The following is a 72,089-nucleotide window of genomic DNA, read 5'->3' on the forward strand; positions in this document are numbered from 1 at the left end:
ATGTTTTTGGACCCAGGCTTATAAGTAATTGTAAAGTTGAAACGGGCAAAGAACAATGCCCACCGGGCCTGTCTAGGATTGAGTCTCTTGGCACTTTCAATATATTCTAGGTTCTTGTGGTCAGTAAACACAGTGACTGGATGCAAAGCTCCCTCCAACCAATGTCTCCACTCCTCGAATGCCATCTTAACTGCCAACAGCTCTCTATTCCCTATGTCGTAATTTCTTTCAGCAGAAGAAAACTTGCGAGAGAAGAAGGCACAAGGGTGGAGACGTTCTGGAGAACCTGAGTATTGTGAAAGAACTGCTCCTACGCCAATTTCGGAAGCATCAACTTCAATGATAAAAGGTTTAAGGATATCTGGATGAGCCAGTACAGGGGCAGTACAAAAAGCCTTTTTCAATACCTCAAAGGCATGACAGGCCTGAGGGGGCCAATGAGTGGGATCAGCTTCTTTTTTAGTCAGGTCAGTCAAAGGAGCGACCAAAGTGGAAAAACCCTTAATAAACTTGCGATAAAAATTCGCAAAACCCAGGAAACGCTGGAGAGCCTTGAGCCCGGAAGGCTGGGGCCAATCTAGGACTGCGGACAATTTAACGGGGTCCATGGCAAGACCAGAATCTGAAATAATATATCCCAGGAACGAGATTTGATTGGTCTCAAAAACACACTTTTCCAATTTGGCGTAAAGAGAGTTCTCTCTCAATTTCTGCAGTACAGTCTTGACATGAAATCTATGTTCAGAAAGTGACGCAGAATAGATCAAAATATCATCTAAGTAAATGACCATAAACCGCCCCAAGAATTCTCTAAAGATGTCATTTACAAAGTCTTGGAAGACAGCTGGAGCATTACAAAGGCCAAATGGCATCACCAAATATTCATAATGCCCATCCTTTGTATTGAAAGCTGTCTTCCACTCGTCACCTTGACGAATTCTGATCAAATTGTACGCTCCTCTTAAATCAAGTTTGGTAAAGATCCGAGCTCCTGTGACCTGGGCAAACAAATCGTCAATGAGAGGTAATGGGTATTTATTCTTAACAGTAATCTTATTCAGACCTCTATAATCAATGCAGGGCCGCAATCCGCCATCCTTCTTCTCCACGAAGAAAAACCCCGCTCCTGCGGGAGAAGTGGATGGACGAATGAAACCCTTACTGAGATTTTCCTTGATATACTCCCTCATAGCCTGATCTTCAGGACCAGAGAGATTGTAAAGACATCCTCGAGGAGGCATAGTACCAGGAAGAAGATCAATAGGGCAATCGTAAGATCTATGGGGTGGGAGCTTGTCAGCAGCCTGAGGAGAAAATACGTCAACAAATTCTCTGTAACAAATAGGTAATGTATCAAAAGCTATCTCAACCCCATGCAAAAGGAACAAGTTTCAAACAATGTTTATGGCAAAAGGAGGACCAGCTAGTAAGTTGCCCAGAAGTCCAATCGATCTGCGGATTGTGCTTCTGCAACCATGGCAACCCCAACACCATAGAACAGGTAGGCATTTTCAGTATATAAAATGACTGAGACTCAATATGCAATGCACCAACTTTAAACGAGATTTCCGGAGTGATTGCTATCGGACAATTCTCCTGTAGAGGAGAACCATCTATAGCAGTCACACAAATCCTGTCCTGTAATTCCAAGACAGGAATGCCCAATTTCGTGGCCAGTGAACAATCAATGAAATTACCTGCAGCACCACAATCAAGAAATGCTTCACATGAATGACACTTGTCACCCCAAAAAATGCTTACAGGTAATAAAATGCGTTTTAATGCAAGAGGAAGTACCTGCTCGCCTAGGTGAGTTTCCTCGGACCCACCTAGGCGCTGGAGTTTTCCGGCCTCTTTTTTACAGGACAATCCTTGGCCATATGTCCCTTGCCTGCGCAATAGAGACACAGACCCTCAGAACGTTTCCTTAATTTCTCAGTAGGAGTCAGTTTAGAGAAACCAAGTTGCATCGGTTCTTCAGGGGGCAAAGTGACTTGAGGGACAGAAGTGACGGTAGGAAAGAAAGTTCTCCCCTGGCGTCTCTGCCGGACTCTCCGGTCCACCCGAATGGCAAGGGTAATAGCATCCTCAAGCGTTTCAGGAACTGGATGACTGACCAATATGTCTTTTACAGTCTCCGACAGACCAAGCAGGAACTGATCAAGTAAGGCAGGATCATTCCAGTTGGTAGAGACTGACCACCTGCGGAATTCTGCAGCGTATTCCTCAGCAGGTCTGCGGCCTTGTCTCAAATCTCTTAACTTCTGAACGGCTGTAGTAGAGAGATCAGGATCTGAGTATAATACTGCCATGGCCTTAAAAAATTCATCAACAGAAGAAAGGGCCACATGTCCATGTGGAAGGCCAAAGGCCCAAGATTGGGGATCCCCTTGGAGCAGTGAAATGATAAGAGCCACACGTTGAGTTTCAGAACCAGAAGCAATTGGTCTGACACGAAAATACATTTGACAAGAGTTCATAAAGTTACTAAACTGACTCCTGGTACCTGAAAATTTCTCTGGAAGTGGTAGCTTTGGTTCCGCAGACGTCCCCGAGACCGAAGCGGGAAGAGACCCTGCGTTGTCCACAGGTTGAGCCGGCAGATTAGCTTGCTGGTTTTGTAGAGTATTAACTCGTTCTGTAAGCTGGTTAACGGCTCCAGTAAGTAGCAATATCTGGCGTTGGAGCTCCTCCATGATAATAATTGTAGTGGCCCGTGATAATGTAAGGCCTGGCAACCTATCCACCCACGAATCAGCCTCAATGTCCCAATCTACCTCCGCCGTCTTCGCCTTGTGTGGCGCGTCCCCGCTTGAACGGGAGGTGAGAGACAACACCTACCCGACTTCGGTTACACCCAGGCCTTTAGGGCGCAAGATATTGAGGCTGAATGCAGGGTGGGTATAGATAGATCACCAACACCAAACAAGAAACAAAAGCAGAGTCCAATAACAGTCCGGGGTCAAACACAGGTATCCGAGATTCGCAGTACAGAAGGAGCAGGCAAGAGAGTAGTCGAGAGTTTCCGGGGTCAGTTCAGGCAGCGAGCAAGGAAGGTCCAAAATCAGGCAGAGGTCCAAAAGTCAAGTAATCCAATAAAGAATAGTTTTCCAACCAGGATACACACACCCAGCAGCTAGACTAGCTAACACTATCACGGGCAATGACAGGGAGCACTCAGCAGACTTATATACTACATGCAACCAATCAGTGGCCGGCCACATGCACACAACAGCCAATCACACGCAGGCATAAATCAGCTGACAGTGGGATCAGCTGATACAGATGACCACAACAGGCCAGCTGACCCACCCAATGCTGACCAGCAAGCCTTTCTGAGTGTATTAACCATAGCACAGTGGTCAAGCTCACCACCTCTGATGTGGGAGACCAGGGTTCAATCCTAGGCACGGTCACAAACTATAATTTTATATTATTAAAATAAACCCCTGCTAAGTGTTAGCTGACTCTACCTCAATCGTCGCCTCAGACCATACTGCGGCCGAGAGGAGCGGATCCTTACACCAATCTTTGCTTCCTAGCTATCACAACCAACAAGGAAATCTGAATTTCGGTTTGACAAAAATCCAATCAGATAACTATTTTTATAACCGTTCGTAATTGATTGTGCCCATCAACAGAGATTATTTCCAACCAATCCCATCATAATTTCTGATCGCTCAAACAATTTTTCACAAGAAATTGGACCATTAGTGTCCACCTTCATGCTAGGTACGCACGATGCAATTGAGGACAGATTTACTGTCAGATCGGTTATTTCCAACATGTCCGATGTGATTTACGATCGATTTTTCGAACTATTCTTTATAAAACGAAAATCAATAAAAAAAAATTTCGCAAATCAGATCGGACATGTTGGAAATATTCTATCTGACAGTAAATCTGACAGAATATTGCATCATGTGTACCTAGCATTAGAGTTTGGATTTAATCCTGATATATGCACTAGTTTTTTTTTTTTTCCAGTTAACATTTTGCACACATTCCTAACATCTTCCTGAAAAGTACGTTTCATATAAACAACAGTTAGGAAACAGCGCCCTCCTGTGTCACTACTACCAGTAAAAAAAAATTGTACCAGATGCTTAGGTACCCAGGTAGGCACAGCATGAAAGTGAACCCAAGGTGAAAATAAACTAATGAGATACAGTGGGATGTGAAAGTTTGGGCAGTCTTGTTAATCGGCATGATTTTCCTGTATAAATCGTTGGTTGTTACGATAAAAAATGTCAGTTAAATATATCATATAGGAGACACACACAGTGATATTTGAGAAATGAAATGAAGTTTATGGGATTTACAGAAAGTTTGCAATAATTGTTTAAACAAAATTAGGCAGGTGCATAAATGTGGGCACCACAAAGAAGTAATGAAATCAATATTTAGTAGATCCTCCTTTTGCATTACATCTTGCAATTACAGCCACTAAATGCTTCCTGTAGGTTCCAATGAGAGTCTGGATTCTGCTTGAAGGTATTTTGGACCATTCCTCTTTACAAAACATCTCTAGTTCATTCAGGTTTGATGGCCTCTTTAACTCACACCACAGATTTTCAATTATATTCAGGTCTGGGGACTGAGATGGCCATTCCAGAACGTTGTACTTGTTCCTCTGCATGAATGCCTTAGTGGATTTTAAGCACTGTTTAGGGTCGTTGTTGTGTTCAAAGATCCAGCCCCGGTGCAACTTCAGCTTTGTCACTGATTCCTGGACATTGGTCTCCAAAATCTGCTGATACTGAGTGGAATCCATGCGTCCCTCAACTTTGACAAGATTCCCAGTCCCTGCACTGGCCACACAGCCCAAAAGCATCAAGCATGAAAAAGAAGTAGGAGTACGATACCTGGCACCAAATGCAGCAGGGCAGACACACCGGAGATGGGAATCAGAGCGTGCACGTCCAAAATGTAGTTGTGATCCAATGTAGTAGAAAGCAAAGGAGGAGGCACCGCTTCTTTAAAATCCCTTCTTTAAAATCCAGCTTCTTCAGAGGCAGATTGTACAAAAGACATTGTTAAAAGCACTCCTTAAGACTGACACTACAGATGTAAACACAGCCTCACAGCACGGTTGTGATTTATGAGGGATTGCAGAGTGCAGGGGGACCTTAGGGGGGTTTGAGATAGCAACAGAGGCTGGGCTGTATAGGCAGATTCAGCCTCTGTATGCAGATAATATTCTTCAAACCCACCTCGGGTTCTCTTTAAATAAGATCTCATAATTGGATTCACCTGTGTATGTAGGTCAGGGGTCACTGAGTTTACCAAGCCAATTTGATTTCCAATAATTAGTTCTGAAGGTTTTGGAATCAATAAAATGACAACAGTGCCCAAATGTATGCACTTGCCTAATTTTGTTTAAACAATTATTGCACACTTTCTGTAAATCCAATAAACTTCATTTCACTTCTCAAATATTACTGTGTGTGTCTCCTAAACGATATATTTAACTGGCATTTTTTATCGTAACAACCAACGATTTATACAGGAAAATCATGATATTTAACAAGGTTGCCCAAACTTTCGCATCCCACTGTATATCAATTGCTGTCAGTTGCATATCACTTGCTATCCATTATAACTGAAAGGACAACTGATGTGCAAGGTAATATTCATGCTTCCCTGTGGCTCAAGTGGGCGATATTACAGTTTAACACTGTGATGATCCGGAAGCTGTTACGGTGTCATCACCATTTTTAAATGGTGGTAGATTTGGAGTGGCACACCTTACCTTATATGAAGGTGGGTGCACAACCTGGATGTCAAGCCACACCCATAAAGTTACACTAAAAGTTCAAGACAGGTTTTCACACCATTTGTAAATGCTGAGGTGGTTTATTCTTCACGTCATAAGTCAACGCAAGAATTGACAATTGTTTTGGGGCAATACATATTTGTCTGCACTTTCTGATGAAGGGGACCCTTTGTGGCCATGAAACAATTGTCAATTCTTCTGTTGACTTATGACGTGAAGAATAAACCACTTCTGCATTTACGAATGGTGTGCAAACCTGTCTTGAACTTTTGCCATTTTTAAAATGGAGGATGGAGAACTCCATCGATTTCCGTGAACAAACAGGATGCGGAGAGGAGAAAGAAATTGATGAGTAGACTACATGGGAGGTAAGTATGATGTGTGTATGTTTATTTTGACTCTTAATTTTCAGTTCAGGTTTGCTTAGCCTTTTAAGTCCATCTTTTAGATCTTTATCTGCACAGCATTGGTTTAGAGAATGTGCAGCAACTTAAAGCTGACATTCCTCTCGTAGGACTAGACGGACAACAATGGATCATCCAGTTCAAGCTGGGCTCATGGTAGAAGAGGAACAGGTCTGGCAAGGCCGGGGGCTGGAACAAACACAGTCAGGTGAGACGTCACACAGCTGAACTCACAACAGACGAGGGAAATTAAAGTGAGAAAACAGTTTTATGCTTTTGGCACTATGTCCTCCTGTATTCGTTCCTAAGGTGCCTCAGCATGTCACTGGCTGACATGGTGCACTGGATGACACGGGAACGATGCTTTGCCACATTAGACAGATCCTCCAAGTTTGGGCAACGAAGCACCAGCTGCTGGACGAGGAGAAGACAGAACTGATCCAGTGGAAAAGGTACTGTTATAGGTAGATTGATGGGTTTAAGGGGGGGGGGGGGTTACATGGTGGAAATTTTGGAGGGGGAGGAGATATGTCATCATTATACTACATCAGATGTGCAGTAAAGTTATATGCTGCCTGATGAAACCATGACAAAGTCCAAGCAAAACCACATTCCCCAATTATATATAATAAGACAATTATACAGTATAACTGCATTATTTGTCTGTTCAAAATGTCTTGTTGCTCGTTGTTTTAATAATAAACATTACAAACTTCATGTGATAGCGAACCTGATGAGAGAGATAAAACTTGGATTTAAAGGAGACCTGAGGGGGATATGGAGGCTGCCATATTTATTCCCTTTTAAGAAATACCAGTTGCCTGGCTATCCTGCTGAGCCTCCGCCTCTAATACTTTTAGCCATAGATGCAGGCTCAGTCCGGCACAGGCGCCGTCCAGCCATGCGCTCTGCTGTCACGTTCCCGTGGCTGTGAGTGTTCAGCACCTGCGCACTGCGTGACAGAGCACGTGTGCACAATCCCACTGGTGTCAGCAGTCTGGCTCTAGACTTGCATTGCAAAGCCAGGCCTCTTTTCCAAGGGCAGCTGCTCCCATTCATTGGCCAGACATTTGCTACAGGCAGTGGACAGGCACCAGAGTTGCATCTGAGCATTTCAGTTGTCATCCTCAGACGCGAAACATAAGACTTTTTTCTATGGTCAGGTTACGCCACCACGTGCCAAATATGACACGCAGAGTTTTATTAAATGCTGTCAAGTAATGGCACTTGTGGCCAGCAGCAGAGGAGTAGCTATGGGGCGGGGACGACGACAAGGGGTACATCTGTCCCCCGAGCGCAGCATCTGGGGAGGCACAGTTTTTTTCTCTGATGTGTCCGCGTCGAAGAGTCTATGAAAGACGGTGGAAGGATGCAAGCTTCTCCCCTGCTTCCTCCTGCTCTCTGCCCCGGAGTTTTGTTTTATTTTATCTCCTTGCTGTAATCAGCGCTTGCCATGTTTGCATCAGCAAAGCAGATCATGTGCATTTCTGCGTATTTCTCCCAACTTTCCAATGCCTTGTACACATGATGCAATTTCCTGCCCGGTGGCTGGGTAAAATTGATCATTTCCGGCATGTCCGAACTGCTACTGATGGAGAACAGGATCGATTTTGTGCAGTGCTGATCTGAAAATCAATCCTGTTCTTAATCAGGTACGGATTGGACATGCAGGAAATGATTCTAAACCTCAGTAATCTCTGGGAAAGCATGATGGACCCCGTTACGGTTCACACCTTGTTACGAGGGGGCGCAAAAACTGACTTTGTCCCCGGGAGCGGCAAACCCTAGCTACGCCTCTGGCCAGCAGCCAGGAGGCCCAATAAACAAGAAGTTCAGCCACCTGTGGAAAAGAGGACTTAGTTTGTATGGAAGCAGTATTCAGTAGTGTTCTTCTTTAACCTCCTTGCCAGTTATCCTGAGCTGAGCTCGGAGTAACCCGCGCAGGAGGACTGCTCAGGCCCAGCTGGGCCGATTTTCACAATTTTCACAAAGTGCTAGCTGCGTGCATAACTCGATCGCCGCCGCTCGCCACCGATTGGCCGCTACCCGCCGCACCGCCCCCCCCCCCCAGACCCCTTGCGCAGCCTGGCCAATAAGTGCCAGGCAGCGCTGAGGGGTGGATCGGGACTCCCTCTGATGTCACGACGTCGGTGACGTTGGTGACGTCAACGCGATCATCACCATGGTGACGGGGGAAGCCATGCAGGAAATCCCATTCTGGACGGGATTTCTTGCTTGCGCAGATCGCCGGAGGCGATCTGAGTGGGTGGGGGGATGCTGCTGCTCAGCGGCTATCATGTAGCTAGCGCTAGGCTAGCTACAGGATTTTAAAAAAGAAAAAAAAAAAAAAGTGCTGCGCTGCCCCCTTGCCCCCAATATTTGGAACGACAAGGGGGTTAACAAAGCTCACATTTGATGCAGTATGTCACACCGGCTTAGAGGTGATCTTTCAGACTTCTCCCACTAACTAAAATTAACTTTTTTCTGAAGGATTCACGATCTTCCACTTCTCAGAGTGGCAAAAGAAAATGACATTCAGCAACTCAAGGAGCTTTTAGAGGATGAAAAATGTGACCCTTTTCAGAGAGGTGAGTGAGAGAATTGTGTCTGGCACAAACCAGATGAAGAATGATCAGTTATTGTTCCGTCCAGTGTGAATCAGCCTTAGAAAAAAGGTTTAACCACTTGAGGACCGCAGTGTTAAACCCCCCTAGTGACCAGGCCATTTTCCCTGATTGGGCCATTGCAGCTTTAAGACCTCATTGCAGAGCCGCACAACTGCTGAGTGATCCCCCCCCCTTTTCTCCCCACCAACAGAGCTTTCTGTTGGTGGGGTCTGATCGCTCCCCAACTTTTATTTATTTTTTAATAATTTTTAAAAAAATAAATTTCACTATTTTTCTTTATATTTTTGTAGTCCCCCCGCCAGCCAATCAGCGTGATCGGCTGTCATAAGCTTCAGCCTATGACAGCTTATCACTTCCTTCCCTGCTTACAGAGGGGACAGCCGTGCATCGCTGTCCCCAGTACAGTGCTGCCTTAGTTTGCAGCGCTGTACAGAGTTATTAGATGGCGGTTTCGCCGTCTAACAGTCTCCCAGCGGCAATCGCCGCTGGGAGACTGATGGCGGGGCGGAGCTCGGTCATCCATACAAAGATGCGCACGCGTCCTGCAAACCCCATTCCCAGCCATTCACGCCAGTCGACGTGGAGAGGTTCTAGGGCAGCTGCCACGTTCACGCCAATTGGCATGGAGTGGTTGGCAAGTAGTTAATGTACTGGTTGATGATATAATAAATACATTACTGCTATTCCTTGAGCAGGTGCTGTGGGCGAGACAGCTCTGCATGTGGCGGTCCAGTATGAGAATCTGGAGGCTGTGGAACTTCTGCTGGATGAAGCACCTGCATTAATCAACCAACCCATGACCTCCGAACTTTATAGAGGTAAACCAAGAACCCAGTCAATTTAACCACAATGTAATAACAATGTTAAATGCAATACAACATGGTTTATAACATATGCATGATGGGCAAAACTCCAAAGAACATTAGAAAATATATAGAATGGGGAAGACAACTGAATTGTTTACATGCCAGGTATAAATAACTATATTTACAAATATACATTTACATTAAAATGCAAAGATGCATTTAGGTTTGCTAAAGAGAGATTCGAGGGTATAAAACACCCTGAATTTCTTTTTAGAAACAGGGCCTCTCAATCATACATTAACTGCATGAAGTCGTTTTTGAAGATAGTTAAAAAATTGAAAAAAATACATATTACATATACTGTATAGAGGCCAATGTATGTGTGTTTCATTCAAAGGACTACTGTAGGGGGGTAGGGGGAAAAAGAGTGGAACTTACCCGGGGCTTCTAATGGTCCCTTGCAGACGTCCTGTGACCGCACAGCCACTCACCGATGCTCCGGTCCCCGGCTCCAGTTCACTTCTGGAATTTCCGACTTAAAAGTCGGAAAACCACTGTGCCTGCGTGGCCATGTCCTTGCTCCTGCTGACGTCACTAGGAGCGTACTGTGCAGGCGCAGACCGTACTGGGCCTGCACAACACACTTCTGGTGGCGTCGCAGGAGCGAGGGCGTGACCAAGCAGGCGCAGTGGTTTTCCACCTTTAAAGTCCATAATTCCGTAACCGGAGGCGGGGCCAGAGCATCAGTGAGTGGCTGCACGGGCACAGGATGCCTGCAGGGGACCATTAGAAACCCAGGGTAAGTTCAACTCTTTTTCCCCCCTACCCCCCCCCCCCCCCTACAGTACTCCTTTAAGTGAATAGCCCAAAAATCAGAAAAGGTGTGGCTCTGAGTCAACTGAGATGATGCACAGAACATTCAGTAGCAAGTCATAATTCATTTTGAGGTCAAATACCTACTGTGTATATATCAGTGCAAAAGTTGTTGAGTCTGGCCTAGGCCAGCACATTGTGAGAGAGACATTAAATTCAACCCCACCTGAGGGAGTCTCATAAAAACTGCAATGCCATGGTTCTACTGAGGTCCCCATCACTACTCAAATGCTAAGAGACAAGACTTACAAATGTAATTAAGCAACTGTGGGTTAATAGGGACAGAATAGATAGGACCTGTGCAGAATCCAAGACATCATGGAGAATAAAAAAGGATCCACTCCATTCTAGACCCAGGTAACACAACCACTGTCTGATAGAAGACCTGGGCAATCTGTTGTCTGAAGCAACCAATCTTCCCTTCCCTTTCACCTTCATTTCATCACTGAAAACAACAGTTGTAAACTGATTGGTAACTGACTTTGGCCAGCTGGAATAACCATTCCTAAAGCCACCCAGATAAATGTGGTATTTTGCATCTAATACTCAATCTCTTATATAGGTCAGACAGCCCTACACATCGCTACCATCAACCAGAATTTGGACCTAGTCCAGCTCCTGATCCACCGAGGAGCAGACGTAAAATCCCCACGAGCTACAGGAAGCTTCTTTGCATTGAACCCAAAAAACATGTTTTATTTTGGTAAGTTCTCATCCTGGTCATCAGATGTGTGACCCAAAAAGTACCAAATTCATTGTCACTTCTCACATAGCCAGTAGTGAATGTCAACTAGGTTTGTGATGCTGAGAGAGCAAGATGAGCAAACTCTTATACCAGTAACTGTTTACTGGCACCAGTGTTTGAGTTTGTAAGAGCAGAATGATACAAGTAGAGTGTAACCTTGAAATTTGGAAGAGGAGCAGGCCTTTATTTGTACTGTACAGTAGGGATTGTGAATTCTTCCAACACATTTTTGAATTTTCTTGGGTTTTGAGTTTGTGTAAATTTGCAAAATTGTACTTTTATAAGAATATATTTTCGCACTAACCAAATGGTTAAATATGGTTAGGGCAGATTCGCGAAAACCTGTTCTCAATAGGTTACAACGTCACTTAACATCTTTGCTTGGGATTTTCACTTTCATGTTCCTCAAGAGAACGTTTAGTAGACATTTTTCCCTATTTATGTAAAAATACCCATGCATTACAATATGCAAATTTTCTGCATAAGAAAACTAAGAGCCAATGTTTTTCAATGGGATAGTTCACAAGTAGGGCATAATTCACTAAACCGTGATAACTCATATCACAAACCGTTTTCGCAATCGTTTTTGCGAATTTGCACGTGCAATTTCATGTGAAAATTCACGATTGCGTGCACAAATTTGCAATCGCATGAAAACGTGTGCGAAAACAGCCGTGATATGAGTTATCACGGTTTAGTGAATCAAGCCCTTAGGCTACTTACACACCAGGACGTTGCGTTTAGGGGACGTTATAGGGCACATCACGTGCCCCTAACGCAACGCCTGGTGCTCTCTGGTGTGGACGTCGGAGTGAGCTCACTCTGGCGTCCGTGATGCCGTGATGCGTACTCTTGGACGCATGCGGCATCACGTGGTCCCGCCCGGCCAATCGCCGCACAGAGCGGCCGCTTCAGGAAGTAAACACTGCACGTCACTGAGTGCAGTGAATATTAATTAGCCATGTGCTCGGCCGCTCTCCCCTCCTCCCCAACATGACTGAGCATGTGCAAACAGTCTAACGCAGCTTAGCCGCGTAGAACGCACAGCATGCAGCACTTTGCTGCGTTACAATGTAACGCAACGTGGGTAGTGTGAACAGCCCACTTGTGTTACATTGCTGTGCGTTGGGGGAGCGTTATAGGCTGCACTAACGTGCGCCTGTAACGTCCCTGTGTGCAAGAAGCCTTAAAGTGGAACTTTAACACAGGATTGAACTTCATACCAATCTGTAGCCAAAATCCCCCTTCCCACGAAAAATCTTTACCCTTTCATGAATAGTCCATCGTGGGGGTGGGGGGGTGGGTTCTGTATGGCTGATATTGCAGTGAAACCCCTCCCACAGGGTGATGTCATGACCATGGCCCTGACGGTTTGCTGTGTGTGAAGCTTGCTGCATTGTGGGAAATAACAGCTTTTTCCAACTTTGAAGCAAGTAATATCTCTGTGCATAGAACTTTCTGTAATGTACATTCTGTATAGATTACCTGGCAGGACTAAATATGTCACCACCGGTAAAACATTTCAGAATGTAAATCAGGTAGAGGAAAGATTTTTCAGTGGGCAAACACTGACTAAATTATCTACAAATTAATATTGTAAACAATGAGCAATGTTATTCTTTGTGTTATTTTCACTACAGTACCTCTTTAAATGCTTCTTTTGATAGGCACAAAAAAACGGAAAAAAAAACGAGAGCAGTGAAGCATTATGTGCATTTTCTCTATTAATTGCATTAACTTTGGTACATTTTCACACATGCAAACACACATGGGGCCCAATGCATATAACTGCAGTAATATTGCCATGCACAGACAGAGCATGGCAATATTACCCTTACTTCCTCCAGCAGACCCTGCAAACTCTGCAACTTCTATTGCAGTGATGGCTAACTCCAGCTGTGGCACTCCAGCTGTGACAAAACTACAAATCCCATCATGCCTCTGCTTCCCTGAGCTATGCTTAGAGCTGTCAGAGTATTGCAATGCCTCATGGGACTTGTAGTTCCACCACAGCTGGAGTGCCAAGGTTAGCCATCATTGTTCTATTGCAATACTTCCATGCTTGAAGCTTTGTCATTAGACCTTCCATTGATCCCATATAAATGTGCTATACCAGTAGTTAATAAAAGTCTGGGTTGGGTGTGTAATATCGGCTACTGCTCTGCTTTACAGGTGAACATATCTTGGCCTTTGCATGCTGTGTGGGAGATGCTGAGATTGCTAAACTACTTCTGGATCATGGAGCCGACCTCTGGGCCCAGGATTGTTGGGGTAAGGTGGGGGCATAATGGTGAGCGCACACAGACGTTCAAGCCAATTGTTTAAAGTGAAGCTCCTCTTTCATTGAAAATTGCTTAAAGAGACACTGCAGCGAAAAAAAAAATTATGATATTATGATTTGTATGTGTAGTACAGCTAAGAAATAAAACATTAAGATCAGATACATCAGTCTAATTGTTTCCAGTACAGGAAGAGTTAAGAAACTCCAGTTGTTATCTCTATGCAAAAAAGCAATTAAGCTCTGCGACTTTCAAAGTCGTGGAGAGGGCTGTTTTCTGACTTTTATTATCTCAAGTGTTATTGAACTATTTACTTTTTCTCTGCCAGAGGAGAGGTCATTAGTTCACAGACTGCTCTGAAAGAATCATTTTGAATGCTGAGTGTTGTGTAATCTGGACATATTATAGAATGATGCAATGTTAGAAAAAACACTATATACCTAAAAATAAAAATATGAGAATATTTTCTTTGCTACTAAACTTCTAGTAATTATTCATAGTACACAACCAATTCATTATATCATATTTTTTTTTCGCTTCAGTGTCTCTTTAAGGCGTACATTGGTGAGAGTGATCTGGAGGCTGCCATATTTATTTAATTTTAAACTATGCAAGTTGCCTCGCTGCCCCCCGATCCAGTGCCTCTAATACTTTTAGCCATAGCACCTAAACAAGCATGCAGATCAGGGGCATTGACTCAAGTCTGACTAGATTAGCTACATGTAGAGTCGTACAGAGGCGCCAAAAGAGTAAAATGCGCCAAAATCATCTAAAAACATTCAGGAGGCGGTGGTGGACCAGACTTTACAAACAGACACGATGCTGTCGATATAGTTAATAACATTTATTCACATACTCCTAGTAATAATATTATTGTTATTACTAGGAGTATGTGAATAAATTTCATTAACTATATCGACAGCATCGTGTCTGTTTGGAGTGTCTGGTCCACCACTGCCTCCTGAATGTTTTTAGATGATTTTACTCTTTTGGCGCCTCTGTACACCTGTACATAGTAAGTTATCCACCCCTGGTGGAAGGGTGATACACCCTCCTTTTCTTCTATCCACAGAGAGCGACATCTTAACCCTGAGTGGGGACAGATCTAATCTCCCCACCTGCATCTTCAGTGGTTGCCTATGCGGTAACCCTGGTTTGTGAGTATAAATACTTATGTTACATATCATCTTCCCTCTTCCAAAACATACAACACTATATTGGGCTCTCGGTTATCTGTTTTTGTAGATTAGCCACATGCTTGTTTCAGGTGGGAGACTCATATACTACTGATGCCAGAAGATCAGCAGGGCGGCTAGGCAATCGGTATTGTGTAAAAGGAATAAATAGGACAGCTTCTATATCACAATATCACTAATTGCAAAAATGGAAACCACACGGAATGGCTAACCAGCAATGTATTCAATAATTGCAAAAAATATGCCTAAATAATGTATGCACCATGCCAACAGATTCAATATATAATCACAACAAAGAGAATTAACTCTTGGGTGTATACAAAAACTCCATTTTATTTAATCAAAAAATCCCTAAACAGTATGACACTACAAAATATGAAGCACATAAAAATATAAACATCTCAAAATGAGTCACCATTCCTCTCATCATAAACTAGAGGAGGCGCCAGTCCTCCAAACTAGGATAGTTCCTGGTACTGATGTGCATATGAAGTGGTCATAAAGGGGAAGTATAGCAGATGAGCTGTGATGCAAGGCAGTTAGTATTCAACTTTCTGCAAAAGCAACAGCAGCAGCATATATAGGCAAAATAATTGACTTCCACATGCTTCACAATCCCATTCGCAGATTGAATATGTTCCTGGTACTGCTGTGCATATGAAGTAGCCATAAAAGGCAAGTGTAGCAGATGAGCTGGGATGCAAAGTAGTTCGTTTTCAGCTTTCAGCAAAGGTAACAGCAGCAGCAAGAATAAACAAAACAGTTGGCCTCCATATGCTCCACAATCCCATTCGCCCTTTATGACCACTTCATGGGCACATCAGTACCAGGAACTATGCTAGTTTGGAGGCCTTGCGGCTGTGCTGATCCTCTCTCTTTATATGATGTCATGTGACCCAGTGATCCCTTGAAAAAATAGACAGCTGTCAGGAGATTGGAGGTTGTTTCCCCAGCACAGAGCCAAATCACCAAACCCCAAGCAACCTCTCCAGCTATTGCTAAGAGACGCTTTCTGGCCAACATTGCAGCTGCACTCAGAAAAGTCTTATCTTGCTGTCCACATTTCTTTCTTTGGTTTTATTTCTGCTTAGCTAAATATTTTTATGAATGTATTCTGCTAATGAATAATTATCTCTCTGTTGTGATTGTGGCATTACCAGGTAACACCATTCTCCACATTCTCATTCTCCAACCCAATGCAAATCTTTCCTGTGAAATGTTTGACTTCCTGTTATCCCAGGATCCGGAACCAGATGGAAAGCCCCTGTATGAAATTCCCAATGGAAAGGGACTCACACCTCTCAAGTTAGCTGCTGCTGAAGGAAATGTGGTGGTGAGTAATGGCTCCTCCCATTCTTAATAAGGCCACAACTTATTGGTAAATATATCCTGACAAAGAAGGTCTTAGGCGCTCAAGGCCCATTTAGGTGACTAAGCAGTTTGCCATTAGACCTACTGAAGACCCTTACAACATACCCCTGTGCATTAAACATTCCAAAATTAAATCTTAAAGTGTACCTGAACAGACATGTGACATTGTGGTAGCTCACAGTGCGTTATTAGCACAAACCGCGGCACCTGTGCATTAGTATGTGTTTTGCTACTTGCGTCATGTGTGTTACCTTAACAATACTTGCGTTAAACAGGAACCGCTGGCTAGGGATGGTTGTAAAATGGCTTTCCGCAGCGGTAATCAGAAATCGTCACTTAGAAATCCATCGGAACTCACAAATTTTAGGACAATCAAAGCACTGGGTAGCATTGGACCAATCAGGCAGAGTTTTTCAGGAGAAATCGGATTTCTCCAGTAATTTTAGATCAGTCACAAGACTCGGATGATACTGAGTTTGTCCGGGTCTTGTGATCGGTTATCTAGACTATATTATGGGTTCCATCAAAAAAAACAACAGGGCAGAAAAACCTAAAAAACTTTCTGTGGAAGTCAGAAAACCATTGGAATGTTGTGATATTGGTATTCAGCATTTGCGAAAATCAAAATTTTGCCAGAACCATAAATCGGCATTTCTGATCATCCCTACTGATGGCTGTGCTAATTGTTCAATGTGCGCTACTCTGCTGGCTTATGTGCTGGCAAAATTACTGTGCTCTATGTGTGTGCTGCAGTTTTAAAGACTGGAAGAAGCCCCAGGTAAGTAAAAGACTGCACATTTTGCATTAAATTAGGTTCCCTTTAAGCAAATATGAAGTGAAGGGGAGTTAAACATTTACCTTCAGAAGCCTCTGAATGGTTCAGAGGCTTCCCAGACCTCGTAAAGCCCACTCTTCCACTCCAGAGTCCCTCTTTCTCTTCTTCTTCTGGCCATGCCTGAGTGCTTCGTTCTATTGGGCATGTGTGGACCTTACTCACGCATGCCCAGTCTGGAGGCACTAGTCCACTGCCACATTCACAGCCGGTAGAAACCATTTGACAATTTTGTGTGCTAGAAAAGTGGGTTCTACGAGAAATATGGAAGCCTCTCTGCACAATCCAAGGCTTCTCTCTTCTATTTCAGGTTTCCTTTAGGTTTCAACATCTGACAAATGTCATAATACAATGACAGAATTCTGCCTGATATGTGTTTAATTCGGAATTCCTTAAAGAGACTCTGTAACAAAAAAAGTTCCCCTGGGGGGTACTCACCTCGGCAGGGGGCAGCCTCAGGGTCCCAATAAGGCTTCCCCCTCCCCTGTAGACACAGGCAATCCAGTGCTGACTCCCCCGAAGTCTCCAGCAATCCTGGCTCGACAAGTCTGACAAGGCTGGATGTATTTATCTTCCCGCGCTGTTGTGGCTCTCAGCACGGAGATAGGTGGAAATAGCTGATCTCCGTCGGGTCCGCTCTACTATGCAGGAGACTTGCGTCTGCGCAGTAGAGGGGACCGACAGCGATTGGCTATTTCTGCCTATCTCCGAGCTGAGAGCCAATACTGCGCCTGCGCTGGGGAGGTAAATGTTTACATCCCCACTATTCGGAGGGACACAGGAGGATGGGGGAGGCCTTGATCGGATCTGGAGGCTTCTCCCACCCGAGGTGAGTACCCCCAGGGGAAATTTTTCTCATTACAGGTTTTCTTTAAAGAGTCTATTCAGTCTGAAATAGCGCTTTCATTTGATGGTGCAGTCATTTTGTTATACAAAAGTTATAACAACCTGCTTGGTCCACTCCTCCCAAAAACCTCCTGGAACCACATGGCTACTGGTTTTCATTGCATAGCTCCGCCCCTGCTGGAAAAATGCCATGGTGTTTTCTCTACTCGAGATAGAAAACACTTTGGTGTATTTTCAGCAAGGGGGCGGGACTACAAAATGCAAGCCAGCGTGCCTCTGGGAGGTTTTTTTTGGAACCAATGAAGTAATAACTTTTGAATGAGTAGATGATTGCACCATAAAATGAAATGGCCATTTCAGACTCCATAGGCTCCTTAAGAAATGTGCAATCACTCGTAATGTTATTCAAACTGTTACATAGAATCTGAATGCAAAAAAAGCAACAGCTTACTGTTAAAAACAAAAATGACTCAATAAGTAATGAATGTCTTCTTTAAAACGGGAAACAAATGTGCATTACTTTCACCACACAATAGTGTAGAAATCTGACAGCACAAAGATGTCTGTTATTCTGCTTTTATGCAAGCATGAACTGGTAAAGGGTTCTAAGGGACACTACTACACATCTGTATACATGTAAATGCAAGTGGTGTTAGAACAAATATATAATAATACTGCTAAAAAATATTTGGATGAGATAAGTTGACCGAATGAACCAATGGGCTAAATGATCAGTAGTAATGTAATTAACAGATTTGCTTTTGTTATTACTTAAAGAGATTCTGTACTCTAAAATTATTACAATAAAAAGCATACCATTCTATTCATTATGTTCTCCTGGGCCCCTCTGTGCTGTTTCTGCCACTCCCTGCTGCGATTCTGGCTTGCAATTGCTAGTTTTAGGCAGTGTTTACAAACAAATGACATGGCTGCTAACCAGCATGTGAAAGGCTTAGAGAAGCTCAGTCTGTGACTCATACAGAGCCTGGAGGGGGCTTGGAGAGGGTGTGTATAACTTCTATCCTATCACAAGCAGAGCAGCACATTCCTGCCTGAGTGCCTGGGCCGACAAAGGCATCAGAGGAAAGAAGATTAGATTAAAGAACAGAGATAACACAGCCACTGTGCAACTAGGAAAGGCTGACCACATTAGAAAAGGTATGACAGACCACATTAGAACAGGTATAGGAACTTATATAGGAGAGGAGAAATAAGGCTGAACATTTTGTTACAGAGTCCCTTTAAGAAAAAAATATATGCCACATTTGTTCACATCTCAGATGTTCCAGCACTTGATACAGAAAAAAAGGAAGATTCAACGGACCTATGGCCCCGTGACCACCATGATATATGACATGTCAGAGATCGATTCGTGGGAAGATCCGCAGTCAGTACTGCAGCTCATAACCTCATCAAACAAAAGCGAGGTAATTCAAAAATAAATCTAAATTGAAAAAAGACTACTATTTTAGCTTTGCAGTATGTACTGTTCTATGGAGAGAATATGGGGAGAAGAGCAGCATATTTTATCCGATGGAAAAGGGAGAGGGAAAAGGATTAGTGTGTACTGTATTATGACGGTAGCTTGAATTGGTGACTTGTTATGTACTAAGGACGGAAGCAGGGGCGTAACTAGAAATCACTGGGCCCCCCTGCGAATATTTGGATGGGGCCCCCCCCATAGGTGCCAAATAATCGTAATGGGGCAGCGTTTCACTGTAAATTAATTGTAAAGTGGGCAGCATTTTACCAGACAATCGTAATGTGGGCCAGAAAATCGTAATGTGGGCAGAGTTCACCAGAAAATCGTAATGTGGGCCTTTAGAAAATCATAATGTGGGCAGAGTTCACCAGAAAATCGTAATGTGGGCACCAGTCACTAGTGTTGGGCGAACAGTGTTCGCCACTGTTCGGGTTCTGCAGAACATCACCCTGTTCGGGTGATGTTCGAGTTCGGCCGAACACCTGACGGTGTTCGGCCAAACCGTTCGGCCACATGGCCGAACTAAGAGCGCATGGCCGAACGTTCCCCGAACGTTCGGCTAGCGCTGTGATTGGCCGAACGGGTCACGTGGTTCGGGCCCGAACGCGCTCTGATTGGCCGAACGGTCACGTGGTTCGGGTAAATAAATACCCGAACCACGTCATATCTCCGCCATTTGTCTGTGGGTTTAGCTTTGGGTAGGCAGGCAGGGTAGTTCGCTCTCCAGCCACGCTAGCCAGGGTCCCCCCCAGTCATTGTGTGTCGCTGCTGGGAACAGTAGTACACCGCTCGCTCAGCCACACTATATATAGCATTGTTTACTGCCACTGTGTACCTCGCTCAGCCACGCTATATATATAGCATTGTGTTTTCTGACACTCTGTGTACACGGCTTAGGCTAGTCTGACTAATATAGCATTGTGTGTACTGCCACTGTGCACCTCGCTCAGTCACGCTATATATAGCATTGTGTGTACTGCCACTGTGCACCTCGCTCAGCCACGCTATATATAGCATTGTGTGTACTGCCACTGTGCACCTCGCTCAGCCACGCTATATATAGCATTGTGTGTACTGCCACTGTGCACCTCGCTCAGCCACGCTATATATAGCATTGTGTGTACTGCCACTGTGCACCTCGTTCAGCCACGCTATATATAGCATTGTGTGTACTGCCACTGTGCACCTCGCTCAGCCACGCTATATATATAGCATTGTGTTTTCTGACACTCTGTGTACACGGCTTAGGCTAGCCTGACTAATATAGCATTGTGTGTACTGCCACTGTGCACCTCGCTCAGCCACGCTATATATAGCATTGTGCGTACTGCCACTGTGCACCTCGCTCAGCCACGCTATATATAGCATTGTGTGTACTGCCACTGTGCACCTCGCTCAGCCACGCTATATATATAGCATTGTGTTTTCTGACACTCTGTGTACACGGCTTAGGCTAGCCTGACTAATATAGCATTGTGTGTACTGCCACTGTGCACCTCGCTCAGCCACGCTATATATAGCATTGTGTGTACTGCCACTGTGCACCTCGCTCAGCCACGCTATATATAGCATTGTGTGTACTGCCACTGTGCACCTCGCTCAGCCACGCTATATATATAGCATTGTGTTTTCTGACACTCTGTGTACACGGCTTAGCCTGACTAATATAGCATTGTGTGTACTGCCACTGTGCACCTCGCTCAGCCACGCTATATATAGCATTGTGTGTACTGCCACTGTGCACCTCGCTCAGCCACGCTATATATAGCATTGTGTGTACTGCCACTGTGCACCTCGCTCAGCCACGCTATATATAGCATTGTGTGTACTGCCACTGTGCACCTCGCTCAGCCACGCTATATATAGCATTGTGTGTACTGCCACTGTGCACCTCGCTTAGCCACGCTATATATAGCATTGTGTGTACTGCCACTGTGCACCTCGCTCAGCCACGCTATATATAGCATTGTGTGTACTGCCACTGTGCACCTCGCTCAGCCACGCTATATATATAGCATTGTGTTTTCTGACACTCTGTGTACACGGCTTAGGCTAGCCTGACTAATATAGCATTGTGTGTACTGCCACTGTGCACCTCGCTCAGCCACGCTATATATAGCAGTGTGTGTACTGCCACTGTGCACCTCGCTCAGCCACGCTATATATAGCATTGTGTGTACTGCCACTGTGCACCTCGCTCAGCCACGCTATATATAGCATTGTGTTTACTGCCACTCTGTGTACACCGCTCAGCCAGACTATATACCGTTGTTTACTGACACTCTGTGTACACCGCTCAGCCAGACTATATACCATTGTTTACTGACACTCTGTGTACATGGCTCAGCCTGACTATAAAGCATTGTGTGTACTGCCACTGTGCACCTCGCTCAGCCACGCTATATATATAGCATTGTGTTTTCTGACACTCTGTGTACACGGCTTAGCCTGACTAATATAGCATTGTGTGTACTGCCACTGTGCACCTCGCTCAGCCACGCTATATATAGCATTGTGTGTACTGCCACTGTGCACCTCGCTCAGCCACGCTATATATAGCATTGTGTGTACTGCCACTGTGCACCTCGCTCAGCCACGCTATATATATAGCATTGTGTTTTCTGACACTCTGTGTACACGGCTTAGCCTGACTAATATAGCATTGTGTGTACTGCCACTGTGCACCTCGCTCAGCCACGCTATATATAGCATTGTGTTTTCTGACACTCTGTGTACACGGCTTAGCCTGACTAATATAGCATTGTGTGTACTGCCACTGTGCACCTCGCTCAGCCACGCTATATATAGCATTGTGTTTTCTGACACTCTGTGTACACGGCTTAGCCTGGCTCTATAGCATTGTGTGTACTGCCACTGTGCACCTCGCTCAGCCACGCTATATATAGCATTGTGTTTACTGCCACTCTGTGTACACCGCTCAGCCAGACTATATACCATTGTTTACTGACACTCTGTGTACACGGCTCAGCCTGACTATAAAGCATTGTGTGTACTGCCACTGTGCACCTCGCTCAGCCACGCTATATATAGCATTGTGTTTAATGACACTCTGTGTACACGGCTTAGCCAGACTATATAGCATTGTGTGTACTGCCACTCTGTGTACACCGCTCAGCCAGACTATATAGCATTGTGTTTACTTCCACTCTGTGTCTGCTGGGCCTGGGAACAGTAGTACACCGCTCACCCGCCACTGTATAGCATTGTGCTCTGTGTCGCTGCTGGGAATAGTGGTACTGTATAGCATTTCTGTACTGCCACTGTACTGCTGCCAGTCAGCGTGTACTGTAAGGATAAGTGAAATGAGGAAGAAATCCGGTGAAAGAGGAAGGGGCAAGGGAAGAAGTGTTTCCCCTGACGGTTCACGTACAGGCCACAGGGGAGCACCCAAGAAAACCCACTCAATACCGCCCATGTTGTCCAGGACAACAACCCTCACAAATCCAAAAGAACAGGACCAGATAATTACTTGGATGACCTCTCAAGCATCCAGCAGTGGGTTAAGCAGCACCAGCACATCACGCACGAGGTCCGAGTCCTCAGCCAGTTACAAGGAGCCAGTGGGCACAAAGCTGACACAACCGGCAGCGACACCACGCACACAACTGCCAGATAACCAGTCCTATGAATTACCTCAGGACACAATGGGGTATTCGCAGGAGCTATTCCCAGCCCAACAAACTTCCACCTATGAAAGGTCAATGGAGGAACAGCCAGAAATGTTGTGCCCGGATTCACAACCATTAACTGTGGGAAATGCACCGCGCACTGAAATACAAGGCGAGTCCGAGGAGGACTCGGAAACCCAAATCCCAGAGCAAGTTGAGCAGGAGGGGTTGCAATTGCAGGAGGTCGGCCGACAAGATCTGGAAGACGACGTTGGAGTGAGCTGCGCAGAGGTTGTTCTGGGGAGCTCTACTCCACGGCGGCGGCCCCCCACAATGACATATGACGAGTTTGAGGAGATGGAAGAGGAGGGTATGGACAATGTGGACAGAGACCCAGATTTTATTTGTGAACGAGAACATCGCCGTCGTAGCAGCAGCACAGATGAGTCTGTTGAAGAACCCACTGCTGCACGAGTTCGCCTTGTGCCACAAGGTAGGCGGCGCGCAATTTCAGGCACCACAAGCGTGGAAGTTAGAGTGAGAGGCAAAAGAGGAGGAAACAGAAATCGCCAGCAAGGAGGCAGGTGCTCCAAAGTCTGGGCTTTCTTTGAAGACTGCACTGAGGATGTTACCATGGCGATTTGCAAGGTGTGCAAGACTCGCCTGAGCAGGGGGAAAAGTATTAACAACCTCTCCACCACCAGCATGAGCCGCCACATGCTATCCAAACATCCCACTCTGTGGGCAAACGCGGCAGGACAGGGTACCAGCAACACTGCCTCCCTTGGGTTCACCAGACTCACCACCAGACCCGCCTCAGCAGCAGCAGTAGCCCAGCCATTGCGTGGTTCACAACATTCACAAACATCAGACGACGCTGACACTGTCACTTTCCGGAGTAGTGCTCTTGAGGTCTCCCAGTGTTCATCAAACACAACAACCAACAGCCCTTCCGTGTGCAGCGCTACGGTTCAGTTGTCTGTGTCGGAGATGTTTGAGCGCAAGAGGAAATTGCCAGCAAATGACCCCCGGGCCGTGGCAGTAACAGCCAGCATAGCCAAGCTTCTGGCCTGCGAAATGCTGCCATATCGAGTGGTGGAGACAAACAGCTTCAAGGGCATGATGTCAGTGGCCATCCCACGTTACGTGGTTCCCAGCCGCTACCACTTTGCGCGCTCTGCAGTGCCTGAGTTGCATGAGCACGTGGTCAGCAAAATAACCCGAAGCTTGAAGAATGCCGTTGCCTGCAAGGTTCACCTCACCACTGACACTTGGACGAGTGCGTTCGGCCAGGGTCGATACATCTCCCTTACCGCGCACTGGGTGAACCTTGTGGAGCCTGGCAGCGATTCCTCACCTGCTACGGCGCGGGTGTTGCCCACGCCGCAAACAGCTGCACCGCCGTCCCTCCCACTGGATAACAACAGCAGCACCTACCTCTCTGACTCCTTCTCCTCCAACGCATCTCAAAGCTGTACCTCATCCGGAAACGCTAACCCAGCAGCAGTAGGATCGTGGAAGCAGTGCAGCACAGCTGTTGGCATGCGTCAGCAAGCGTTGCTGAAGCTGATCTGCCTTGGGGATAAGCAGCACACAGGGGAGGAAATTTGGAAGGGAATAAAGGAACAGACGGATTTGTGGCTGGCATCGCTGGACTTGAAACCGGGCATGGTTGTGTGTGATAATGGGAGTAATCTCATTCGCGCTTTAAGGTTGGCTAAGCTGACACACATCCCTTGCCTGGCGCACGTGATGAACCTAGTAGTTCAGCGGTTCCTGAGGACATACCCAGGCGTGGCCGATCTTCTGTTGAAGGTGCGTCGAGTGGCCAAACATTGTAGAAATTCCAGTACTGCTTCGGGGGCACTCGCCAAGATGCAGGAGCGCTTCAATCTCCCCCACCATCGCTTGCTGTGTGATGTCCCTACGCGCTGGAATTCTACGCTGCACATGCTAGCACGCTTTTGTGAGCAGAAGAGTGCAGTGGTCCAGTACATGACGGCGCAGTACCGAGGCGCATCCGGCCAGCTGCCAAGCTTCTGTGGATCCGATTGGGCCAACATGTTGGACCTCTGCCAAGTCCTCCAAAATTTTGAGCAATCCACGTTGCTTGTGAGCAGTGACAACTCTTCAGTCAGCATTACCATACCACTGCTGTGTTTACTGAAGAGGTCAATGTTGAAAATCAAGGAAACAGCTGTCATGATGCAACTGGGGGAATCTGAAGGAGAAAACGATCAGCGTGATGGTACCAACATCAGGCCATCCGCCTCAGGGAACGCTGGCCCCAGCAGCTATGACGAAGAAGAGGAGGAGGAACAGCTGGAGTTGGAGCAGGAATTTCATGCCACCACTGACGAGGGCCAGAGCGGTGCACGTTGGACTTCCACAATTCAGCGCGAATGGTCAGCAGAAGCAGACCAGGAGGAAGGTGACGACTATGATGCATCACAACAACTATCACAACGCTCACAAGAGGATGATGAGGATTCTGGTAGGACTCTTGCACACATGGCTCAATTCATGCTAGACTGCATTGAACGCGACCCACGCATTGTGCGCATTCTGGACAACACCAATTACTGGGTTTATACCCTTCTGGATCCACGGTACAAACACAATGTTCCAAAACTGCTTGAAGAAAGAGTCAGACAGGTCAAAATGGAAGAATACCAGCAGGCCCTTGTGGAGACTTTAGAGAGGAGATTGACATCCTCCCCCTCCTCTAGCCAGTTGTACGCCGACAGACTGACTTCCGCAAACCCAGGACGACCAGGAGGGCAGCAAACAACGCAAGCCGCAGCTAGTGCCCAAAAGGGAACGGTATCGGCAGTGTCCTTGGAGTGGGAAAATTTTCTGACACCCATGCAGCAGCAGCCCACTGAACAGGAAGCGTGCAGATCCACCTCCAACACCGATCGCCTGGAGAAGATGGTCAAGGACTACATGTCAGATGACGTAGCTGTGTCGAACAATCCATCTGCACCCTTCAACTATTGGGTATTGAAGCTAGACACCTGGCACGAACTGGCAATGTACGCAATAGAGGTGCTGGCTTGCCCGGCAGCCAGCGTTATGTCGGAACGCTGTTTCAGTGCTGCCGGAGGCATCGTCACAGATCGGCGTATCCGCCTCTCCACAGAAAATGCAGACCGTCTGACTCAAATTAAAATGAATCAATCCTGGATTGGAAACGACTACGCAACACTCCAGGACCCCAACCAAGTAACATGACCAATGAACATCTGGGATGGTGTAGCGTTACCGGTCCCTGTTTATTGAATCTCTCATCTGTATTACATTTATGACTGCATGGCGGCAAAAAGCATTGCTGCTATATCCGCACGCTTTTTGTCCTCATGCAAGGCCTGGGTTGTTGTGTCTCACAAAGCGTGGCCTTCTCCTCCTGCGCCTGCTCCTGTTCCATCACGTGTGCTGCTGCTGCTGCTGGGTTAGCGTTGCCGGTCCCTGTTTATTGAACCACTTATCTTTATTACATTTATGACTGCATGGCGGTACCTCATGCAAGGCCTGGGTTGTTGTGTCTCACAAAGCGTGGCCTTCTCCTCCTGCGCCTCCTCCTGTTCCATCACGTCTGCTGCTGCTGGGTTAGCGTTGCCGCGTGGTCCCTGTTTATTGAACCACTTATCTTTATTAAATTTATGACTGCATGGCGGTACAAAGCATGCTATCCGCACGCTTCTTGTCCTCATGCAAGGCCTGGGTTGTTGTGTCTCACAAAGCGTGGCCTTCTCCTCCTGCGCCTCCTCCTGTTCCATCACGTCTGCTGCTGCTGGGTTAGCGTTGCCGCGTGGTCCCTGTTTATTGAACCACTTATCTTTATTAAATTTATGACTGCATGGCGGTACAAAGCATGCTATCCGCACGCTTCTTGTCCTCATGCAAGGCCTGGGTTGTTGTGTCTCACAAAGCGTGGCCTTCTCCTCCTGCGCCACCCTCCTCCTGTTCCATCACGTGTGCTGCTGCTGGGTTAGCGTTACCGGTCCTTTTTCCTGGAACCTCTTATATGTATTACATTTATGACTGCATGCCGACAAAAAGCATGTTACCTGTGCAAAGAAAACAGACATTTCCCACATTTAAAAGACAGTTTTCCCTTTGAAACTTTAAAATCGATTTTCTCAAAAACTATAACCTCTTTTTGCTAAAAAAATTTTTCCTCTTGTACCCACTCCCAAGGTGCACATACCCTGTAAATTTGGGGTATGTAGCATGTAAGGAGGCTTTACAAAGCACAAAAGTTCGGGTCCCCATTGACTTCCATTATGTTCGGAGTTCGGGTCGAACACCCGAACATCGCGGCCATGTTCGGCCTGTTCGGCCTGTTCGGCCCGAACCCGAACATCTAGATGTTCGCCCAACACTACCAGTCACCAGAAAATAGTAACGTGAGCAGCAGTCACCAGAAAATTGTAACGTGGGCAGCATTCACCAGACAATCGTAATGTGGGCAGCGTTCACCAGAATATCGTAATGTGGGACAGAAAATCGTAATGTGGACAGAGTTCACCAGAAAATTGTAACATGGACAGCATTCACCAGACAATCGTAACTTGGGCAGTGTTCAGCAGAAAATCGTAATGTGGGCCAGAAAATCGTAATGTGGGCAGCGTTCACCAGAAAATCGTAACGTGGACAGCATTCACCAGACAATCGTAACGTGGGCAGTGTTCACCAGAAAATCGTAATGTGGGCCAGAAAATCGTAATGTGGGCAGAGTTCAAGAGAAAATCGCAATGTGGGCAGCAGTGACCAGAAAATCGTAATGTGGGCAGCAGACACCAGAAAATCGCAATGTGGGCAGCAGACACCAGAAAATCGCAATGTGGGCAGCAGTGACCAGAAAATCGCAATGTGGGCAGCAGTGACCAGAAAATCGTAATGTGGGCAGCAGACACCAGAAAATCGCAATGTGGGCAGCAGACACCAGAAAATCGCAATGTGGGCAGCAGTGACCAGAAAATCGTAATGTGGGCAGCAGACACCAGAAAATCATAATGTGGGCAGCAGACACCAGAAAATCGCAATGTGGGCAGCAGACACCTGAAAATCACAATGTGGGCAGCAGTGACCAGAAAATCATAATGTGGGCAGCAGACACCAGAAAATCATAATGTGGGCAGCAGACACCTGAAAATCGCAATGTGGGCAGCAGACACCTGAAAATCACAATGTGGGCAGCAGACACCAGAAAATCGCAATGTGGGCAGCAGACACCTGAAAATCACAATGTGGGCAGCAGTGACCAGAAAATCATAATGTGGGCAGCAGACACCTAAAAATCACAATGTGGGCAGCAGTGACCAGAAAATCACAATGTAGGCAGCAGACACTAGAAAATCATAATGTGTGCAGCAGACACCTGAAAATCACAATGTAGGCAGCAGACACTAGAAAAAAAAATGCACCTGTGAAAAAAAACCAATTCACTTACCTGACAGAAGTCTTCTCCTCTCCCGGCATCTGGCTCGCAGCTCCCCGAGTCCTCCTGCAGCAGATCTCCCGCGCTGACAGGCAGAGTGCAGGGCTATGGCAAGATGGCTGCCGAAGCCCTGTACTAGAGACACAAATAGTCTCCAGTGTAGGCCATCTTGCCGTAGCCCTGCTCTGCCTGCCGGAGACTATGCAGGCTGCTGGTGGAGCGGGGCTGCGGGGAATGAACTGGCGCAGCGTCTATTAGACGCTGCGGCCAGTTGAGCACCTTGCTGGGGGGTCCAGAGCAGTGCTCCCCCCACGCACAGTGAGCGGGCCCCAGAGCAGCCCCGGGCGGCCGGGCCCCCCTGCGGCTGAGAGAGTCGCATCCCCGGTAGGTACGCCGGTGGTGACAGCCTTTCCTCCTCCGGGCCCCTGACTTGCTAGGGGCCCCCATGCAACTGCAGGGGCTGCAGGGTCTATTCCTACGCCCCTGGACGGAAGTGAAAGATAAGTAGCCTGTGTTGCACTCCGATATGTAATGTGCAAGGAAAACTACTGATGTTACTGTTTTTCTTGTCTATGTGAAGTTGCTTTTCTTTTCTTCGAAGGCTCACAAAATATTGAACAGTTCCCCAGTGAAAGAGCTATTGCAAAAGAAGTGGAGGAGGACTGGACGTCCATATGTATGGTTCTTGGGCACCGTCCACACGTTATACATGATCTGTGTGTCCCTCAGCTTTGCCAATCGTCCTCTCAAGCCGCTAACAGGTGTTAAAACCAATCCCATGGACATCACGGTGGCTGTACAAAAGACCCTGCAGGTAAAATAGGCTCAAGGCATTTACTAGAACTGTCTAGAATTTTCTATATAGACACAAAAACCGAGGGCTATAATTGGACTAGAGGCGCATATTTGTCTAACTAATCTAAATAACTTTTAGTCATAGCATGCAAAAGCATAAGGGAAAGTAATAAAAAATGGTTCTAGAAGTACATTAGCAATGGCACATGGCAGTTAGTATACAATTTAAAAATTAGACGCTAGTAGAATATTAATAAATGTACAGATATTCGACTATTTTGCAGTGCTAACTCCAAAAGTAAAATATTTGTAAATGTTACCAATATTTTACTACGGCTAAAACTAACCCTATTCTCACGCAGAGCCCTCCCTATATTAATGCCTAACCCTTACCATGCCACCTCCCTGCTGATGCCTAAACCTAGCCACCTCCCTGCTGATGCCTAAACCTAGCCACCTCCCTGCCGATGTCTAACCCTAACCATCTCCCGCTGATGCCTAACCCTAACTGCCCCCCCCCAACCAATGCACTCAAGCGCCCGATATTTGTAGCAACAGTTTGCATATTAGGTGGCCTTGGCTTTTTAATTGGGAACCTCTGGTGACAAAGTTTCCCCGTGTAAATCAGTACGGGAACCTATGGAGGCTCCCAACCTCCTGAAGCGCCTTCCTGATTTCATATGCTTTATAAATAAAGGAGCTATCGGCACCCTCCACATTTTTCACTGTAGCCTGTCACATGTTTTGTTTGTGTACATTTTATGTTCTCATATACTTCAGGAATCGTATGTCACCACAGAGGACCACCTGAGATTGGCCGGCGAAATTGTAACCTTACTCGGAGCAGTTGTGCTATTGCTGGTAGAGGTGAGAAAGAAAAAGACTGTACAGATAAAGGTGATTACATGATGTAGAATTCCGTGTTAGGCGAGCATAGGGAAGTGGTAAAAAATACAGCAATTAAGAAGGAGTTGGAGAGGCTGCCCATGCACTTGGTGGTGTTGCTTGAAAACCCTTCTGTTTGATAAGTGGCTGGATGGTGTATTGGTTAAGGGCTCTGTCTCTGACACGGGAGACCAGGGTTCGAATATCGGCTCTGCCTGTTCAGTAAAAACAGCACCTATTCAGTAGGAGACCATGGGCAAGACTCCATAACACTGCTACTGCCTATAGAGCGCGTCCTTGTGGCTGCAGCTCTGGCGCTTTGAGTCAGCCAGGAGAAAAGCGCAATATAAATGTTCTGTGTTTGTTTTGTTGTTTGATATGGGGGCAGATCTTAACATTATTGAAATCAATGGTGATGTTATGCAGACCCGTTGTTCATGAGAGCAGTCCCTTGCCTGGCTAAAACAGTGGCACCCAAATGGCACTTTTTACAGCATAGGAGAGGGCCTTCAGCAGAAAACAAAGCTTCTGATTGACAGTCGCACTGCCATTAAGGTTAATGATTAGCCATAGTACCCTGGCCAAGCAGTAGCATAGCTAAATGAGATGCAGATGCTCCATCTACTTCCCAAGTTCTCCTCCTCTAAAGCTCTTGCTGAACATAGTGGCTGAAGAAGGGGATTTCAGCAGATAATATTAATCGTGGTGGGAAATGCAGAGAAGTCTTTTTGTGTGTTTTGGTCATTTTAGGCATTCTCTGATTGGTCAAATACTACTGAGTTGACTCTGCATTCTCTGATTGATCCAATGCTTCCGAGTTCTGCGATTGGGCTAAAATGACCAAGCTTCAGTGATGCAGTATTTCCTCAGAAATCCGATTACCATTTCCATGTGGAAATGTTGAAATTACAATTCCGTGAAATCCCAATGAGCATCCATAGCGGTCTCCATAGAAGCCAGATAACACGTCTTTAAATTGTCCTTGGACCATTTTAGTTATGAATATTAGTACAGTAAACTTTTATTTAAAGGGAGCTGAGCACTTGAGCAAATGAAATAGTGACTTACCTGAGGCTTCCTCCACCCCACCGTAGGCCGCCCGTCCACCGGCGTCCTTCTGGCTCCTCTCCTGGTCCCGGCTGGAGGCTCCGTTATGGGACGACTTTGGCCTGAAGTCGTCAGGCCTGTTTCCTGCTTTGTTACTTTGTGACACCACGCTGGGCAGCTACTAGTAATCACGCCGGCCGGCGTGAGAGTCCTGCGCATGCGCGGTTCAATATTAGAGATGGCGTGATGTCGGCTGGCGTGATCTCGCAAAGTGACAAAGCGGGAAGCTTTATGGTAATCTTTTTCATTTTCGGTTTGCACGTTTTAAGTATCATGTTTTGCGTTGCATAGGTTAATTGTGCATGTGAAGTAATTACCTTCTGCAATAACTCTGTTTCAGATCTCACAAGTTCAACAATTTGGACTAAAGCGGGTCCTCGTCCACATATTCTGGAGTGATCCCTTTCACTTACTAAGGTGAGGCATTCGTTCCATTTGTGAACTTTAAAAATCTCTTTGTTGGCTCCTTTCCTGGGTTTTCTGTAGCATGGTGGTTCAGCTGAGGAATAACTTAAGAAAGTAGGAAAGATGTTTTTTAATGTTATTGTAATTAAGCTTCGGACATTTTATTGATTTTGTGTAATCTATATGTAATTTTGTGAAATATTGGGAAAATATGGAATATTATAGGCTGAAAATGTCAGACTCTTATATAAGCTATTTACGCCAAAACACCTGCAAAGGGTTCCTATTTCATATATTTGTTTTCATATTTTAAGTTGAATTACTGAAATAAATGCAAGATATTCTTATTTTTCAAGGTTCATATAGTATCAATCCTAGCAAGAAGAACTTTCCTGTTTTTCCTTTTTATTTATTCTCATTACAAGGGATAACAAACCCAGTGTTTAATATTATTAAAATGTGAATGCAGCTGCAGGTTGAAAAGTAAATTGAAGCCAAAACACTTACATCTGGCTGAACAAACACTCCACATAACAGGCTAGTGCTGAAAAGTTCAAAAGGTAATTATTTCTCTTTTGCTAGAGCTGAAAGAACCATATTTTACATTACACTGACATGGCTGCTATCGGTACTTCAAACTTAAAATATACCCCTTAAATTGAAAATAACAACATAAGACTCTAGGAAAGTTCATCTATCATTACTATTACATTTTTAAATTGTATGAAACTCAAAATATAAAGCACTACACTGAACAAAAACAGTAAAAGAAATGATATGATGTCACTTTAACCACTTGCCGACCGCACACTCATAACGTGCGTCGGCAAAGTGGCAGCTGCAGGACCAGCGACGCAGTACTGCGTCGCCAGCTGCAGCCTAATTAATCAGGAAGCAGCCGCTCGTACGAGCGGCTGCTTCCTGTCAAATCACGGCGGAGGGCTCCGTGAATAGCCTGCGGGCCACCGATGGCGGCTCGCAGGCTAGATGTAAACACAAGCGGAAATAATCCGCTTTGTTTACATTTGTACGGCGCTGCTGCGCAGCAGCGCCGTAAGGCAGATCGGCGATCCCCGGCCAATCAGCGGCCGGGGATCGCCGCCATGTGACAGGGGACGTCCTGTCACTGGCTGCACAGGACGGATAGCCGTCCTGTGCAGCCCCGATCACCGGGGGAGGCAGCAGGTAGGAGAGGGAGGGGGGAATTTCGCCGCGGAGGGGGGCTTTGAGGTGCCCCCCCCCCCGCCACCCACAGCAGGCAGGAGAGATCAGACCCCCCCAGCACATCATCCCCATAGGGGGGAAAAAAGGGGGGCAATCTGATCTCCCTGCCTGCACCCTGATCTGTGCTGGGGGCTGCAGAGCCCACCCAGCACAGATCAATCAAACCAGCGCTGGTCCTTAAGGGGGGGTAAAGGGTGGGTCCTCAAGTGGTTAAAGTGTACCTTAAGTGTCCCCAAAAAATTGAGTTTTACTCACCTGGGGCTTACCTCAGCCCCCTGCAGCTGATCGGTGCCCACGACGAGTCGCTCTGATGCTCCGGGTCCCGCTGGCGGCCACTTCCGGTTTCGCCGTCAGGACCCGTCAGGCTGGGGAAAGCGGCTGATACTACGCATTCCCAGACAAAATAGCACCCCTATGCGGCCATATGTCCGCATAGGCACCCATAGCGGGACCCGGAGCATCAGAGCGACTCGTCGTGGGCACCGATCAGCTGCAGGGGGCTGAGGTAAGCCCCAGGTGAGTAAAACTCAATTTTTTTGGGACACTTAAGGTACACTTTAAGATATTTTCACTTTAAAGTGCATACACACCTTTGACTGATGTTTACACAGCTCTAAATAGCTCATATAAATCCGGTTATTTTGGTACCACATAGGCAATCTTATAAATTAGCTTCTGAGTGAAGAAGTTTTTACTTTTCGGTCAAAAGCAGGCAGGGTAACTATATAGGAAGGAGTTGGGAGTGTGTAGAAAGATAAGGGAGCAACAACATCTTTTTATAACATGTAACATAATAATTACAGAATGTCCTACTCTATTATGATCCTGGTGGTTCTGATGATGCGACTGACCAATACGAATGGCGAGGTCATCCCTATGTCTCTGGCACTGATTTTTGGCTGGTGTTACATCATGTATTTTGCACGTGGATTCCAGATGATCGGCCCGTTCACCATTACAATACAGAAGGTATGATGGCTGAACCTATACTTGGCGAGTTATTCTTTTCTCAACCAAATGGTAATATTTTCCATTTAACCACTTAAGGACCAGGGGATTTTTGGATGATCAGTGCTGTGTGGGCTCTCCAGCCCACAGCACTGATTGGGTAAAAGGCAGGGCCATCAGACTTCCCCCCTTTTTTCCCCACTAGGGGGATGTCCTGCTGGGGGGGTCTGATCGCCGCCACTCCGGGTGGCCTTGCAGGGGGGGGGCTCCTCAAAGCCCCCCTCCGCAGCGATATTCCTACCTCTCTGCCCTTTTCTCCCTCCCCTTTTTGCTGTGGGCTGCGCAGGACGGAAATCTGTCCTCTGCCGCCTAGGATAGGCTTCAGCCTATCAGATGCCGGTGATCCCCGGCCAGAGATCTCCTTTACGGCGCTGCTGCGTATTGATGTAAACAGCGGGGATTTCTTCCCCGCGTGTTTCCATTTAGCCTGCGAGCTTCGATTGCCGGAACGGCTGCTCCCATGGAAACACCACTTCGACCTGCCGATGCCTATCGGCGTTAGGCGGTCGTTAAGTGGTTAAGTATGACACAATCACCTTCACACCATCTTCAGTCTCCACCTCTTTTTCCCATTACAGGTACTGTAGTCACCAGGAGGGAAGTGCATAGACCCACGGACACTTACAGCTCTTTGCACAATATTGAACCATGAATGGTTCTGTTTAATGAATAGGGAAATACATTTGTGCAGTAGCGTAGCAATTGGGGATGCAGAGGTTGCGACTGCACCATGACCCATGGAACAGAGGGGCCCACTAGAGGCCCTCCTTAATCTATCCTATTAGCTTTTCATTGGTGTCGTGCTGGTAATGAATACCTCTATATGTGCATATGTTCATTGCATAGTCGTAATCCTTAAAGCGGTATGGTCACCATCAAAAATCAAATTTCAACAGCAACTTGTCTGAGTGTATTAAGTGATAAAGATGCTAATCCTGCATTCAAAACTTTCAAAACTTTTTCTGCTGTTATGATTTGGAGTTATCACATACTTAAGGAACACTTAAGTAGTAGTCGGTGCCAAAGAATTGCATGCTGGGGGTTCTTTTTATCTATAATCTATTCCTCCTCTTCCCTTTATTTCCCTGCCAGCTTCTTATCTGAAACCTAATCCCCTACTCACTTGTGTTTACAAGCAAGGCTGAGGCGACTCAGCGATTGGAGGAGACAAGAAAAAAGTAAAGGGCAGAAATGACATCACGAGTTAGCCTTAACTGTGTGCAAAAGACATGGCCCCCACCAGGAACAGAATTCTCGTAATTTACTATATAACATTCACTGAAATCAAAACATGGACAGTATAATACATGTGTTATGTAAGTAGGTCAAGTATTTATCTACTTATATATGTGTTTTTTTTTCCCTGGCATAGTATGGCTGATCCTACTGCTTTAACAAACTGTTTCCTTACTCCAGTCTAAACCATTAGGATGTTCAAAGGATTTATCTTGTTTGAGATAGTGCACTGCTCACTCAGCAGGCAAAACTCGTGCTGTACCTTCTTGGAAACTTCAGTTCCGCAGAATTTGAATGAGCATCCCTGTTCACCACCAGGCAACATATTGCTTTAGCTCCGGACACCTCATGTCATCTATTTAAAAAATATCGGGAAGTAGATATGGTGGGAAAGCTGGAGGTGCCAGGGTCTTAGGGTTAGGCAACACCAGGGGGGTCGTAGAGTTAGGCACCACCAGGGGGGTCTTAGGGTTAGGCATCACCAGGGGGGTCTGAGGGTTAGGCACCACCAGGGGGGTCTTAGGGTTAGGCACCACCAGGGGGGTCTTAGGGTTAGGCACCACCAGGAGGGTCTTAGGGTTAGGCATAGGCACCACCAGGGGGGTCTGAGGGTTAGGCATAGGCACCACCAGGGGGGTCTGAGGGTTAGGCATAGGCACCACCAGGGGGGTCTGAGGGTTAGGCATAGGCACCACCAGGAGGGTCTTAGGGTTAGGCATAGGCACCACCAGGGGGGTCTGAGGGTTAGGCACCACCAAGGGGGGTCTTAGGGTTAGACACCACCAGGGGGGTCTTAGGGTTAGGCACCACCAGGGGGGTCTTAGGTTTAGGCACCACCAGGGGGGTCTTAGGGTTAGGCACCACCAAGGCGGTCTTAGGCACCACCAGGGAAGGGTTCTGTGTGAGATAAGGGAAAGTTTAGGTGTTAGTTAGGTTCAACATTATTGATAAATTTACCGATAATGTAATACTGCAAATAAATTGTTATTTACCATTTTTGTTATTGTTTTTGTTATTTAACATTGCTTTTAAATTATTTACCAATATTGCTAGTAATATCGTTTTTTTTTTACATTGCGCCTAAATTAGCTCACAACTTTTTCAAAGTTATGCAAAAAAAGAGTCAGGCAGCTAGGAAGGGCTAGAAAAAAAGAGGACTAGAGTTAAATTGCACTTTGAGCTCTGGTTTGCGGCACATATCAAATTAAAGATGAACCTAAAGTGGGTATGGAGGCCGCCATATGGATCTCATAGGTAAAAAACATTATTTGCCAGGTTTTTATGCTTCAGTCTAATTTTAACCACACACATACCTACAACTAAAGGTTCTAGCAGAGCATTTGATCTGCATACTTGTTAGAGATGTCATGAACCTAGAATTTTCCATTTGCGTTCCATTTCCTGCAACTTAATGAGGCAACAACAATAGCAGTAGTGTGCACACAGCTTTGGGTGTCAGTCAGTGTTGCCAACCTCGGAAATACATTTTTACTGACAAAGCACAAAAATTTACTGACAGAACACTTTTTTTACTGACATCTAATGTTATTGAAATTAAATGAAAGATATCACACATGCACCCTTACGTGCAATAAGAGTGCAGTGGCGGACACCGGACAGGTGAAGTATTAATGCATGGCATCTGGGTGGGGGGATGGGGGGGGAACGACTTTGATACATTTACATTTGGGGGATGCACCCATGGATTTCCTTCACATTTGTTCTCGATTATCGCAGCCCTTACCGCTGCACACCTAGCATGCCAACCTGAGATTTTCCAGCATGTCCGATTGATACATGCGATCGATACATGCAACCAATTTCGGCCCGAAATTGATTTGATTGTCAACTAGGCATGCTCTTGATGGCACCGATTTTTATAATATCAATAATAATTGTCTTGTCTGATGGTTAATCGGCCGCCAAGTCTATGGATGTATGGCCACCTTTTGCTAGAGCAGTGTACATTCCATAGCGATACGTGAACTGATAAGCGGTAAGTGCTGTGGTCTTCTAAGAAAGAGAGACCTTTTTTTACTGACACCACAAATTTTTTCATGGACTTTACTGACAGCCCAGATTTGTTGACTTTTTACTGACTGTCAGTGAATTTACTGATGGTTGGCAACACTGGTGTCAGTGGGCTGTGGAGTGTCTCACACAGAGAAATACAATAGTACTATCAGAATAGAGTGTCATAATAATGTACTGGAGTGGCTCTGTGCCTGTAACTTAATGAGGCAAAAGCAGTAATGTGTACACAGCTCCGGGTGTCAGTGGGCAGTGGAGTGTAACACACAACAAAAACACAGGAGACTGATGTGCTAGACCTCAAAAGGCCTGTTTGTGGTGCTTTGCCTTTCACTGCTAATGAAGAAAAAGGTCACAGGCCTAGCTAATGCTTTCCTTACCTATATGCAGAAAGTCTGACCCTGCTCTCACTAACAGTCAGCAGCCGACAGAGAATTAATCCAATATGGCCACCGCAAGCAGGGCCGGCCCTAGACTTTTTGCCGCCTGAGGCAAATTTAGGAGAAAATTGCTGCCACCCCCCCCGCCCGTGGGTGCGGGGGGGGGGGGGGGGCGGCCGCCGAGCCGGAGGGGTAGCGGGCAGTTCGGGGGTATTGGGCCTAGCGGTGGGGAGGGGGTCCCTCGATCTGCGCTCCCCTCCAGCTGTAATTAGGAAGCAGCCTCTTGCAGATCGTAAGAGGCACGGGCGGCTCACCTTATCCGCATTCCATCGTGCGCTCCATTGACGTCACTTCCTGCATCGCCGTCCACTTACAATACAAGTGCCGCCCCTAGAAGTTTGCCGCCTGAGGCAAATGTTTCACCCCGCCTCATGAGCGGGCCGGCCCTGACCGCAACTGCTTTTTGATAGAGGGGTGGGGACTCGTCCCGGAAGGGGTGCTAGCTGATTGGCTGCCATGTGTCTGCTGACTGTGAGGTAAGGGGTAAAAGTGTAGCTCAATGATAATGTATATAAGGGGTGAATTTAACACACCAAATGTTCGCTGTTCGCCGTGGATGTTCGCAGACTACTGCTCGCTGGCAAACAGTTCGAGCCATCTCTAATACTTGTACTGAGCCAGGTGTTTAGAATATATTTTAGACAGAGGATCAGCAGAGAGGCCACACCATTTTAACCTCCTTTACATTATATTTCGCTTGGGGAAAATGGGCACAAACTGCTGCATTTTCAGTTCAACAGAAAATGTGTTATTCAGTGTAAAATGATGAAATAAATTACAAATTTGATTGCAAAATGTGAATTTGTCACTAGATGGCAGCATAATACAGCCAAGCCGTACTTAGCCTGAGTTATTGTATGATTTGTATAAGCATTGCTTTATTTCAGCCACTAGAAGATAGAACTTGGGCTGAGCAACCTGCTACAGCTCAAAATCAGGTTCCCTTAAAGTGAACCTCCGGACTAAAAATCTACTCAGCAGAACTGAAAAGGCTTGGTGTTTCTTTAACAGTTTCACAGCATCAGAACTTTGTTTTTCTTACCAAAGCATCATTTTTAGCTGCATTTTTAACTAAGCTCCACCCATCAAAGAAAAAAAGCCCAGATTTTTTCCCCTGATGCTGTGCAGAGCATGATGGGATTTCCTATGTTGTTATTCACGTTGCCTAGCAACTGGAAGAGGTGCTCAGTACACAGGACAGTTGGAACTGTGTCTCATGCTCCCCGTCACCTCCTTTCAACCAAAAAGATGGCTGCCCTCATGAAATCAATCATTTGCCTGTTCTTTTAAAATAGTGTGGGTAAGATTTTATATTACCTATCTATTTTAATTAACATAACTAATGTAACTTAATGACAGTATGTTTGTTTAGGCTGGAGTTCCTCTTTAAAGTTACCAGAGAGGATTAAAAGTAAAAGTTTAATACATACCTGGGGCTTCCTCCAGCCATCCTCAGTCTTCACCCTCTTCAGTACCAGGTCCCGTTACTTCGGCCAGTTGAGGCCATTTGACACAAGCGCAGTGCACTCCCTCCGTCTCTCTCTGGCAGAGATTAGTACTGCACAGGCACAGTAGCTCCAGCTGCCAAAGAGAGATGGAGAGAGCGCACTGCGCATGCTCAGACTGGTCACGACTGGTGGAAGTTACGGGACCCGGTGCCAGAGCTGGAGATGGCTGAGGACGGCGGCGTGGGAGCGATCTGTGCAGATGGGGCTGAAGGAAGCCCCAGGTATGTATAAAACTTTTACTTTTAAACCTCTCTGGTTAACTTTAAAGCAAACCTGAACCAAAAATAAACATATGATACATACAATGAATTGTATTTGTAGTAAAGCTAAGAAATAGAACATTAGTAGCAAAGAAAAGAGTTTCATTTTGTTTGTTTGTTTGTTTTAGTACAGGAAGAGTTAAAAACTTCAGTTGGTATCTATGCAAAAGAGCTCCTCTGAGCTATTCGACCCACTGGGTCCATTACAGTCCTGTTTTCTAAAGCACTTAAAACAGCCAAGAAACAGTGAGAAACAGCCTTGATAAGGTTTTACTGTAGGAAAGTTCAAAGGGTCATTATTTCTGCTTTATTTTACAGTTTACAGAGTGTACTTTTAAATCTGCAACTGTGACAATATGATGCAATGTTATTTAAAAAAAAAAGGAGCTTTGTAACTGAAAATAGGAACATGAGACTATTTTCCTTGCTACTTATGTTCTATTCCTTACCCATACTACACATATTCCTTAACATATTACCAGAAGCGTATCTAGAGGGGTGCAGGCATGGCATGTGCCATGGGCACCATGGCTGCCCCCTCCTCCCATGTGCTCCACCACCATACTGAGGGATGCCTCTCGGGTGTTTAAATCTGCTCTTATACTGGAGGATATCTCTTGCTATCTATACCGGGGGGGAGTGGCAACTTATTCTGGGAGACCTTTCCCACTACATTTTTTGACTGGGAGGGGGCTAGTTATACTGCGGAGACACCTGTCACTATCCATATTAGGGGGCTACTTTGGGGGGCTACTTATACTGGGGGACACCTCTCTCTTCCTATACTGAGGGGGTACTGGGGGGGGGGGGTACTTTTACTGGGTGGGAACCTACCACCATCTACATTGAGGGGGAACAATGTTTAGTGTTTTCCAAAGGCGCTATATTACCCAGATATGCCCCTGCATATTACACACAGGATATATCTCAAAGCACAAGAAATGTTCCTGAAACATTAAACTACGGGCACACACATTGATCAAACATTTGAGCAGCAGCACATACAAGTGGGGACACCTGTATGCTGGCACCAGAGTTACTAATACTGACTTATTTAGTGACATAGTTTTGTTTAACATTATAATGCAGTAAGGTTATATATATAGTTTTGAAACAAACTGTGGTTTTCTATATTTCAGCTCTTCTCAGTCATTCTTGTGAAAGTTTGCTGCATTATGGCCGTGGTTGTGATTGGCTACAGCACAGGTAAGTATAGTGTAAATACTTCTGTACCATGCATCACATGTTCATAAATGTCAGCCAGCAATAGCAGAGCCCGAAGGAAATGCCTAAGTCCACCAACAGGGGAACACACCCTGCAGACCTGCCCTTACATTGTAGAACTTTACTGAAGTCCCACCTGCGTAGGTCACGCCCAATATTCTGTAGCCCCGTGTGTGGTTTTTTTTTTTTATTGTTATTTAAAGGATACCAGAGTTGAGGCAATGGGATTAAAAGGAGGCTATAGAGAGGTGTGTGAAGCAGTGCAGAGGCTTACCATGACCACAAGGGGGAAAGGACTTACTTTGAATCGCCCAAAATATTGAGGTCTTGTAAAGCAAAATGGTGGGACATGGAAGTGCAATGGAGGAGCAATAAGTGTCTGCCCTGCTCCACACACCTCTATAGCCTCCTAGAAGGAAAGACTTGTTTGTTTAGCTTAATGGGAATCTTAGGTCAGGTAAAAAAAAGGCACCCTCTGCCTGTACTCAACAATCCTTTTGTCCCCCACTGCAGCCCAGTTTCGCTTTTGGCGACTGAGCTTGTCACTGGGCAAATGAAATAAACAATTGTATCTATCTTCCTTCTCCTAACTCTGACTTTTTTGATATTCCAGTTTTATTTTATGTGTAAATCTACTTTTTAAGTGTTAACTGTTTTATTGTTTTTGCTCAATGACACATTCATTGAAGTGTGCCAGAGCTAAAATCTATGAACTATTGGCACTTTTTATCTCTTTCCTGCTCTCAGAAACCATTTTCTGCTAGGAAAGTGTTTTATAGTTGGAATTTCTTATCAGTGAGGGTCACACTGTAGTCCCTTCCTGTCTGAGTCAGGACTGAATCAGCCACTTACATACCAGATATTTAACTCTTTTAGGCAGAGAAAGAAAAACACAGCCTAGTTATTTGTGTGCTAGGCACTGTATATACATCTCATCACGTCACATGTCACCTCGGGTATCCTTTAAAGAAGTATGAAACTCAACAAATTTTCACTATAAAATATTAAACACAGCAGTAAAAAACAAAAGACTGGCATTATGTCACTTGAAGACATATTTATACTTCTCTGAAGCAACTGATAACATTGCCTGTTGCAGGACAAATTTTCAGATTGTCTTGTAATGAACTTCTGTGCAAAGTAGAGAGTGTATATTTAAAAAAGCTGCGAGTTAAAATGGGCGCAGATTTACAGGCTAGTAGAATATCGGTACATTTACCGATGTTCTGCCATCTACTTTTACCGTCAATCTAATAATTTTGGAATGAAGGCAATCTTATCAATTAACCTCTAAGTAAAGTGAAGCCTTAAAGAGAATCTGTATTGTTAAAATCACACAAAAGTAAACATACCAGTGTGTTAGGAGACATCTCCTATTACCCTCTGTCACAATTTCGCCGCTCCCCGCCGCATTAAAAGTAGTCAAAAACAGTTTTAAAAAGTTTGTTTGTAAACAAACAAAATGGCCACCAAAACAGGAAGTAGGTTGATGTACAGCATGTCCACACATAGAAAATACATCCATACACAATCAGGCTGTATACAGCCTTCCTTTTAAATCTCAAGAGAACATTTGTGTGTTTTTTCCCCCTGCAGCTCACTGAAGCTGATTGTTTGTTTACTCTTGCAGACAGCTCTGCCTGGTTGTCTGTAATTCTGCAGTATGTGACTCATCAGTATGTGAACAGAGGATTTATCCAGCTTGTAAAAGATAAGAGAGTAGAGAAAAGCTGGCTAATGTAAATAACACACACACACAGGGGAGTGTGCATAGAGGGGGCATGCATAGCAGATCACACTGAAGAGTTGGCAGCCTTCCAGACACAGGATGACAAGTCCGACAGGGGAAAGATAAGCTGATTTATTACAGACTCAGAGATGGTGATAGTATAAAGTGCTGCAGTAAGCCAGAACACATTATAATAGGTTTAGGAACCTGTAGGATGGTAGAAAACACAATGACATTTTTGTTACAGAGTCCCTTTAAGTATTAACCCTTCCAGTAACTTGGAAACTATTTATATCTTTATTTATTTGCTATACATTTTATGCTGTGTTTAATGCTTGAGGACGGTTGGTTTTAGACTGCAATCCAGCGTTAGAGGTGCGTCACGCCCGATGCCCTGACAAAACCAGGCATTCAGAGAACACTGCATTATTGCGCGGTGTTCCCTGTCTGGCCATTGGCAAAACATGAAGTGAGTGACGCGTGCTTGCTGCATGCTTGCCGTCACTTCCTGCTTTGGGTATGAGGAAAGGGACTTCGAGGAGTGCTCAAATTTAAAAGAATACACTTACTTGGGGCTTCTTCCAGCTCAGGGTAGGCGGCGAGGTCCCGCGGTGTCCTCCTGGCTCATCTCCTTCAGCCTCTGCCGGCCCCCCGTTATCGGCGTCATCCAGTGACACCCGGGCGCGAGGAAACTTATTGATAAAATACGCTTCCGCACATGCGCGCCGCAACGTTGCCTCGGTAATCTTTTCAGCATCCACACGTTGCCATTGACTAACATGACTTCCGGGCTGACGCAGATTGCCGCAACTCGACGCAGAAACCGCCTGGTAAAGTAGTTCTTGACCTGCGTCGGGGATGCGGCATAACGTCACAATATGAAAGTCTCAATAGACTTTCATTGCACGGCGGTGGGGTGCGGGGAAAATACCGCACCTCCCTGGTGTGAAAGGGCCCTGAGGCTATAGATGACCGTGTGGCGCCCACTGTCGCTTCTCCCACTCCACCTCATCAGACCTGAGAAGTAGAAGTCAATGCAAAAGACAGCACTGTCTTTTGCATTGACTCATGCTAATGTATGCATTTGCACTTTATTGGCATACATATAAACCTCACAGTGCCAGACTTTCTCTCCGTTGTATGCATCAGAACTGTTCCTTTGTCTTGAGCACATGAGGTCTCACTGGAGGGACTGTTGTTGATGGAGGGACTGTTGTTGACATTGTTCCTGTCCACTTTCAGCATGAAAACTTCAGGGAATCGGCTGAGCATGCCGCGTCCGCCCCGCTGCTGCCCCTCTAATGTATAAATGTGCCCCCCCCCCATGTGTGCATTTATACATTACCTTTCTGGAGTGTCCGTCCATCTCGCCAGGTTCTAACAGCCGCATTTACGCGCACACGCTAGCGACGCATGGTGTCTGATGTCAGATGCTACGTACCACTAACGTGTATGAGTGTATGCGAAACCCGGCGAGATGGACGGACACCGCATGGAGGCTGACACCGAACAGGTAATGTATAAATGCACACACGGGGGGACACATTTATACATTACAGCGGCAGTGGCAGGGGTTTCGTCATTTTGTCGCTCGTTCAAAATCGTCCGTCATACCGCCGCACATCCCACCAACTAACTTTGACCCAACAACTTGCAGCATACGCGATCAACAATGCAACAAATTTCCGTCCCGAAATTGGTCGCTTTGTTGGTCGGGCCTGCACTTGGCGGCACCGATTTTAATCCAATTCAATTATAATAATCGAATTCAATGGTTGATCGCCAGCCAAGTTGCCTGATGTATTCCCCCTCATCTGTGACTTATCACATCTGTAATTTGATCTCTTTTGGTCTATTCACTGAAAAAGTGCAATGAGATTCATCTGTAGATTTTCTTACATTGATGCTTCTTTGAGTACCTTTTCTCTCCATCTTTCAGCTCTGTACGTTGCATTGCAGCAATCGGATCCAGCGGCGCTTGGCTCATTCTACCCTTTCATGATCTGCACAATCAGCACCTACCAACTCTTCACGAACATCCTGAACGGCCCCGCTAACTACAGTGTGGATCTTCCTGAGTTGTATAGCTTCCTTTATGGCTCATTTTGTGTTGTTGCCTTTCTTCTCTTGTTCAACCTGTTTCTTGGCATCATGGGAGACACACAAAATGAGATGTCTAAGATAAAAGAAGAAATATGGAAGGCACAGGTGAAGTATCCTATCTGACTTTTGGGCCTAGCATTAAAGTATAAACCTAAGATAAAATTATTAGCTACCAGTTCATTCTTTAGGTTACTTGATGGAGAAAAATTTTCAGGCCAGTCTCCCCTTTGTGCTCTGGCTAAGGCGCCCATTATTATGTCCACACCACAGGCGTACATGGCGGTTTGTTGCCTGGTCACTTTGGTGCAGGGTGAGTTGAATGATGGCTCATCCTGCTGCCCATGAAATTCCGGGCGGTTTTAATTACGATTCCCCTCTGAGTCATAGCATTGCTGCTACAGCCAACCTAAACTCAGGTTCTACGGGCGCTAATAAGCCCTGCCTAACTCCTAACTCTCCTGCACTATTGTGTACAGCAACCACTGCTGGGACCATGCTTGGCATGCGTAGTTACTTCTCTTTCTAGACCATGCATGCTCAGGATGCTCTTATACGCAGCTGCTGTGCAAAACCATTCGGTACTCAAGAGTAGACAGTGGAGACACTGACCTGATACGCAAAGGTTCTACTTTGCTGGAGAACAATGAAGAACATTTTTTTCTGATACAATTAACCTGGGCTGTTTTTCTTGCTATTAGCAGAATTTTAGATCAAACACTAACTGTAGGCAAAAGAAGGGTATTCCGCTACACCGAGGCTGGGTAAAAAAACTTTTATTCAACTTTATTAGCACAACAGTAAACACATACAAGGCTGACGCGTATCGGAGCTCTAGGTGGCTCCTTAATCATAGCCAGCATACACAAATTCACCACAGGTTTAAGTAGTCGAGTGCCCGCCCACAAGGGGCATGGCTACCCCTCTTAAAGAGACAGACAAATATTATATATAAAAATATGGCGAAGCCAATATATAAAATTCAATAGATTAAAAAACCAGAGATGACATGGTTAAGCATCAGAAATGTATAGACATTAGACATATATTCATCAAACTGTGTAATACATAATATATGATATACATATAACAGAAAACTGAAGACGTCTGTGAAGATGAAAAGGAAAAAAGGTAGGAAGGAAGGAAAAAGAGGGGGGGGGAGGGGGATCGGGGAACAATCCTCAAAAAAGATTGTGTTCTCATATCCTGAAAAGGTTATGTTCTCACATCATAGGTTAGGCTGATATCCATTTTTTTAGTCAAGCCTGTGGGCAACCGTGTGCCCAATTTCCATATCCAAAAGGCCTCCCGTTTTAACAATAACCTGCGTAGGTCGCCTCCTCTGGGTGAAAGTGCCACTCTTTCTATGCCTTGGAAAGTAAAACTAGTCATGACACCCTGGTGTTCCCTCAAAAAATGCTTTGATACACTGGAAACCTGGGTGACATATGTTTCCTTCCTAATGCACCTATCTGGTCCATTATAGTGCTCTGAGATATGTTGTCTCAGGGGACGGATAGTGCACTCCACGTACTGCAGACCCCAAGCAACGCAGGCGATGAGATAAACAACATTACTAGAATTGCAGTTAATATACTGTTTCATTTCAAATCTCTCACTTTTTGAGATAGAAAAAATCTCCCGCGTTTGGTTGTGGACACAGCAGTATCTGCAGGTGCTATATCCGCACCTGTATGAGCCTTTATAGGACAACCAGGTAGGTACTGGTCTGGGAGAGCTGGAGAAAAAGCTCGGGGAAAGGCGGGTCCCCAAAGTGGGGGCACGACGTGCTGAAAAGGCACATCCTTCGGTCAGGATCCTGCGGAGTTTGGGGTCCGAATGTAGGACAGGCAAGTACTTTTTTATAATGTTAATAACATTATTATATTCTAGACTGTATGGAGTTGTAAAGGTTACATTTCTTTTTTGCCTAGTCCCGCATCCGGCACTTGTGCCCAGCAGGTCCCGACGGTTCTTTCGCAATACTTGCTGTCTCGCTTTCTTAATCAATTGATTATCATAACTCCGCTCCCGGAGCCTCTTCTCCACCAAATCCAGTTCCTGCCTCAACACACTGGAATCAGAGCAATTACATGCCACTCTCACCCTCTCGACATAGGGGATTGCCCTCAGGGTACGGCTCGGATGGCAACTAGAAGCTAGCAAAAGCGAATTGCCCGCACATGCTTTTCTGAAAGTTTTGGTGACAGCTCTGCCCAATGTCTGAAAACCACACAATGTAAGATTGAGATAATCGATTTGAGTGAAATCATGACACATCGTAAAAGACATATTAAAATTATTATTATTACAATATGTCAGAAAATTGGGCAGAATGTCTGGGGGACATCCCCCCCCCCCCCATCTCAGCAGCAGATCTATGTACCTCCCATACCAAAAAATTTGTTCAAAAAAGGGGTTCCGCTCTCCAAAGATGCAGAGCTCCTCCCACCACCCCATGAACAAATTGGCCAGGGATGGGGAGAATTTGGCCCCCATCGAAGCTCCGCATCTTTGGAGATAGAAAACCCCATCAAACAAAAAATAATTGTGGGTCAACAGATGATCTACTGCCAACATGAGGAGGTCCCCGACATCCGTAGTGAAAGAGCCATATTTCTGGATATGAAAATCCAAAGCCCTGAGGGCAAGATCATGGGGGATTGAGGAATAAAGAGCTGTCACATCCATAGTGACCCATGTATGGTGCTCAGACCACTATAAAGACTCCAGGCTGTTCAAGAAATGAGTGGTATAACGTAGACAACCTGGTAGCAGTTGAACCAATGGCTGGAGACAACCATCCACCCACTGGCCCAGACGCTCCCCCAAGGAGCCAATAACCGCAACAATGGGGCGGCCCCATGGGGGAACGTCCGGCTTATGTACTTTGGGAAGGTGTTTCCACCATAAGATAGTCCCTCTCCATCTCCGTGAACACCCCCAAAGAAAACCCCAGGTTTAATAAAACTAACTGTACATCTGAATTCTTGGTGGACCTTCATTGTTGAGAAACACTGCGTTTGCTGGCAAAAGCCGGGTATTGCTTCTTCATTCTCCTTATATATGCTGTTATTCTCAATTTTTAGATCACTGCTGCCTCAATAACAATGGAACAGAAACTGCCAAAGCATTGGATGTTTGCCTCGAGGTCAGAAGAACATGACTTGTGTGGAAGACATTATCTAATGTATGTATTCTTATAGCCAACTCCCCTCCCAACCCATCCAGCCAAAGCTCAGCTTTACAAGCTTACAACACTACTCTCTGTGGTGGGACACTATTCCGGAGAAAAATGTCTGTCTCTCTGCTGTCTACCCATCTGTCTATCTATCTATCTATCTATCTATCTATCTGTCCATCTATCTACACATGTATGATGTAATCACAATTACGCTAAATTTTACGTACATTTTTGCAATTACAGCCATACGTAATTACAGTTTGGACATTCAATTGATTTCATGTAATCCGTTTGTAATTTCATATAATTTTCATGGGATTTCACACCGACTTACATCATCACCAAAATTGCAATGTAGGTTAAGGGGATGGGTGGGAACAAGGTAGAAAATAAATTGTAAAACTGCAAAGGAAAATGATTGTTGAAAAAACATTTTTTTTCTTGTATTTTTTAATAGATTTTTTCAAAAACTACAAGGTCATTTTTAAATGTTTTATTTTTTTTTATTTTTTCCCTTAGGGCCTGAGCCCACTAACGCAGTTGTGCACAGTTGTGTCCGCTTTTCAGCAACACAGATGCTGAAAAGCGGACACAACTGCTCACAACTGTGTACAGCTGCGTTAGTTAGTGGGCTCAGGCCCTTAACATACATCTTGGTGATGATAGCATGTATGGGAGCTTAGCTATTACATGCTTAAGTTGGCACAAAATTACTTGAAAATTATGCAAAATTGTGAAATCATGGTTCCTGATTACGTTTACAAATGAAATTAATTACAAGCTTACCTGAAATTTTTACAATTTTGCATTGTAATTTCAAATTATGATGCAAAATTATGATTATGCAAAATTTGTGTTCATCATCACTAGACACACAGGAGGTGGTCATGGAGCTTATGCACACATCGTTGCATTACAACGGTTCTGAAGGTGTGTTTAACTTTTAGGGACATCAGAGAGATGATTTGCATATTCAGCAATGATGCATTATGGGACACCTCCGAGCTCACTCCAACCTGAATAATCACAAATACCTTCTGTATTATTATGTACCCCATGTTTGTTTGTTTTTCTTTGTACAGCGCCACAGAATACGTTGGCACTTTATAAATCCATAATAATAATAATGTAAAATAGTTTATAAATTTACTCTGCTGGACTCCCTTTTAGAGTGGAAGAAAGGAAGTGGAAACCAATCAAACAGGAAAACAATGACTCCAGTGAGGAGTCAGATGATGATGATGATGATCTTCCAACACCTGCTGAAGAATAAAAAAGAACAGGTGTGACCAACAGTATACAAGGAAGTAAGAACTGACATCAGATCGCAGAGGGTGATGTCTTCCAGTTTGAAGAGTAATTCCTACAATGTTGTAAAAAACAATTACTGGACTGATGAGTTGCTAATGCCATTCTAATGAAAGTTAGATACTTTGCTCAGTCTCCCATTAAGTGGATCTGACCTCCGTAGAGGAGCCTGGCTGAGCTCTTCTACTGACCACATACAGTATGCTATTGCTCCGTTGTTATTGCCTGATGAAGCAGGATCAAACCTGCGAAATGCGTTGCATTGTCCCCCGGAGTATGTAAATAAACTTGTTGTATTTGACAAACACATTGGCAATTTTTGCGTCTGCTTGGAGGAGGTAAGTTCACCACTGCCTCCTCATGTTTTAAACTTTTTAGATTCTTTTATCCTTTTGGCGCCTCTGTATCCATACTAAGCTATTTTGCAGCTCTGTCTAGCATGGTGAGAATACAAAAAACGTGGTCTGGAAATTATTGAATGGTGCGGGTCCAAAAAGAAGGCCCTGAACCTTTTTAATGGGTTTAAAAACTAAGATGTATAACCAATGTGCAAGAAGAACTATTAACCCTGGATGGAGTTATACACGTCTGCAAATTATAAATCTTTGCTATCGAAAACATTTAATATTATACATTAATACAAAATTTCAAGAGGAAAAATTAGGAGGGCGTATATCCCAATGAAGTCATCAAAAACACCTATCATCAGTTGTTTAAAATATCATAACTTTAATTCCATATTCCAAAAATACAAAAATATTTAAAAACGCCAACTCGTGGTAGATCGAGGACCCTACAACCCTCATACATAACCCACGCCTCACTTTGGATTCACCCAAGACTCACACATCCACCCCTATAACTGCTCACTATTGCAGTCACTGGTACCAGTGAAAAAGCACACATTTCCTCCAAAAGAAGAGAGAATGTTCTCAGAAGCTGTGATGATTCAGGTAATATTGCAAAAAAGAGCAAAGAGGCATATGCACAATGCCCATTAGTTCAGTTCACTTGCATGTGGCAAATAAATGACATCAATTGTTTTGCATGGGCACATCGCCGCCTACTCAAGGCAGTCTATGATGTCTGAGCTCACAGTCCATGTATCATGAGCTAGAGATGCTGGTGCTGTTAGTGGCAGATAGAATCAGCTTAGCAGAGTAGCAGAGCCAAAGATGCGAGAGTATTGGCGTGCAAGCAGGGGAAGCCGACACTGTATGTGTTAGTAGAAAGCAAATGCATATGCTCATATATAGTAGATGCTCATTCATACAGTACCAGTTCAATGGTGTCCAGCTCCCAGAGATCCTGCAGTTTAGTCCACATGCTGTTGTAGCCAGATTGTTCCGGACTTTACTTAGTGTATCAGACAGTCAAGCGGCTTGAGCAGGGCAAATGGTGAAGTCCACGGGTAATCCAATTTAGGAGAACATGGAGGAGGGCACTGGGACGACAATCACACACACGCCTGGCAAGCCACGCTGAGCCACGACATGTTTCACCGGACACTTCCGGTTTCCTCAGGTGGGCGTGGTTGGAGCATTCAGCATCCGCTCACTCATTCATGCACTATGTGGCCGCGCCCAGCCAATAGCGGCGCGCCGCACCCGCCCAGCCCAAGCCCCACCCCCCCGAAGGAGGGTCGGGGGAGACAAGAGCGTCACCACCCCGTCTGGAGCAGAGGGGGAGGGCGGGCACGGCAGCACACATCACCGGCAAGAGCGCAGCCACACATCCAGATACAGATAAGTCGCCAGGATGTCCCCGGAGGCGGCGCCCGAGGCACCCCCGCCCCCACCCACCGCAGCACCCGGCAAGGAGAGAGGTCAGAAAGAATTCATCCCGGGGGTGTCAGGATCGGGGGAGGGGGGGCGGGGGGAGCAGCCGGGCGCCGCCCCCGGGGACAGCCAGCGTGACCAGCAACAAAAATTCCAAAAAAATAATAGCAAACACTAGAGAGTGTGCGGATGCACACACATCAATATTGCTGTTATGAGGGCTATATATAAACAATCCCTACATCCGTCTACGCTCTCCTGCTAAAGGGGAGGAGAAAGCTATTAAGCTAGTGATGGTATTAGAAGAATTACATTCAACCATCACGAAAAGGCCACCAACCATCTGGAAAAACCAGATGTGGTCGTTCTGTATATGAAACCAGAATCAGTTTATTTAATACAATAGGGTTTTCAATGGTGGAATGCCACACCGGCCCCCCCACGGTGCAAATCTACAGGCAGTGAGGGGCCCCCCCAGACGGAACCCCCCGACATGCACAGGGATGGAAAAAAGGACTATAACTGATCGATTCATTAAGGCCCGGTGGGTCTGTAGCTCGCAAATCAAAGATCCATCTTTGTTCTTTTTGTAGTAAAAGACGGTCAAAGTTTCCCCCTCTGATTGTTTTATGAATACGATCTAGGCCAACAAAACGCAATCTTTCATGACTGCATCCCTGTTGGGCCCCAAAGTGTCTCGCTACCGGAGTGGGAACCGCAGAAGTGCTTTTAGTCACTATACTATTTATATGTTGGGACATCCGTGTCCTCAACTCGTTCTTAGTTTTCCCCACATAGAAAGCTCCACAAGGGCATGTCAGGAGATATACCACCAAAACGGTGGCGCAGTTAACGAAGTGATTGAGTTCCCAGGTCCTACCATCCGGCAGCGAGACTGTTTTACCAACACTAATGTAGCGGCACATTGCACAGCCACCACAGCTGTACATGCCATTCACCTTACAATGTTTGGGGGGACCGTCCTGACCATGAAAATGGCTCTTAACTAGTCTGTCGCGAATGGAAGGTGCGCAACGATAGGCTATCTGTGGTGAGCTAGAGATCACCCCGTTTAGTCTGGGATCGTTCGTGAGGATATGCCAATGACGTCTGAGGATGTCCTCCACACGGTTACTTTGGGCACAAAATTGCGTGCAAAATCGCGGAAAAGGAGATTCAGACCTTTTGCTACTGGCAGCATTTAGAAGTTTGTTACGATCGCTCGCTTGAGCTCTAATGGTGGCCATACATGGTACAATTTTTTCATCCAATCTTACCATTTTGATGTAATATAAGGGAACTGCCTAAATTATCCTTTCAATATATTCACTTAATTTACCCTTATACTACATAGAAATGGTAAGATTGGATGAAAAAATTGTACCATGTATGGCCACCATAAGAAACGCTTTTTTCAATGGCTTATCAGGATAGCCCCGTGCCCAGAACCTCCTCCGAAGGTCATTGGCTTCCTCACGAAAATCTACATCCCTTGAACAATTGCGTTTGGCTCGCAGATATTGCCCAACCGGAATGCCCCGGACAGTATGTCCGGGGTGAAAACTGTCTGCACGCAAAAGGGAGTTCGTCGATGTTTCCTTACGGTAAAGGGTTGTATCAATACAACCCTGTTCATCCAGATTAATTCGTGTGTCTAAAAATGGCAATGTTCGCGTGTTCCACTGTAAAGTGAAGCGTAAATTGTAATCGTTTTTGTTTAATAATTCGACGAACTCCCGAAGTGCGAACCAGACTTCCTGAACATAAAACGATGATTTAATATTATACTATTATTTACCATGATACATCAAAATTGGATTCAAAATATTTTTTTGTTTTATGTTAGTCTTTTTTTTGATTGCTGGATCCCTTATGGTCATCAGTGTTGTTCAGTGGCGGACATACGGCCGTGCAGGCCGTGCCGCCGCACGAGGGCCCCTGAAGTTCCGTTTTCTTCAGGGGCCCATTAAGTATTTTTTTTTTTTTTATATATTTTTTTTTTATTATTTTATTCCCCCGGGGGGCCCCCCGACTCCTATCTTCCCTCCCTCCCTCCCTCACCTCGGGGGGCCCCCTCCCGATATGCGCGGCGGGAGAGCGAGCGAGCGAGCGGCAAATGCAGGAAGTCTTCAGGGCTCTCCAGGCATCCGCTAGAGGCCCAGCCGCTAGTCTCCAATATGCAGTTGGAGACATATTGGAGACTAGCGGCTGGGCCTCTAGCGGATGCCTGGAGAGCCCTGAAGACTTCCTGCATTTGCCGCTCGCTCTCCCGCCGCGCATATCGGGAGGGGGCCCCCCGAGGTGAGGAAGGGAGGGAGGGAGGGAGGATAGGAGTCAGGCCCCCCACCCGGATAGCTACCCACCCGGCTACCTAACCACCTACCCACCCGGCTACCTACCTATCCACCCACCAGGCTTCCTACCTACCCACCCAACTACCTAACCACCCACCAGGCTTCCTACCTACCTACCCACCCGGCTACCTACCCACCCACCAGGCTTCCTACCTAACCACCCACCCAACTACCTAACCACCCACCCGGCTACCTACCCACCCGGCTACCTACCCACCCACCAGGCTTCCTACCTAACCACCCACCCAACTACCTAACCACCCACCCGGCTACCTACCCACCCGGCTACCTACCTACCTACCCACCCGGCTACCTACCTAACCACCCACCCGGCTACCTACCTAACCACCCACCCGGCTACCTACTGGGCTAGTTACCAACCCACCCACCAGGCTACCTACCCACCCACCCGGCTACCCACCCACCCACCAGGCTACCTACCTACCTACCCACCCGGCTACCTACCTAACCACCCACACGGCTACCTACCTAACCACCCACCCGGCTAGCCTACCGGGCTAGTTACCAACCAACCCACCAGGCTACCTACCCACCCACTAGGCTACCTACCTACCCACCCACCAGGCTACCTACCCACCCACCAGGCTTCCTACCTACCCACCCGGCTACCTACCTACCCACCCGGCTACCTACCCACCCACCAGGCTTCCTACCTACCCACCCGGCTACCTACCTACCCACCCACCCGGCTACCCACCCACCAGGCTTCCTACCTACCTACCCACCCGGCTACCTACCTAACCACCCACCCGGCTACCTACCTAACCACCCACCCGGCTACCTACCAGGCTAGTTACCAACCCACCCACCAGGCTACCTACCCACCCACCCGGCTACCCACGCACCCACCAGGCTACCTACCTACCTAACCACCCGGCTACCTACCTAACCACCCACCCGGCTACCTACCTAACCACCCACCCGGCTACCTACCTAACCACCCACCCGGCTACCTACCGGGCTACCTACCTACCCACCCACCAGGCTACCTACCTACCCACCCACCAGGCTACCTACCTAACCACCCACCCGGCTACCTACCGGGCTAGTTACCAACCCACCCACCAAGCTACCTACCCACCCACCCGGCTACCCACCCACCCACCAGGCTACCTACCTACCTACCCACCAGGCTACCTACCTACCTACCCACCCGGCTACCTACCTACCCACCCACCAGGCTTCCTACCTAACCACCCACCCAACTACCTAACCACCCACCCGGCTACCTACCCACCTACCCACCCGGCTACCTACCCACCCGGCTACCTACCTACCTACCCACCCGGCTACCTACCTAACCACCCACCCGGCTACCTACCGGGCTAGTTACCAGCCCACCCACCAGGCTACCTACCCACCCACCCGGCTACCCACCCACCCACCAGGCTATCTACCTACCTACCCACCCGGCTACCTACCTAACCACCCACCCGGCTACCTACCTAACCACCCACACGGCTACCTACCTAACCACCCACCCGGCTACCTACCGGGCTAGTTACCAACCCACCCACCAGGCTAACTACCCACCCACTAGGCTACCTACCTACCCACCCACCAGGCTACCTACCCACCCACCAGGCTTCCTACCTACCCACCCGGCTACCTACCTACCCACCCGGCTACCTACCCACCCACCAGGCTTCCTACCTACCCACCCGGCTACCTACCTACCCACCCACCCGGCTACCCACCCACCAGGCTTCCTACCTACCTACCCACCCGGCTACCTACCTAACCACCCACCCGGCTACCTACCTAACCACCCACCCGGCTACCTACCGGGCTAGTTACCAACCCACCCACCAGGCTACCTACCCACCCACCCGGCTACCCACGCACCCACCAGGCTACCTACCTACCTAACCACCCGGCTACCTACCTAACCACCCACCCGGCTACCTACCTAACCACCCACCCGGCTACCTACCGGGCTACCTACCTACCCACCCACCAGGCTACCTACCTACCCACCCACCAGGCTACCTACCTAACCACCCACCCGGCTACCTACCGGGCTAGTTACCAACCCACCCACCAAGCTACCTACCCACCCACCCGGCTACCCACCCACCCACCAGGCTACCTACCTACCTACCCACCAGGCTACCTACCTACCTACCCACCCGGCTACCTACCTACCCACCCACCAGGCTTCCTACCTAACCACCCACCCAACTACCTAACCACCCACCCGGCTACCTACCCACCTACCCACCCGGCTACCTACCCACCCGGCTACCTACCTACCTACCCACCCGGCTACCTACCTAACCACCCACCCGGCTACCTACCTAACCACCCACCCGGCTACCTACCGGGCTAGTTACCAGCCCACCCACCAGGCTACCTACCCACCCACCCACCCGGCTACCCACCCACCCACCAGGCTACCTACCTACCTACCCACCCGGCTACCTACCTAACCACCCACCCGGCTACCTACCTAACCACCCACACGGCTACCTACCTAACCACCCACCCGGCTACCTTCCGGGCTAGTTACCAACCCACCCACCAGGCTACCTACCCACCCACTAGGCTACCTACCTACCCACCCACCAGGCTACCTACCCACCCACCAGGCTTCCTACCTACCCACCCGGCTACCTACCTACCCACCCGGCTACCTACCCACCCACCAGGCTTCCTACCTACCCACCCGGCTACCTACCTACCCACCCACCCGGCTACCCACCCACCAGGCTTCCTACCTACCTACCCACCCGGCTACCTACCTAACCACCCACCCGGCTACCTACCGGGCTAGTTACCAACCCACCCACCAGGCTACCTACCCACCCACCCGGCTACCCACGCACCCACCAGGCTACCTACCTACCTACCCACCCGGCTACCTACCTAACCACCCACCCGGCTACCTATCTAACCACCCACCCGGCTACCTACCGGGCTACCTATCTACCCACCCACCAGGCTACCTACCTACCCACCCACCAGGCTACCTACCTAACCACCCACCCGGCTACCTACCGGGCTAGTTACCAACCCACCCACCAGGCTACCTAAGCTACCTACCTACCCACCAACCGGGCTACCTACCTACCGGGCTAGTTACCCACCCACCCACCAGGCTACCTACCCACCCACCAGGCTACCTACCCACCAGGCTACCTACCCACCCACCCACCAGGCTACCAACCCACCCACCCACTCACCCACCCACCAGGCTACCTATCCACCCAACCACCCATGGGAGCTGCGCGCCGGATGGAGGCTGGGACAGGAGGTCTGCTGCTGCAGGTGAGTAAATGTTTTTGTTTTGTTTATATTAGCAGGTGTATGTTCTGGGCAGGTCTGCCACATGATTGCATGTATTTTCTTCGCAAATCTGCCGACATGATTGCATGTATTTTCTGGGCATATCTGCCGACATGATTGCACGTATTTTCTGGGCATATCTACCGACTTGTTTGCACGTATTTTCTGGGCATATCTGCCGACTTGATTGCATGTATTTTCTGGGCATATCTGCCGACTTGTTTGCACGTATTTTCTGTGCATATCTGCCGACTTGATTGCACGTATTTTCTGGGCATATCTGCCGACTTGATTGCACGTATTTTCTGGGCATATCTGCCGACATGATTGCACGTATTTTCTGGGCATAGCTGCCGACATGATTGCACGTATTTTCTGGGCATATATGTGTATTTTCTTGAGAAAACCTGCACAATTATGTGAATTTTCTGGGGAAAGGGTCACCAAAACTTGGGCCCACTGTCTTTGCGTTGCACTTTTCAAGGGAACCTGAGGTGAGAATAATATTGAGGCTGCCATATTTCTCTCCTTTTAAGCAATACCAGTTGCCTGGCTGCCGTGCTGGTCCTCTGCCTCTTATTCTTTCAACCATAGACCCTGAACAAGCATGCAGCAGGTCAGGGGTTTCTGACAATATTGTCAGAACTGAGAAGATTAGCTGCATGCTTGTTGCTGGTGTAATTCAGTTTATTACTACAGCCAAATAGATCAGCAGGGCCGCCAGGCAACTAGTATTGTTTAAAAGGAAATAAACCCTCACCCCGGGTTCGCTTTAAGTTACAGTTAGCTCCGCCCTCATCCGGTCATTGCCACGCCCATTTTTTTGCCGCGGCTCTATCCACTATTTTTTGCCGCGGCGCACTTCGCGCGCCGCAGGTTGTAGCCACGCCCATATTTTGCCGCGGCGCGCATAGGGGGCCCACAATTACAATTTTGCACAGGGGCCCACTGCTGGCTGTGTCCGCCACTGGTGTTGTTCATTCTCAAAATCCATTGGCGATGCATGTGATCATTTGGTGGTTTATTATCATGCAAAAGTTAATTTCAGTAATTCAACTTTAAAAGGTAAAACTAATATGTGAAATAGACTCATTCCATGCAATATTTGTTGTAGGTTTGATGAATATGGCTTACAGCTTATGAAAACCACAAAATCAAAATCTCAGACCACTGGAATATTGTGAAAATGTTCAATATCCTAGCTTCAAAGTGTCAGACTCTAATCAGCTTCAGCTAATAAATCCAAAACATCTGAAAAAGGTTCATATATTAGTTTCACCTTTTTAAGTTAAATCATCCACCCTTACTTCTTGTTTTCCACTAGTTTTTTTGGCAAGTGAGTTGGAGCTTCCCTTTTTCTTTGAGCAATTTCATGCCTACTGAAAAAATAATTGCTGGATAACTTATGTTTATCAGTGTTGTTCAGTTTCAAAATCTATAGGCCATGCAGGTGATAATGTTGGAGGCTTACTATCAGGAGAGAGATGTTATCTAAAGTCCTAGGAGGAAAACTAATATGGCAACCAGAATTTTAGAGGATGTGGCTTGGACTGTTTTTAGGCCAAAAGTTCAAGCTTTTTGATTGATGGTGGCACAGCCAAGATTCAGGCAAAAGTATAGCAAAGGTGTAGCAAAGCTGTTTTTTGTTTTTTGGGTTTTTTTTGCAAAAGTTCTATGCGATAATAAAAACCGGATTTCAAGTGCTAACTCTATGTATGAGTTTGGCAAAATTATGGAGACGCAAGTAAACTGTTAACTGGAGCCCTCATCAAGGGATATTTTAGTGGGGTTCTTTTTAGCTGGGTTGTGTTAGGTAATATATTTATTTTAAGCTTTCTTCAAAAGAAAATCTTGCTCAGTACCTCATGGTCCCAGGTGTGGTTCACCACACCTAAAATCAACTTCACCTGGCATGTTGACATTTCTCTGGCAAGTCACAATTTTGCAGGGGCACTTTCACCTTGCAGCGCTGGGTCTCAGATTCGAATTTTACTGCTTGCACAGGTTTGTATGTTTTTCCCATGCCTGTATGGGCTTCCTCTGGTCACTCCAGATTCCTCCCACATCCCCAAGACATACAGATAAATAAATAAATTAGGTTTCCCCTAAAAATTGTCCCTATGCTATGGCTATGGTAGACATAAGATCATGAGCCCCACTGAGGGAAAATAAACACTTTCCCTCCACTGGGACAAGTATCTACGTACCTGCAAAACACCACTTTATCTCACATGGACGTAGATACTCGTCCCTTGCTGCCACGCCCTCCCGCTCACTCATCGTTAGAGGGGAGATGAATTAATGGGAACACAGTTCCAATTCCTTAATCTAAGTCCTCAATAATCGCTGGCATCAATGAGATGCCTAAGTTCCTTGTAACTACCGAAGTAACACAGCCAAGCATTACTTCCTGTTCTCGTACTTATAGTGCAATAATAGTAAATCATGTGCAAGGACATATTGTGACCAAATAGTAAAATTACACCTACATACATTTATTTTAATATAAAAAAACACACAATTAACTCCTCTCCCACACTTTCCCATAGTACCCCAATTTTTTATTTTTTTTTTGCATTAAAAAAAATTGACAATAAAAACAAAAAACATAAATAGTTGCCTTTGGGACTGAATTTTTGTTTTAATATGTATGTCAAGATGGTATATTACTGTTATTTTTTAAATTATGGGCTTGTAATTAGTGATGGACGCAAAACTGAAAAAAATGCACCTTTATTTTAAAATAAAATATGGGGGCCATACATTGTACAAGGGAAATATTTTAAATGTTAGAACCGTAATAGGTAAATAAAATCTGTGAGCTTTATCCACAGTAGAACGTTTAATCTTAAAACTAATGGCAGAAAACATTTGTTCTTGTTATTCCTATTAAAATGCAGTTAGAGAAAAAAATAATTCTTAGCAAAAAGTGCCACCCAAAGAAAGCCTAAAACAAGATATAGATTGTTTTGTTGCGATAAGTAGCAATAAAGCTTTAGGCGAATGAATGGAAAGAGTGCTGAAAGGTGAAAATTACTCAGGTATTTAAGGGGAAAACCCTTGGAGGTGAAGTGGTTAAAGTGGAACTGAAATATGATAAAAAAAAGACTTTAATTTACCTGGGGCTCCTGCCAGCCCCCTGCAGCCTCCTTGTGTCTGTGCAGTCTCTGAACGATCCTCTGGTCCCCCACAGCAGCTCCATTTCTTGACCGCTGACGGCTACTGCACCTGCTTCCTCATTCTCGCCCCTGTTGCTGGGAGCGTCCTGCAAAGGCACAGTATGAGAAAACCTTGTACTGTGCCTGCACAGGGTGCTCTTGGCAAGAGGAACGCAAAAAAGGACTCGCTTGGTCAGGGACACGCAGGCCCAGTAGATGGTGACTTGTGGTCAAGAAATGGAACTGTGGCAAGGGACTGGAGAATCGTTCAGAGATGGCATGGGTTTTTTATTTATTTTTTTACAGGCCACTATATAGCCGGTAAATTATATAACTCCCCATTTGTGTATAATTACCACTGTAACAAATACTGTGAATTCAGCTTTGGGAACTTTAAACAATCTCAACTTTGTACACCCTTCAGAACAAAAAGATGCTGACTCGCCTTTTCCCTGCATAATTACCAAAAGTATTTTGCTAGTGGGACACGATGAGAAATATTTCCTCATACCTCCTGTAGAGTTAACACTTAAAGGACTTACAAGGCCAAGAATTAAGAAAAAAAAATAACAAAGTTAGCTACCTACGTCAGTTTGTCAGGCACGGAGGACACCATCCACGCCCTCCGTGCCGTTCCGCCGGGTCCCCGCCGCTCAATAGCCCCCCGATGGGTACCCGGGCTGCGCGGTCGGGTACCCTTCAGGGGGCTATTGAGCGGCCTCGACCCGGCAGAATGGCATGGAGGGCGCGGACGGCTGACACAGGTAGCTAACTTTTTTTATTTTATTTTTCTTAATTCTTGGCCTCGTAAGTCCTTTAACAGTGACTAAGGATCAGCTGACAAAATTTACAAAATCTGTTTTGTAGTGAGAAGCACTTTTCAGCAAAACAACATTATCCATCATTGCAAACCTCGTTTCGCAACATGTTGTCATTTTTAAAAAATGTAAGGCTTGGTGGTGTATTCTCCACAGTCAGCATGCAACGCATGAGCTGGCGTGGAGGAGGTACACACACTAGCACAAGGAAACAGGCTATCCCTAGTATAGTGGAGGGGAGGACTGACTCCAATAGGAGATTGTGGCGCACAGAGCCGGTGCAGATCTGACAGCCACAAACAATGCTTTCGTTATAACGTCTCAGCGCAAAGTAGCGCTGAGCGCATAAACCAGAACTGAGGAGATCAGGACAGGTAGACAGAATGAACGCTTGCTAGCTAGCGGCTACTTAGCGACAGCAAGCGTCCAAAACCAGACAGACTGGAATGAGGCAGCCAATGCGATGCGGCGATGGCGTGCCTCACAAAGACAGGACAGGATAGTCAGAAAATAGCAGGATTAAGATAGATGAACGTAACACAGATAAATATACAATAAGTATGTTTTCCTAGCGTATTACAATTACAGCTATCAATGAAACTATTTGTAACGTCTGACTAACATATGTATATATCGGCAATGAACCGATATATGACATAAGCAGGAACGCTGACTAGGAATGGAGTAACACAGGGAACAGGACTCAGAAGGATTCGCTATCTCTTCGCAGAGATGAACGCAATCCACAAACGGTAACAGAACAGGATTCAGAAGGATTCGTTATCTCTTCGCAGAGATGAACGCAATCCACAAACAGTAACAGAACAGGATTCAGAAGGATTCGTTATCTCTTCGCAGAGATGAACGCAATCCACAAACAGAACCAGGAGCAGGGTAACTACCTCAGCACGGGTGGTCACGGTACGCGCAACCTACCAAAACGTGCTGGAAGCTGACTAACTGCACACAGGATATAAACAGTTCGTGTACGTATACATCAGCGACACTGATGTATTAACGTAACACAAATACAAGGAAAATAATAAACGTGCTGGTATGCATATATATTGGCAATGAACCAATATATGATGCAAAGACCAGCAAAGTATCTTTATAACAATAAACACGATCGGGGGCTAAAGCGACAGCAAGGCAGGCTTAAGCTGAAGCTATGAAAACCCAAGGAAACCCTGCAGGAAGCAGATCTTTATACTGAGGTCATCCAATGGGAGCAGACATGCAGATTCCCACACAGGTGAATGATAATCAGTCACAAGCTGACAGCAGGGAAAAACAGACAAAGCTATACAGCTTGCATGGAAATAGATCAGAACTGCCTGAGCTGCAGCACTACTTCCAGCAATAGCTGCTGCAGCAGCGATCATTACAAAAAATTACACTTTTTTATGTAGGAAAGGCTTGTTTTCCTAGATTTCCGCAAACATGAGCACTCCAAGGTGACATTGCAGGCTGCACCAAGACCACACAAAGCAAGCTGAAGCAGCCAATCATACATGAAGACTATGGCCCATTCACTTTTTCACCTGAGTTTTCTCCTAGGTGATAATTTTTATCTTCAATTTAAAGTAACTTTTCAGTACTTTGCAATGGAAAAAGTACCAAAAAGTAGGTAAAAAAAGTACTGTTAAAATGATTTTGAGTATTTGTTTGCTTGCTGGTAGTTTAACCACTTCCACACCATGACATTTTATGCTGATCTGTGCAGCGTGGGCTCTCCAGCCCACAGCACAGATCAGCTAGCAGCCAGGGCGATCAGACTTCCCCCCTTTTTTCCCCACTAGGGGGATGTCCTGCTGGGGGGGTCTGATCGCCGCCGGCTGCTTGCGCTTGCGGGGGGGGGGCTCTTCAAAGCCCCCCTCCGCAGCGCTTCCTGGCCTCCTTCCCCTTCCCTCCCTCTCCCTCCCCCTGTGAGCGGCGCAGGACGGAAATCCGTCCTGCGCCTGATGGGATAGGCTTTAGCCTATCAGATGCCGGTTATCCCCGGCCAATCAGAGGCCGGGGATCGCCGATCTCCTCTACGGCGCTGCTGCGCAGCAGTGCCGTATACATGTAAACACCGGGGAAGATCTTCCCCGTGTGTTTACATTTACCCTGCGAGCCGACGATCGGCTCGCAGGGTGTTCACGGAGACACCCTCCGGGAACTGACATGGAACGGCCGCTCGTATCCATGGTATACACTTCTGGATTCAGGGGCGTGTATATACGCTCCGAGAATCCGGAAGTGGTTAAAGGGCATTTTATTTACAAGTCTGAAAATTACACCTAGGAGAAAACTTTTTCTCCTAGGTTTTCTCCTAGGTGATATTTTATCACCCTAATTGGGTCCTATGTGAGGCCCATAGGACCCCACACAGTGCATGCAGCGCGGCAGCCTATGTTTAGTGCGCGATGCAACGATAATGTCGCACCCGCTGCCCTTTAACCGGCACACCCGGTGCTACAAAAACGTTGCATTGGGTGGCACCAAAGCGGCGACCACCCGATGCACCGTATTCATTGCACCGGGTGTGCCGGTTAAAGGGCAGTGGGTGCGACGTTATCGTTGCATCGCGCACTAAACATAGGCTGCCGCGCTGTGTGTGCTGTGTGGGGTCCTGTGCGCTAAGTATCTTTGCGGGCTATTAGTGCCCGCAAAGCTACTAATGGGGCACAAAGTGGCTATTCACAGCGGCGCTAAGACTTAGCGCCGCTTTGTGAATCAAGCCCTTTGTGTGTATTGTACCATATTAGCCATCAGTAAAAGCAGATGTTAAGCTTGGAGGTGTAATCTCCACAGTCAGCATACAACACATAAGCTGACGTGAAGGAGGTACACACACCAGCACAAGGGACCAGGATATCCCCAGTTTAGTGGAGGAGAGGACTGACTCCAATAGGAGATTGTGGTGCACAGAGCCGGTGCAGATCCGTACAGCCACAAACAACACTTTCGTAATAACGTCTCAGCGCAAAGTAGCGCTGAGCGCATAAACCAGCACTGAGGAGATCAGGACAGGTAGACAGAATGAACGCCTGCTTAACTAGCCACTACTTAGTGACAGCAAGCGTCCACAAAAAGACAGACTGGAATGAGGCAGCCAATGCGTTTGCAGCGATGGCGTGCCTCACAAAGACAGGACAAGATAGTCAGGAAATAGCAGGATCAAGATAGATGAACGTAACACAGACAAATATACAATAAGTATGTTTTCCTAGCGTATTACAATTACAGCTATCAATGAAACTATTTGTAACGTCTGACTAACATATGTATATATCGGCAATGAACCGATATATGACATAAGCAGGAACACTGACTAGCACTGGAGCAATACAGGGAACAAGGCTCAGAAGGATTCGCTATCTCTTCGCAGAGATGAACGCAATCCACAAACGGTAACAGGACAGGATTCAGAAGGATTCGTTATCTCCTCGCAGAGATGAACGCAATCCACAAACAGGACCAGGAGCAGGATACTAGCTCAGCACGGGTGCTCACGATACGTGCAAACTACCAAAACGTGCTGGAAGGCTGACTAACTGAACACAGGAAATAAACAGTTCGTGTACGTATATATCAGCAACACTGATGTATCAACGTAACACGAATACAAGGAAAATAACAAAATGCGCAAGTATGCGTATATATTGGCGATGAACCAATATATGACACAAGACAAGCAAGTAACAACTTCTAGAACAAGAGCAGAACTAGGAGGACTCGCTGACCCCTTTGCAGGAGTCAGCGCAGTCCACACGGACCAGGAACGAGGTGGGGCACGAGCAGAGTAACAGACAGAATCTGAGACTATGGTAGCCCATCAAGCATTGCAGGAAGCAGTTCTTTATACTGAGGTCATCCAATGGGAGCAGACCTGCAGATTCCCACACAAGTGAATGGTAATTAATCACAGGCTGACAGCAGGAAAAGGCAGACAATGATATGCAGCCTGCAGGAAAGGGATTGCCCCTCCATTGCAGCAGACAATGTTTGTTTACACAAAAGCATATTAAACTGTCATTAACTTCAGAGCGACTGCAGATGGAATCAGCAACTAGTTTAAGTGCAAACCAAACTATGCAAGAAAATGCATGTAATGACATCAGAACTGCTTGGGTTACAATACCACTGCAGCCAGCAGTAAACGCTGCAGACATGATCATAACAGCAGAACTTAGTAATTTCACTACATTGTTTCATTATTTTGTACATTTGTTTTCTATTTGAACTCTTTTTTTTTTTTTTTTGATTATTTTAAACAGTTTTCTGTACACAACAGGGTTGTGTTCCTTATCTTACTAATCATACTTTTTAAATTTACATTTTTTGGTTTTGTAAAAATACTTTTTAATGCATGTCTTTGTTTTAAAGCAGTAGGATTAGCCATACTATGCCAGGAAAAAAAACACATATATAAGTAGATAAATACTTGATCTACTTACATATCACATGTATTGTACTGTCCACGTTTTGATTTCAGCGAATGTTATATAGTAAATGAAGAGAATTGTTTTTTTGGTGGGAACCATGTCTTTTGCCCACAGTTTAGGCTAAATCCTGATGTCATTTCTGCCCTTTAATTTTTTTTTTCTTTTCTCCTCAGCCTTGCTTGTAAACACAAGTAAGCAGGGAATCGGGTTTCAGATAGGCAGATAGGCAGGGAAATAAATGGAAGAGGAGGAATATATTGTAGATAAAAAGAACCCCCAGCATGCAACTGTTCATCACTGACTACTAAAGGGCCAGTGCTCTTTAAGTATGTGATAAGTCCAAATCATAACAGCAGAAAAAGTTTTGAATACAGGATTAGCATCTTTATCACTTAATACACTCAGACCAGTTTCTGTTTAAATGTGATTGTTATGGTGACAATCCCGCTTTAAAAACATTTCTACTAAAAATTCTCCTTCCGAAATAAGCATAAATACAGGTGAAATTCTAAAAATTAGAATATTGTGCAAAGTTCATGTATTTCTGTAATCCAACTTAAAAAGTGAATATGATATAGACTCATTACATGCAAAACGAGATATTTTGAGCCTTTATTTGTTATAATTTTGAGGATTATGGCTTACAGTTTATGAGAACCCCCAAATCTCAGAGTATTAGAATATTGTGAAAAGGTTCAATATTCTAGGCTCCACTTTCAGGGGTGTAAATAGAAATTACTGGGCTCCCTGTGAAAATTTGGAAGGGCCCCCCCCCCCCTCCCCCTGGGCCCGCTCAGGGGATGGGGGAGAGCATTATCCCCCACATCGGCGGGGAGGGGGGCCACTCCCTCCCTCACCTCTGGCTCTCCCCTCAGTGCTCCCCCTCCCGCATTAAATAGGTGGCAGCAGCGGTGGTAGGAGCACAGGAATATCTCTGTGTTCCACCGCTGAGGTCCGATCTCTAAGAGCTACACACTACTTCCTGTTTATCAGGAAGTTATCCCCTATTTCTCTGAGCAATTGCCTGCCTACTGCAAAAACATTCAAAATCACATTGAGGGCCTTTTTCCACTACACAGCTAAATTGCAAAATCGCAAATCGCTACTGATTTTTAAATCGCTAGGGTTGCTACTTTATCATAGAAATCATGAGAAGTATTTTGCATTATAGTGATTCGATTTGCAAATCGCAATCACTTTCTGGAGCAATTTTAAGAAGGTTAATGCAATGCAAATGAAAATTGGCTCCACTTGAATTTTTAACTTATTGCCGACCGTGTCACGTCAACGCGGCGTAAAGTCTAGCGCTATGAACCCGCAGGGGCTTAGGGCAGGAAGAGTGGAGCTCTCCTCATTACCAATTAGCATGCATAAGTTTGCTATGCTACTCTGATAAGGCATGTTAACTTTGATAAGGTGTGCTAACTTTAATAAGGTGTGCTTTTTGTCTTAGTGAATCAAGCCTTTCTTTCTTTTTTTTTCTTCTTCATTTTGCTTTACAAGCATTATCCAGAAGAAGAAAGTATTTATGAGGACTGGATTTATGAGTGCATTTGGAATAAACAAGAAATGATAGATTAAACAAATTGTGTGACAGTTTGTATTCCAACCCGCTTGGAATAAGTTCATATCAATATATTTCACCCAGCACAATGCCACTGAAGAGTCAGGAATGTGTTTGGCTTTTCCCAAAAACAATTAAATACTTAAACATCAGCTTCATGTTCTATCAGCCATAGCACAAGAGGAAGTTACTTGAGGGTGCAAAGTAAGGGCTGGTTCACAATGTGCGGTTTGGCAGCGCTTTGCTGATCGCCTACTGCTATTGTATCCTATGGATACATTCACACTGCAGCATTTGTGATTTGAATCAATCGCAAACAGCAGCATGTGCTTTGGTGACGATTGCACTGCAAGATTTTGTACTCCACATGGCGATCGCGAAGATCTCACCAATCCTTGGCATGATGAGCACACATTTTGCATGATTGTAATTTCTCATCGGAATTAGTAAGTACGATGCAAAAATCGCATGCAAAATATCAGGTAAAAGTGTAAATAATTTTGTTAGTAAACATAATCAGGAACCGTAATTTTGCAATTTCATGTAATTTTGTGCCGACTTGTGGTGGTTTATAGCAAAGCCCCCATACATGCTATCATCAGCAACATTGCTACATATGTTAAGGGGAATAGTGGGAATAATGGAAAGAGGACAAAAAATAGTATTGGCCATAGTATGGCCAAAATGTACGTAAAATTTAGGGTAATCTTAACCACTTAAGGACCGGGCTCACATTCAGAGATCTGTGCTGAGTGGGTTCTCCAGCCCACAGCACAGATCGTGTTTGAGCCAGGGCGACAAGACTTCCCCCTTTTTTCCCCACTAGGGGGATGTCCTGCAGGGGGGGTCTGATCACTGCTGGCTATTGTGGTTCAGCGGGGGGGTCCTCAAAGCCTCCCTCCGCAGTGTTTTCCGCCCTCCCTCTCCTTACCTCCCTCTCCCTCTTGTTATGGGCGGCACAGGACGGAGTTCCATCCTGCACCGCCTCTGATAGGCTTCAGCCTATCAGATGCCGGCGATCCCCGCCCAATCAGAGGCCAGGGATCGCCGATCTCCTTTACGGCGCTGCTGCGCAGCAGCGCCGTATGATGTAAACAGCGGGGATTTCTTCCGCGCATGTTTACATTTAGCCTGCGAGCCGCGATCGCCGATATGAGCCAGTGGAGAGCAGACTAATTCAAGGAATATACAAAGCCAGCCACTTAGATATAGTAAAAATGCAAAGTATTGCAGCACTTCAGAATATTCACAGATTGTAGAAAAATCAAGAGTTCACAGAAGCGCAGATCATACCATAAGAGTTAGATAACGTTCACAGAAAGGTTATAGTAAAATCGAGAGATTATACGAAATCACTTGAATTTACAAATCACAATTACGTACAGGCGTAAATGCGAAAATGTATGTAAAATTTTGTGTAATCGTAATTCGCTGATTACGATCATCACTGCCCCTTAGGTATTGTGAAATGAACTCTGAATGCTTCAGAATACCAAGACATTTTGACAATTTCATGTTCCCAACTTGATGGTTTCAATTTGGGCGTGGCTCCTTCACAATCAAGTATGACTGCGCCCCAATGTCTAAAGTAAGGTTTATCAAGACATTGGCGAGCAAGTCTGGTGAGGAGAAACTTGACTGGCCTGCACATTTTTTAATGCCTAAAGTAAGGTTCATTAAGACATTGAACAAGTCTGATGAGGAGAAACTTCACTGGCCTGCACAGAGAGCTGAACTCAATCCTACAGAACACCTTTGGAAGGAATTACAGTGGAGATTGTGAGCCAGGGTTTCTCGTCCAACAAGCCTGATCGCAAAAATTATTTTCTGAAAAAGCCACTTTCCTGGTCCTCTCACAGTGGTGTACCTACCATAAGGCTGAAGGTGCTCACAGCACCGGGTGGAGCCATGGCTAGGGTTGCCGCTGTGGTGCTCAGCCACTGTGTTCTTCCTCCTGGGACCTTTTATCATAGTTTGGTCAAAATTCGGGAAAATAGCATCAGGCAGTGCAGGGAACTGTCCTGCACTAGATGTAGCACCCCTCCCCCTTCCTGTCCTGTGGGGAATGTGTCTCCACGCCCACTACACACAGCCTGCAGTGAGTGAATGTGCAGAGAAGCAGGGTGAGTAGAGAGAATGATAGCTGTGCTGCAACTGGGACATTAGCAGGGAGGGGTGGCAGGATGTGTTTAGTGCTTTAGAAGATGCCTGTCATTAGTAGCCATGTGCACTGGCTTCTGTAATACCAGAGTGCCCTGGGCTATTGATTATTTATTCTGATCAGAGTAATTAATCAATAATGCAGGGCAGCCTGCTGTTGCTAAAGCCAGTGATACAAGTGCTGACAGCCAACTTCTGTAGTGAGCAGAGAAGCAAGCCCCAGGCAAATTATATTAGCTTGATTGCAGTTAAGCTTATCTCTTTCCCCAGCTCCCCCTCCCACCCTGTTGTCTTCCCCATGACCCTTTCCTCTTTTCAGATTTTAGTGGCTTCTTTTAACAGCATGTCCCTGTCAAACAGCACTGGTGATGTCTGCAGTCCTGGTGGGAGGTCTTCCTGCCATTTCTCCTCTCCCACCAGGCTCTTTGTCTTGTGCCTCTACCGCTTTATCCCCCCTCCTCCTATGCATCCCCCTCTTTCGTATGTCCCCCTTTTCTGACTGTCTTCAGAGGAGCTCACAATCTAATCATACCATAGTTATAGTCTAATGCCATGCCATATTATTATTGTGTTTTTACTGACTTCTTCTGCATCACTGTATAGAATACAGAGTTTCATAATGGATAGGTCCTTTCTCATCCTGACAACTTCTTTTCCCCCAAAATTTGCAGTGACGCACTCGGCGCCCCAACCCGTCAACCCCACCATCAAAAAAATTGCTTGAGAGGGGGCTTGTCTGTAAATGATCAGCCCTGGTTGTCAAATTCCCTAGGTTTGCAACTACTCTCTCGGTATTGTGGTTCCCCTGCTGTCTGCTGTTAAAATGCGCCACATCCAAAACTCAGAAGGCTGCGGAAGCACTCGTGTCTCCAAGAGATTCTGATAACCAGCAGCTCTGTACTGCGCATGCGTTCGCGCATTTGCAGTACAGAGCCATCCGGCTTCTGAAGCAACCGGAGAGACATGAGTGCTTCCAAAACCTTCCAAGAATCTCCAAAGGAATATTTGACCAGTTAGTTGGTTTAACAGTTTTAGCAAGGTAGTGTAATGGAGGTATCTTGACACCTTGTAAAAAAAGGCACAGGAGACAAAAACAAGAGCCCAATAGTGTAGTGTATTAGATATAAATGTAAAAATACGTAAATAAGACACTACTCACAAAGGAGGGTTGCAGGGGGGCAACCAACCACAGGAAGCAGGTGGAGACTATAAACCCGACTCCACTCGGGGTGGCCCTTACGGTCCTAAATGTGGTCGCTCTCCTGGAAAAAAGGCAACAGATTTCCACCATGGTAGAAACCACGTGTGTTCTGTCACCACCCCTTGCACAGGATATGTACGGAAATCTTGTATTACTAAATCTTTGTATTAACAAAAAATGTTATTTAGCATTTCGCGGGTCTAAGCCCGCTTCCTCAGGCCAATAACAATGCCAAATGAAAAAATCAATTTAGCATAGAGAGCCTCTCTATGCTAGATTGATTTTTTCATTTGGCACTGTTATTGGCCTGAGGAAGCGGGCTTAGACCCGCGAAATGCGTTGCCTTGGCTAAATAAAATCTTTTGTTAATACAAAGATGTTGTCATTGAGGTAAGCTAACTCGTTTTCCTTTCGATTTTAAATTGCTTTTAAAAGCTTTTATCCACCAGGGCGCCTCTTTCCCCAAATTGTGAGTTTTAGCAAGGGGACAGCAGAGGACCAAGGATGCAGAGAAATGACAGGGAAGCCTCTATTGGATCCAGAGCCTCTCCTCTCCATATGTAGGTATCTTCCTTTTGTTTTTTACAGAGTGCTTCAGTGTTACTTAAAGGAGTACTATCGATTGAAACGACTTTTTTTTTTAATACTGTATATTAGTGTACACATTACCACTAGTGCTAGGGGCACTTTATTTATTCACCCAGGTCTCTCTCTTGCTATCCCTGCTTAAAAATTCATTTCTCACACAGCTCATAGTAGTTTGGGTCACCCTGAGCTGCTTGGTTACTCTGTCACACAGCTCACAAATATATTTCACTGTGTCACTCACAGCATGCAGCAGACATGAGGAGAAATAGGCTGATCTGAGGTGGTAACAGGTAACTAAATGAGCTGGAATATTGCTGGAATATAACTAGCTATAAACAATAGTCTGTGTTTACACTCAGTCTGGCTGCCTGCTTGTGGTGATTCACTCCAGGCTGCATCCACTTTACAAGCTGCTGAGAGGGGCAGACCACTGTCTACAATTAGCATTATTAGTATCTTTATCAGTCAAGAGAAGCAAAGATAATAAACACACATTGCTAGAATCTTTAACCCCTTACCACCATATCAATAAGATTCTTTCAGCAAGGTGATAATTAAACTATAAACTGAGGAGTTGATAGCAACTCCCCTGTGCAGACATGGGCTTAGCCCTCTGGGAGCCCTCAGCATATAGATACATTTGTATCAAACACTGACGGCCAAAACTGACGGAGGATTTTACAGCTGAGAGGAACAGCTGTGTGAGGAATCAAATTGCTCCTAGTACTTGTCCTAATGTGTGCTACAACATACAGCATTTAAAAATAAATGCATACATCGATAGTATTCCTTTAAAAACAGAGCAGGATCATCCACCAGGCAATCTAGGCAGGTGCTTGGGGCCTAGTGGGGCCCAGTGCTGTTGAAAACAAAGAAAGCCCTGAGAATCCCCCTTAAAAAGATGGACTGGCCCAAAACCTGTCATCTGTCACATTTTTTAACTGCCTACTTTTTTCGCGATAGTGGTCCTTTAAAAGAACAGGCACATTGTGATAAACAGCGGAATCAGCCGCCGCATGTTCTGGCAGCAAGGCGGCTGATTCCGCGTCTGATGCGGCTGTTTGTCCGCGTCAGCATGCGTCTGGTTTATCTGGAGCTGGTGGTGCCCATGGGCAGAGTGGCGTGGGGGCCGCCACATGTTCTGACGGCAAAGTGGCGGATTCCGCGTTCAGTGCGGCGGGTTCCCCGCAACAACATGCGTCTGGGTTAAATGGACCTAGTAGTGCACACAGATGGAGAGCTACGCGCGCACGTGCCGCTAGACAGGCTCTTTATACCAATAGGAGGAAGATCAGCTGATCGGGACGGTCAGCTGATTCCTACGCGGCTATTGATTGGTTGATGGGAGCTGGGCGGCGCAGTGGGGTGCTTTACTATATATACCGCTTGCTGTTCAGTTGCTGGTTGTCTGGCATTGCGAATGCTTATGTGTTAGCACTCAGACCTTAGTCAGATCTTCCAGTGTGGTGGAACCAGGAGGACCTGGGAATCCACACTTAGCCAGTTACTGTATATCATCTGTGTTATTCTCTAGCATAGTTCCAGGGTGTCGAGATCACGGCCCTCACACCCCAGACTAGGAATACTGTATATCATCTGTGTTATTCTCTAGCATAGTTCCAGGGTGTTAAGATCACGGCCCTCACACCCCAGGCTAGGAATACTGTATATCATCTGTGTTATTCTCTTGCATAGTTCCAGGGTGTTGAGATCACGGCCCTCACACCCCAGACTAGGAATACTGTATACCATCTGTGTTATTCTCTAGCATAGTTCCAAGGTGTTGAGATCACGGCCCTCACACCCCAGACTAGGAATACTGTCTGTGTTATTCCCTAGCATAGTTCCAGGGTGTTGAGATCACGGACCTCACACCTCAGACTAGGCCTTGTTCTGATATCTGTTATGACCTGTAGCTTTCCTGACTATTCTTCTGATCTCTGATTTGGTACTTTGCATATCTGATACTCTGTTG

At 46.0% G+C, this 72,089-nt stretch overlaps 1 protein-coding gene across 1 annotated transcript; it reads left to right on the plus strand.

Annotated features, from left to right (window-relative positions):
- The first annotated feature begins 10,984 nt into the window (after positions 1 to 10,984).
- On the plus strand, positions 10,985 to 48,719 carry LOC137536657 (transient receptor potential cation channel subfamily V member 6-like). Its single transcript, XM_068258899.1, has 12 exons — positions 10,985 to 11,189; positions 13,404 to 13,502; positions 15,867 to 16,039; positions 19,036 to 19,182; positions 28,912 to 29,124; positions 29,886 to 29,972; positions 31,438 to 31,514; positions 33,530 to 33,695; positions 40,349 to 40,415; positions 44,102 to 44,370; positions 47,352 to 47,452; positions 48,617 to 48,719. The coding sequence occupies exons 1-12, from the start codon at positions 11,177 to 11,179 to the stop codon at positions 48,717 to 48,719; spliced, it is 1,515 nt and encodes a 504-aa protein (XP_068115000.1). The 5' UTR covers positions 10,985 to 11,176.
- Positions 48,720 to 72,089: the final 23,370 nt, after the last annotated feature.

Source organism: Hyperolius riggenbachi, chromosome 10, assembly GCF_040937935.1.
Source record: "Hyperolius riggenbachi isolate aHypRig1 chromosome 10, aHypRig1.pri, whole genome shotgun sequence".
Taxonomy (NCBI): Eukaryota; Metazoa; Chordata; class Amphibia; order Anura; family Hyperoliidae; genus Hyperolius; species Hyperolius riggenbachi.

What these genes read in the sequence shown, in the direction of transcription:
- LOC137536657 (XM_068258899.1), top strand. An exon ending in TCACCATTACAATACAGAAG is followed by an intron (nt 33,696 to 40,348) that starts GTATGATGGCTG and finishes TCTATATTTCAG; the next exon opens with CTCTTCTCAGTCATTCTTGT. An exon ending in TGTGATTGGCTACAGCACAG is followed by an intron (nt 40,416 to 44,101) that starts GTAAGTATAGTG and finishes TCCATCTTTCAG; the next exon opens with CTCTGTACGTTGCATTGCAG.